The 72089-nt window shown below is 34.4% G+C and overlaps 5 protein-coding genes and 1 long non-coding RNA gene across 11 annotated transcripts in view; 2 read left to right on the forward strand and 4 right to left on the reverse strand.

Moving 5' to 3' along the window:
• Nucleotides 1-1892: 1892 nt before the first annotated feature.
• Nucleotides 1893-4948, forward strand: LOC109621170 (uncharacterized). Its single transcript, XR_002201741.3, has 2 exons — nucleotides 1893-2137; nucleotides 4399-4948. It is a non-coding gene; the product is annotated as an uncharacterized lncRNA (long non-coding RNA).
• Nucleotides 4949-8974: 4026 nt separating this feature from the next.
• Nucleotides 8975-23514, reverse strand: LOC105348134 (serine-rich adhesin for platelets). Of its 4 annotated transcripts, none has more exons than XM_011457463.4 (7): nucleotides 23398-23514; nucleotides 16142-16228; nucleotides 15101-15864; nucleotides 12669-14897; nucleotides 12484-12527; nucleotides 12127-12295; nucleotides 8975-11704 (listed from the first exon to the last, which is right to left on the reverse strand). In XM_011457463.4, the coding sequence occupies exons 3-7, from the start codon at nucleotides 15822-15824 to the stop codon at nucleotides 11385-11387; spliced, it is 3486 nt and encodes a 1161-aa protein (XP_011455765.3). In that variant the 5' UTR covers nucleotides 15825-15864; nucleotides 16142-16228; nucleotides 23398-23514; the 3' UTR covers nucleotides 8975-11384. The 4 variants fall into 4 exon arrangements, with proteins under 4 accessions (XP_011455765.3, XP_011455759.3, XP_011455774.3 ...); XM_011457457.4 differs by lacking the exon at nucleotides 23398-23514 and adding an exon at nucleotides 22136-22279; XM_011457472.4 differs by lacking the exon at nucleotides 23398-23514 and adding an exon at nucleotides 17470-17511.
• On the forward strand, nucleotides 17422-44125 carry LOC105348108 (ankyrin repeat and IBR domain-containing protein 1). 3 transcript variants are annotated; one of them, XM_011457431.4, is made up of 24 exons: nucleotides 17422-17548; nucleotides 26126-26395; nucleotides 26624-26837; nucleotides 27017-27073; nucleotides 27311-27436; nucleotides 27700-27753; nucleotides 28060-28177; nucleotides 28578-28747; nucleotides 28996-29084; nucleotides 34973-35117; nucleotides 35631-35782; nucleotides 36066-36154; nucleotides 36441-36571; nucleotides 37076-37210; nucleotides 37603-37689; nucleotides 37882-37951; nucleotides 38049-38191; nucleotides 38411-38623; nucleotides 38879-39038; nucleotides 39133-39255; nucleotides 39614-39737; nucleotides 40052-40269; nucleotides 40508-40669; nucleotides 40866-44125. In XM_011457431.4, the coding sequence occupies exons 2-24, from the start codon at nucleotides 26208-26210 to the stop codon at nucleotides 41894-41896; spliced, it is 3999 nt and encodes a 1332-aa protein (XP_011455733.3). In that variant the 5' UTR covers nucleotides 17422-17548; nucleotides 26126-26207; the 3' UTR covers nucleotides 41897-44125. The 3 variants fall into 3 exon arrangements, with proteins under 3 accessions (XP_011455733.3, XP_011455727.3, XP_011455720.3); XM_011457425.4 differs by lacking the exon at nucleotides 17422-17548 and adding an exon at nucleotides 25324-25379; XM_011457418.4 differs by lacking the exon at nucleotides 17422-17548 and adding an exon at nucleotides 25325-25424.
• Nucleotides 44126-46256: 2131 nt separating this feature from the next.
• Nucleotides 46257-49045, reverse strand: LOC105319278 (chitin-binding domain protein cbd-1). The gene is made up of 4 exons (XM_011416751.4): nucleotides 48892-49045; nucleotides 48624-48786; nucleotides 46644-46789; nucleotides 46257-46431 (listed from the first exon to the last, which is right to left on the reverse strand). Exons 1-4 carry the CDS (start codon nucleotides 48941-48943, stop codon nucleotides 46346-46348), a joined length of 447 nt encoding a protein of 148 aa, XP_011415053.2. The 5' UTR covers nucleotides 48944-49045; the 3' UTR covers nucleotides 46257-46345.
• A 19969-nt stretch (nucleotides 49046-69014) lies between these two features.
• Nucleotides 69015-72089, reverse strand: part of LOC105345161 (uncharacterized) — a 116003-nt gene continuing 112928 nt past the window's right edge. The window contains exon 11 of the mRNA XM_066071469.1: nucleotides 69015-69047. Coding sequence (XP_065927541.1) covers nucleotides 69015-69047 — 33 coding nt within the window. The remainder of the gene's footprint in view (nucleotides 69048-72089) is intronic.
• Nucleotides 70518-72089, reverse strand: part of LOC105348165 (uncharacterized) — a 2871-nt gene continuing 1299 nt past the window's right edge. The window contains exons 3-4 of the mRNA XM_011457490.4: nucleotides 71460-71605; nucleotides 70518-70670 (exon numbers count right to left, since the gene is read on the reverse strand). Of these exons, the coding sequence (XP_011455792.3) occupies nucleotides 70582-70670; nucleotides 71460-71605 (235 nt within the window). The 3' untranslated portion in view covers nucleotides 70518-70581. The remainder of the gene's footprint in view (nucleotides 70671-71459; nucleotides 71606-72089) is intronic.

Consider the following 72089-nt stretch of genomic DNA (forward strand, 5'->3'; position numbering starts at 1 on the left):
TATACCAAATAGTTACTTAAAGAGCCACGTTTTGTCAAAAGTGTTGGCATTTTGTTTCTTTTTTTTAATTTCGAGAGAATTGTCTATCTTTTTTAGTTTTCTTATTAATAACGTGTTTTAAAAAGAACACTAATGCATTTTCGACACATACAATGCGCATGAATTTCCATGAACTACTTTGCTGCGCATTGAAGAAACAGGGATTGAATATATAACGCCTGTTGCAAAATTCAAGGCAGCAAAATTTGGTCGCTCTCTGACGCTTTGCCGACATTAAAAGCATGAGAGAGAGAGAGAGAGAGAGAGAGAGAGAGAGAGAGAGAGAGAGAGAGAGAGAGATTGATTTATTTCAGTCTTTACTACACAATATGCATAAAGACACACCAAAAGAGCCCGGCTTTCAGTACTTCAGTACTTTGATTAACATTGGCAGTGGCCCATATTTACAGTATCACGACACATCATTCTAGATCGATGTGTTTTAAATTATTGTCAATTTACTGTACAGAATACCACCATTTGATTTTTATTCTGGTCGGGCTGTGACCCGTTTCTCTGTTGAGGACCAATGACTGATTACATAAATGAAGTCGCGAATCTGGAATATTATCAGTACAACAAGCAACAAGCAGGGCCACCATGTGAGCTTAATAAGTGTAAAAGATCAATGCCCAAGTCGTTTAAATAGTTATGGATGCTAGCTACGGAGGTAGTTCATGTAATGATGTACACTCTAACATAAACTCACAATCCCTTTCTAAGTAATTAGAGACGAAACATGGTAAATGCATTTCCATGCGTTTTTCAAAATGATGCTTTTTACTTGTTGATCGGGTTAACTTTCAATGACGCCATCAGTGATTTCAGGAGTGGAGTTTTGCAACAGCTAAAGGTAGGAGATCTGGTATAAGAAGATACGGTTATTAAACTAACTGGTGTTTCGTTGAACATTCCACATTATATGTTGTACAAAACACATTTTAAAAGGATATGAAAAGCCAGGATTGGTAAAGAGAAAGCAATATCATTCCCAACTAAGTATGAATTAAATATTTAAACTTTTAAACCTTATAAATGCCCATTTCATTATGACCCTGTTTCCAACGCTCTTACTGATCTTGCCCGTCACACATCAAGCTTGATTTTCTTTACCTTTGGTCAAATTTGGACACAGACGCACATACAGTACCACCTTAGAGTAAAAACAATGCAATAACAAAACCCATGCTGCAAGATCTAAGTCACAGCCGTAATTGTAAAAAAAAACTAGCCTAAAACATAGTCTCTTTTTAAAATGAATTTGGAGCTGCATGCCATCTTGATTGTATGGATCAATTTAACCATTTTAAATGTTTTCATCCTAATTTCCTAAAGTAAGTACAACTGAAGTTTAAACAATCTCAATAATCATGAAAAAATAGTAAGATAATTAGACAAAATGCTACTGGTGTTACGAATTAATAATTATTAATTAATAATCAAAAAACAAAAACAACCACAAACTATTTTGAATATCCGTTTAGTATTTTTAGACATGCTTAGGAATCAGGCTAATAGTTTTTTTTTATATCGAACTTAATCTAATACTTCAACAGAGACCAATTTGGTTATGGGTATTGAAATTAAAGGCAAAACGCCATAAACGATGAATAGGAGATCAAATTTTATGTCATATAATAAGAAAGCCATTATTCCAATAGTTTAATTGAAAAGATATTGAGTTTTTATGCATTTATGGACCCTTTAATTTCTTCGTAGACATCGACCGCGATATCTCCCCTACAATGAATGCACCCTTCAACTTTTATATGTAACCACCATTCGCTATAAATCTCCTGAAATTAATGCACCAAGTCTTTACATTTATATAACGAAATTAAATCCCACGGCCATAAATAAAATTCGATATCGATTATTGGAAATTGGAACTGGCTCCCTCGTTCTTCTTATTATGATTCATTAATGCATATTTTTTTTCGTTGCTAGTAGAACGAGTATAAGGTCGTATACGCTTATAAATATTTACATTTTATCGTTGGTAGCAGTAAGAGTATATATTCATATATGTTGATATATATTTAAAATATATACTTAATATGGATTTTTTTAAAATTCTAATTGGGATTTCACAGAGAAGGTAGGTGAAACACATAACAATTATTTCTTGGTTTAAACCCCTAAATTTGGGACATCGCTTTTTTAAATATCATCAGATATCCATTACATGAAAATAGTCAGATATTTATATGGTGCAGAGTAGACACTGTGGTTTTAATTATTTTCGTGGGCTTCAATTTTGGTAAATTAAATGAAAAATCTTAAAGTTTCGGGGTTTTAATAACTATATTCTTGGTTAATGTTCATAATAATAATCTATTGTTAACATCCCTTAATTTAAACTTTTATTTTTTTTCACTATCCTGAAAACCGACGTATCCACGAAAATACATGCCCACGATTAAGCAAAAAAAACCCCAATCCATCAGGTCAAGGGCTCTACGTTGGAGCTTATATGGGCGTTTAGTGAAAATGTATTAAATATTTTAAAAAATATTCTTCTCTACTCCCATCAATGTGGATAAAAATCTGGTTGCATGATTATGAGGTCCATGAAGCTCTCTACCAAAATTGTGAAATTCATAGCCTCTGGGCCTGGGGTTCAGGCCCATGGGTTAGGCCAAAATTATCATATAGTGAAAACAAATTATTTCTTACAAAAATCTCCTTCTTTATTCCCATAAATTTTTTAAAAAATTTAGATGCATGGTTATGATATCCATGAAGCCCTCTTTCAAAATTGTGAAATTCAAGGCCCCTGGGTTAGGGGTTTAGGATCTAGAGCAGGGCCATTATGTACATATAGAGAAAATGTATTAAGTTTTAAAATAATCTTCTCTACTCGGCACAAGTGGGAAAAAAACTAAATGCCTAATTTTGAAGTCCATGAAGCCCTCTGCCTAAACTGTAAATTCATAGCCCATGGGCAAGGGGTTCAGACCCTAGGGTGGGGCCAAAATGACCATATATAGTGAAAATGTATAAAATTTTCTTTTCTACTTTGATATATGTTTGAGAATGCTGAATGCATTATTGGGGTTTTTTTTTCAGAAAGCCCTCTACCTAAATTGTAATATATTGTGACTCTTGGTCAGGGGTTTAGACCCTTTGGTTAGCGCCAATATAGCAACAAAGTGAAAATTATGAAAATTTTAAACATATTTTTCTGTACTTTCACTGTTGTTGGAGATAAACTAAATGCATTGTTATTATGTCCATAATGTCCTCTTTTTAAAAAGAGAATTTCACTGCCCATGGGGAAGAGGTTGAGAGTTTTTTTTTGTGGGGAGGGGGACTAATGTGGCTTTATAATGAACATATATTTTTTAGGTCAGTTCAAACACTCGGGTACTAACTTATTGCCATTGGTCGTACGTGGACTGTAAACTGTTTACAGTTGTTAACATAAAAACTTCAAAGAAAACCTGTCACTTGGCCACATTAAATTAAGATATGTTCTATTTCAGGAAATATACTTTATTTTCATGTGCGTTTAATGCTTGTTTGCATTTTCAAAGAAACTGAATACTGATTGACTATTACAGACCATCAGGTCTCATTTTAACCAAATTTTACAATTTTTGGTCCTGGAGCTTGGGTGTAGATAATCTGATAATTTTCTGACTCTTGCCTCCTCTGCCCTCGCCTAATTTATGAATTGGTGTTTGCAAACGTCAATTAAGAAAAGAGGGTTCTTGTCAGAGGAAAATTTGGATTAAGGTTTAGACCCAAAACTGAAATTTAAAATGCAAACATGAGACTTCCTACTAGATCTACTCAAGTGCAATGGTACTCAGGTGACCGTCAAGCCTGTTGGCCTCTTGTTCTAGATCTATCATCTATTTAATGCGCAGTGTCTGTGTATTGACTGCGCATGACAGAAAACGGATGGCAAATTTACTTTTATTGTTTATATAGCTTATCTATCGCAAAAAATAAAATTGAGAGAATTCTTATATTTATTTTCAAAGAATTTTCGATGCTTTTCTTACTCGGGAATAACAAATAATTCTAAAGAAAAAAATTCAAATCTGAATACTCTTCGTTTGTTTTTAAATTCGAATCTTGTTCACAATATTGAATTTTTCAAAAATTTTACATAACATACTTAGTAGTATGTTGAGATCTTGTTAATCTGTTTGTTTAAAAAAATCTGGGTATTAATTTAAATTACTTTCGTATCTGAACTGTTTTTAATTTTCCTTTCCGCCATCTTTATTAGAAATGGCGGAGAAATTCATCAAGCAAAGTACTTATCTCGATCTGTAAACAATATCATGAAGGTTGTATTTATATATTGATAAATAATTATTGCTATGAAATCTTTATCATTTATTGTAGTTAACGTCCAAAAAGATCAAGAAAAAGAATGTAAGGGCCTTCAATATTTCGCCATGTGCCGACTGTGTAAAGGAAGCTATCGTTCGTGTGTTTTCCTACCATGTTGTCACATTTTGTTTTGTTGGAACTGTGGACAACATTTCATAAGCTGCGATGAGTGTCAATCGGTGGTGAACAAGCGGATGCATGTGGCAATGGGAAGGTCCTCGCCAAATTAACTCTTTTATGAAGAAAGCTTACATAGGCATTGCCTTCTGCCTTATGCATTTATGTAAATAAATATTTGCATAATAAACTCTATATGTATCGTATCCTTGAAAATCATATGCTAAACAACTTTCAACAAAAACAGATCATCTTTCCTCATAAGTTCTAAGTTCCAGGTTGTCATTACGATATCAAATGATTCTATGGACGAATATGTATAAACATGATAAATGTATGAAAAAAAAAAATTAACCTACAATAATGTTATATTTGGAGATACATTGTAGTTTTGTGCATTGTATAATCATGAAATAAAGCGAACAATAAAAACAAAACAAAAACATTGCTATATTATGTTTGAAAATTAATTCATAGTGGATCCTTGAAACAATAAGTAATTTGTTCTAAACAATGTTTATTTCACATAACATTTATATATATATATATATATATATATATATATATATATATATATATATATATATATATATATATATATATATATATATATATATATATATATATATATATGTAACCCTTGAATATGTGCAATGCATGGAAAATATTGATTTCAACTGGTGAATGCGTACCGAAATCTACAAACAGTGCCATTGTAATATAGTGGGATTGTGCTGATTAAAAATATCAGTACATGTATATGCGAAATTGTGTGTTCAAAATGATTTTAAAACCAAATGGCATCCAATATATTTCAAGTGTTTTTAATCTATTTTGAAGAAAATAATTTTTTCCTCAAATATCATGCTTTGTTTAAAAATTGAAGGTAAAAATTAAACAAAAACGTGACTAGTAATTATTAACTAGTAAATACTATTAGATAGCATAATATTGAAAACATTTGCATGCTAAAATAACCATTATAAGTACAAAACAAGAAGCCGATGGGCCTCATCGCTCACCTGAGCAATAATAGGCATGACAAAAATGAAGTCATAATACAAAAATTCATAATATTATATACGTAATGTACATGTATATTACATAACTTAATACAATGTAGAATAATACATGTAGATCCTGTATAAATAAAAAACAATATTCCCCCTGGATATTCTTATGTTTATAATAAAGTCCCTTTTCTAACAGGATGATTTTATAATCATATCACGTTGTGCATCAGAATTCTCAGACACATCCAAAACAATTGTTTATATATGGGATATAAACCTAAATCAACGATGTGCCCCACCTGGGGCTCAAGAAACGTCCAGGGGCCAAAGTCTAAACAATTTTAAAGAATCAGCAAAATGTAAAATTTTTGCATAGAAGTAAAACCATATATTATAACATTTCAGTTTTTGTGAATAATTAAAATGTCATCTTTTGTAAAATTGGATCCTCAGTGTGGCACCACCCTGCTCCTCAAGAATTTAATTATAACGAATTTAAATCTACATTCTCTGAGATTGCTCTCACTTATGTTACAACTTTTCTTGGGAAATGTTTTTAGAAGAAATATAAATTTTTCTCTATATATTCATATGTAAAAAGTCCCCCTCCCGTTGTGACACTCACCCTATCCCCAGGGATCATTATTTGAACACACTGGAATCCATCCTTCCTGAGGTTGCTTCCACACAAGTTTCAGCTTTTCTTGCCAATTGATTTCTGAGAGGAAGATTGTTCTCTATACATTCCATGAAAAATTCACCCCCCCCCCCCATTGTGGCCCCACCATTAGCCCCAGGGATCAGGATTTGAACAAACTTGAATCTACGCTACCTAAGGATGCCTCCATACTACTTTCAGCTTTTTTGACTAATTGATTTTTGAGATTAAGGTTTCAAAAGATTTACTCTATACTTTCCTATGTTAAAACTCGATCCCCCATTGTGGCCCCATCCTACTTTGAATCTACACTTTCTGTGGATGCTTCCATTTAAATTTTAGCTTTCCTGGCTGGTTAGTTTGTGACAAGATGTTTAGAGATTTACTCTATCTTTTCCTATGTAGAAATTAAGAAATTCGACCCCCAAACGTGGCCCCACCCTACCCCCAGGGGTCATAATTTTCACAACTTTGAATTTGCCCTGCCTGACGATGCTACCAAATAAGTTTCAGCATACCTGGACGATTGGTTCTTAAAAAGAAGATTTTTCTGGGGAAATAAATTGGCATGTGATAATTTAGAATACATGGGTTTCTAATCGGTTTTTTTTTTTCAATTCTAATTTTAAAAGCAATACTGTAGTTTATGTTTACTGGTTTCTTTCCCTACCTGACGATGCTACCAAATAAGTTTCAGCATACCTGGACGATTGGTTCTTAAAAAGAAGATTTTTCTGGGGAAATAAATTGGCATGTGATAATTTAGAATACATGGGTTTCTAATCGGTTTTTTTTTTCAATTCTAATTTTAAAAGCAATACTGTAGTTTATGTTTACTGGTTTCTTTCTATGACAGTTTTCCGATATGAAAAAAAAATAAAAAACAATTTTTTGATAGAGTTAATCATTTAATTACATCGTATGCTCATTCTCTGGATTTTTCATAATCATGAAATGAAAATTCGAAGGGGAAGGAATATGAAGAGAAAAAAAACGATGATAAGGAAATATGAAGTTTTATTGCCCTGGCACGTAATTGTCTAGAATCATTCAGGTGTCACGTTATATAGAATAATCATATTGAGGTATAATTATATACATTTATTGCATTCATTTTCCCCGAGGGCAACACCCGAGGGAAATATGATTTTTTTTCTGGGGGATTAAATCTTCATATTTCCCGAACGTTCATGCAATATATTGTATATTATACCGAACGACAGGTGATAGTATATAAATAGTGCCTGTTTGGGAGGGTAACAGTTGAAATTGACACCCCGAGAAAACCATTGTCAACCGACGCGAAGCGGAGGTTGACAATGGTTTTCGAGGGTTGTCAATTTCAACTGTTATCCTCCCAAACAGGCACTATTTATTTTGTTATACTGAATGTCTTAATTTAAAAGAAAACATCACTGCTTTTAGATAGGAATAACGTGAATTCTAAGGCGAACCGTACGTGCACGATTTTCGCGCATGTAGCAATTCGTATTGTTATACTTTCATGTTAAAAACTGAAATCTGATTGGTTAGACGCAGTTCATAATCTGTTTTGTTATACTTTCATGTTAAATACTGAAATCTGATTGGTTTAGACGCAGTTCATAATCTGTTCTATTACCCTCAGCGTTAGCAACGCGATTCAATTATATAGTTAAATCAACCACGCAAGTTTGAAATAGTACTAATATCTATTAAACATGTGACCTGTACCAAAATACTAAACCTCCTCCTGCATCTGAAACCTATGACTCAGATTCAGCATCCATGCCTGTGGAGTGCACCAGAATCACAAGATGCATTATCTATTAAAATTTGATAAAGACTGAACCAAGAATAACTATTTGTCTATCAAAGCACAGACACCTGAATTTTTATCAATCAGTCGTTTAAATGAGTCATATATCGAAAAATTCTACCCCTACTATATATAAATACAGTATTTATATATAGTAGGGGTAGAATTTATCATTAAGTGACTGATTGATAAAAATTCAGGTGCCTGTGATCAAAGGGAAACTGCTCTTATAACTTCAACTAGCTCAAAATCCTTAACCTCATCCAATATCCGAAACCTATGGCTCAGATTCAGCATTCAAGCCTGTCAAGTGCTTAAGAATTATAAGACGCATCATCCTTGCAAGTCTGGTGAATTAAAGACCAGTTATACCCAAGATATATTTATCAAGCTCCAAAATCTTGACCTCAAGCATCCAAAATCTTTGGCTCAGATTCAGCATCCAAGCCTGTCATGTGCATCAGTATCATAAGACTCACCATCCTTGCAAGTTTGGTGAAGCAAAGAATAGTAGTAATTTAGAAATACTAGTAGCTATCAAGGGGCACCTGCTCGAAAAACTTTAACCTCCTCCAGCATCCGAGATTCATTGCCATGATTCAGCATCCAATCCAAGTCTTTCAAGTCCATAAGTAGGTCCAGATGCATCATACATGCAAGTTTGGTGAAGATAGGACAAGTAATAATTTAGATACAGGATCTGCACCAATACCTTTAACCAGGTCCGGACGCCAACACAGAGGTATAGCAGAAGCTCCCCCCAACTTCGTCTCGGTGAGCTAAAAACAATCACAATCTATTAGCACTAAACAGGGGATGTCATTCTTCTTCAGCCTCATTTTAAAAATATCAAAATCACGCTAGATTTTCCATTATTCATAGTATAAAAAGGGGCTGCAGACCATGGAACGTATCCTTTCTTGTTGCAATTAAGTTCCTTGAAATTGTGCAAACCTAAAGAATGCATCCAATAACATCCTAGATAATCAATCAACAAACATCCTGTTTTATCACTTTGTTTATTTCGTTTAAGCATGACATGATAGGAGAACCAATGTAAAGGAATCTAATTCCAGGGTTTAAGACTGAAATCAACAACAGGTAAACACAGACAACAATAAAAACAGCAACACAGACACATCAATAATGCACCATAAACAAATCAAAAACAAAAGATCATGGGTCATTTGTCCCATCATTAAAAGCACTAAGGCTCTGTCTAATATTAAGCTATTTTGTATTTTTATATTCATTAAAATCTTGAAAATTCACTAAATATATTTAATATAGATCTAATGACTGCTAAAATCTCTGCTTTTCCTCCCTATCAAAAGTAAAAATCATATTTATAAACAAAGGAGCAAAGGCACATGAGAGTGCACATTTTTCTTGTGATGAAAAAATATAGCCGTACCTAATAATATGAGTAATTGAAGTATATGCACACAGTATTATTAGGTAGGGGCATAGTTTTTAGTAAGAGAAAAATATATGTCATGTGGAAAGGTTGAAATAAACATGCATCAAAAATATGTAGACATATTTTACAATACGAAAAAGATTGGGTGGAAAATCAAGTTTGAAAATAAATACTGTGTTAAAAATCATTGAAATTTTGTTAAATGTGCTAATTACTTGACAATTGCTTCACAAAATCATTCATTCAACACTGTCATTATTCTTGCCAATATAATAAACAACTAATCATCTGAGATTTTCTTAGTTGACTTCATATATTTCAAATGACATGAAATATGAGATACTGTCATGTACATGTGTTTCATTTTACTAAAATTAACAAAACAAAAAAGCTTCAAAGGAAATCCTAATCTTCAGACTTCAACTTAGTTTATACCATAGATGGCTTCCAATTTTGATAACAATAGACATCTAACTACAACAATTTTCTTCATGAACAATTGTTTCATTCTTTCAAGCAGCATTAACCTTATGGCATATACATCCAAACTGAATCTTACAGTTACTTTATTCAGGTAAATGCAGTTAACAATGTATTAATATACTAAAAAAAAACATAAGTAAATAGCAGCTAATTCACACCCTTTGATTTTCATGTCCCTTTAAATAAAATGTGAAATTTCTATGCTTCAGTGTCTGTAAAAAATCAGAAATAGTCAGATATATACCTCCTATGTATTTGGTCAGAATTAGAGAAAACCCAAAAAAGGAACAAAAATATGAAAACTGATGAAATTGTAAATGATTGTATCTAAAGAGTACAATAATATCTTTACCAAAACCAATAACATGTACATGTATATTGTTGAAGTTTAATATTCCAAGATTCAACAAAAGTTGCCCTTTTTAAGAAACTGGATACCAGTTTTAATAAAGGAGTGTACAGTCCATGCAGTCTGCATCATATTACATTGCAACACCATAAACAAGTCAATTGAATAAGACTGTACAAATAAGCAATGTTCATTTAAAATTTGCCGAGAGTAAAAAATAACCACCATAAAAGCCCCCTATGCCGGGATAAGAAAAGGAATAGACTTGATTGACATCCAATTCATTCATCATTTTAAGGGTCTTAAACCTCTAGCAAATAGATAACTCTTACTGGAATAAATTAATACTTCCCTTTCTGAAACTGTCAAAATAAGCCATCTCTGTCCATTATTTTTTTTTTCAGTGGTACGCTGAAAACATTTGATTTAACTTACATAAGGGCAAATATTTCTTTTGGAAAATGATCGTCATAATAGTAGACATTTTGGAAAGTGTACATACAAGGATGTTGTACAGTAAATATTTGATTATCCAACAACCCAAAAATTGTTTTCAAAGATTGTCCGCAATTTCATTCTAAATGGCAATATGCATAGAACATTTTTACATTTAATTTCCTTATAAATTTTAACAATGCAAAAACAATATTGAGGTAGATTGAAAAATATGCTTTTTATGCATGCTTTTTATCCAATTCCTTCAGTGTTGTCAAATACTCAATAATTTAATAATCTAATTTTCGTTCTACAACATCCTATTGCTTTGGCTTCACTACATACTATTGCACAACAAACAATAATTCTAAAATAGTGCCATCAACAAACAAGGTATATAAAAATATAAGTAAACCCGATTAATCAGTGTAAGGAAAGAAAATTATTGTCAATAAAAAGCAATAAAATTGAAACATTAGTGTGTGCTTAAATTTACTAAGCATACAATTAGATCTATTCTTGAAAGTACAGATAAAAGTCAATCAAAAATCCATATATAAAAACAGTCACATGATTTTGAAAATCAGACCCACAAACACTATTATCACATCACAGACACTTAACACATATAGGAGAAAAAAGACATTTGGTATTTTTTTCAAAAAAATCACAATTTGGTAGTACAAATCACAAAATCAACTTTGTAGACTAAAATTTCCATGTGTCTAGTCTTCTAGATATTCCACATAATACTGGGATTCTCGCAGGTAGTCTTTGATACTTGTTGGAATGGGCAGTCGGTCTATGTGATCTCGACGCACAATCTGAAGAATCTGGAAACGACACATATGTTGAAGAGACTGCATTTGGCGAAATCGTGAAACCGGGTGAAGGAGATGAACGGGCATGGGAGGGGCCCCAGGACCAGAGGGGCGAATGAAGTACAGGAATTGTCCGTTACGTGAATTCCTGACGCACTGTTCAATGAACTCTTTGATGGTAGATTTCCCTAGTGAATCTGGCTGGGACCAAAAGCTGAATTTACCTGGAATAAAATTGACCATCACCATTGAATAAAATTGAATATTATATACATGCTTTGCTTCAAAATTCAATTTGACAAAAAATCTTTTATCATTAAGCCAAATTTTATATGTAAAAGAAGTGAACGAAAAAAAATATACATTGTCCATGTAAATGGATTAAATTTTCAAATTTTATGTACATATGTATTAAAACATTCTTCGTTAAAAAAACTGAATTGACAAATTTCAATAGTTTTCTGTCCCTTGTGCAAAACAAAAATAAATTCATCCACCTACTGGTAAATATAATCTTCATGGATTAAATACTAAAAGCATTACCTTTAAGTTTATGAATAACTGATAATTACATGTAGAGTGTAATTTAAACTTGTAGAAAGTAAAAGGCTTCGTTAATTTTGTTTTATTTTTGGCATTTGCGTACCTTTGTGGTGCTCTATCCGAGTATGGTGGACATGTCCATTCATGTTGAAGGACAGACTGAGAATGTAGCGCTCATCCGAGCTGTCCCTCACCAGGAACGACCCATCAGGCTTATTCAGGAGCTTGATCTCTGCCTCATCCCAGCTAAGAGGGCCCCAGTACCAACCACACTAACCAAAGTGATAGAGCCAATTTGATTTATCAGTATACAGTAAAAAATACATGTACGATTACAATGGACAGATATTATATTCTTTTTTATAAAATGCTTACTTTAAAAACCTTATTGACACAATAAATTTAAGTACATGAACATTATTTGTTCAGTGTAAATTGCATTGACATCCATTCCACTTACATCTTTCAGCTGTTTCATGCTATCAAGGAAGTCTTTTCTGCATCCTGTGAATTTAAGAAAAAATTGTATTTTCTTAATAATTCAGTATCATGAGGATTTAAAATACAAAAAAATAGTTGTGATTTTATAAAAATCATGCTGATATTAAGTGAAAATTGTGTTTTAATATGAAAGGAATTTCTTACTTATATCTGAATTGGGGTTAAATCTAGGAATTTCTGGTAGTGTGACTGGCTCAACAAAACTTGATTTGGCCTTGACGTCTCGCAATGGTTTGTCACCAGATGTCTCAGATTTGACCATTTTAGTTTCCACAAGATCCTTGTGCACATTTTCACTGTCTAAAGACTTAGCCATTCCCATGGGGTAAGTCCTTCTGGCTTCAGGGTTCTTATGAACAGCGGTCTGTCTCAGACTACTGTCTCTGACCTTGACACCAGATAAACTACTACTTTTGACCTGAGATGAGTTACCAGAACACTGCTGCCTTATGCTGGAAGATTTCCCTTCCTTTTGCTTCCTTTTCTGTCTTTCTTTCTCCCTGCTATGTTTATTGTACTTTTCTTTCATGCCCAATTCTGAAAGACTCATATGCACAGGTTCTTCATCATAGTAATAGGAGGGAATGCTTTTATATGGCAGTCCTTTGGGTCTCCATCTGACTTCTGCCTCTTCATCCAGTATATCTTGTGCATTGTCAGTTTTGGGATCACCACCTATTGCCCCTATTGGCAGTTTCATCATTTCTGCAGTGTCCTCTGAAGCACTAGTTTCCATTTCCGACTGTGAGGGGGTCACGTCTGTGTTTGAAGCACTATTTTGATCACATCCTAAATCTGCCTCTGTGATGATCAAACTTCCAGCCAGACTTCCTTGATTGACATCAGAACACTCTGAGTATCCATCATCTGGTTGTCTAGGAAGAGCGTCGACATCTGCATCAGCAAAGGGTATTTCCTCCCAAGATTTTACACCTGAGCTGCTCATTGGAGTGTCTTCATTCACTACTTCACTACTGTTATCATTCACAGCTCGTTCATATTCCAGCAGGTTTTCAATAGAAGACACACCAGATGGAATGGCCTGGCTATGGAGACTTTCCAACACAAAATCAGCATCATCTTCATATGATGTCCCCAAAGGAGACTTGTACTGAGCTGGAGACACCGAACTGTTTATGGACTCGGTATGTTGCTTTAATGGAGTGCTTTCGGATTCTTCTAATTGTGTAGCTGCAAAATTGTCCAAGGGCTGATGATCAGTCAGATCTGATTGTTTTACCAGTTCTGGATTCGAAGTTTCAAGAGTCTCTGAGACTAGCTGCTCAGCAGATGAAGTAAAAGAATTGATATTTGAGATTGGCTGATCTAAAGATATACTTAGGTCAGTTATAGCACTATCTGTTTTTGCACTGCTTGCATTTCTGACATCACTAAACATTTCTAAGTTCTCACAAGCTTTTTCACTAGCACTACCATCAGTTTCTAAGTCTTCTGTGTAAGTTTCACAAACACTATTAGACGACACAACATTTTCTGATAATGAGTCAAAATGATTCATAACTTGAGCAAAAAAATCAGTTCCAGAGGAAGAATTATGAATTCCACTATCTATTTGCAAATCTTTTACATCTTCATAGGGTCTCTCTTTCCTTATATAAGATGGATATGGCACTGAACACATGTCGTCTGCTTCACATTGTGAATTGTTAATATCGTGATCTTTAATTTCCTCATAAATCCTTTCTCTTCTCCTATAAGGAGCCTTTGAGGAGCCACCACATGTTGAATACCCGTTGCCCTCTCCATCCATTGGATCAGGCCTCACTGAAGAACTCCCACAAGCTGAATATCCATTGCCCTCGTCATCCATTGGATCAGGTCTAACTAAAACACTCCCACAAGTTGAATAGCCATTGCCTTCCTCATTCATCAACTCAGGCCTCACTTCGGTTGATTCTGAATTTGTCTCCTGAGAAACAAAACAGTTCTGTTCAACAACATGAGTAGAATGAACGAGTATGTTGTCCTCACTACAAGTTTCTTCTGAACCCAGGTCGTCCTGAGCCTGAACACTGTACTGTCTCTCTGGTAAAGGTGGAGGCTCTTTCTCCACACTTTCCTCCCTATTTATAGCACTACTGGACCTGACTGTGTCTTTCCTTTCTCCACTTTGCTTGGTTTTGTTGTGAACTATTGATGGGTTTGCATACACATCCTCTGTTTCTTTCCAAACCACTCCTCCCTGAGAAAGACAATTTTCTGATTTGTTTGGCGAACCCATCTTTGCTGATTGTAAAGAGTTGTCATGGTGGAGAGGGCAACTTCCAGAACGCACACTTAAAAGATTTGAAGTCAAGTTTGGCAGAAGGTGGTTTCCCACATCCAGATGTTGACTGTTTGGTCGATTCACATCTAAAATATTTTTTTTTAATTTCATCATTAAAAATAAATTCATCTATTTTCATCAAAAATGAATTCATCTATTCAAAAGTACAAATACATTTATATTTTTTTTTATTATATGATGTACCTCCTGTGTTAAATGAAGACAATTGCTGACTTAAACACCAAAAATATGAAGAAAATGCAAGTAGAAAAGATTACATGTGACAAACCTGTGTGACTCAAATTTGTGCTTCTTCTTTTCCTGGCACTGATCTCAAGCTCGTTTTCCCCTCCCCGAGCCTCAGCCTGACCCCCTGCTGACTGAGTTCGTCTATGAGTTTGTATTGCTGGTTGACTCTTAGCTTCCTCTTCCTCTTCTTTCAACTTTTTAAGCTTCAAATTTTTCATTTTTTCTCGTACCTCGTCCAGAGTTTCATACCCTGGATCCATGTCATCCAAAGGGATGGGCTCCTCCTTACCCCCATCGTCCAAGTCTATACCTGCACCATCGGATACTATGAAGTCATTTGACACCTCCAAACAGGACGCCATGGGGCTTTTATCCTGAGGGGGCAAGACCTCTGTGATTTCCTTTGAATGCCTGGAACGCCTGAGTTTGGGAAATGCCCCGTTTTTCTTCCTCATTTCAACAGGTTTCTGGTAGCTACGGTCAGACTGACTTCTCCTTACATCCACTCTGGCAAAAGGTCCTTGAGATGGTGTCTCCTTGTGCTCAGGAGACAGTTTCCTCTTAAAGTACAGTCCTTCCACATTCTGAGCATCTGGAAATTCTGAATCTGTATCACGGTTACGAAAACGTAGCTTCTGCACGAGTCGCCCAAAGAGACTTCTATTAAAGGAGGGAGATGACAGTTTGTTTCTCTGGTTCCCTGGCTTTGGGGGTTGAGTTCTAGGGGGGAGGGTGGCTGATTTCTGACTTTGTCCAGTTGCCATAATAACAACTCTAATTATGGCCTTATCTACATAAGTTACCCTTCAAATTGAAAAGAGATACAATAAGGAAATTACCTAATTGGATACTTAATACATCAATTACATCATTACCAGCAAGATATATGTGTAAAACTCAACATGTGCAGAAAAATCTTCCTGAATATTTTTATGTATTAAATATAGAGTATCTAAAAATTAGCTCTTCAATTTTCCTTTTAAAAAAAATCAGATCAAATACAAGTCATATTAAGAACAGAAAAACCCATAAACAAAGTTTGCTTATTTATAAAGTTCAAAAATAATGAACAAATACATACAAGGAAGTGAGGTAGACACAGCGACACCGAAGTCTGTGCTGATTTGGTCGGTCTGAGCACCATTGGTAATTTTGGCTTAGGTGTCCCCTGTAAAATGTAAAGAGATGAAAATGTTAATCACTGTTTAAATGTCATAGATATTTTGTTGATCTACATGTATATAGTAGATATAATACGGATATATATTATGTATTTATGCACACATTTAATAATTCATCCTTGAGAACTGAATGGGAGTTTGACAAGACAATAATGATCCACTTCCTTTTTATGAGGAACATTTCAAGGCAGAAATAATAATGTATTAAATTCTCAAGTGTCAGTTACAAACACTGTCATGTGAGAGAGAAAAGTTGTTCATAAAGTATCAGTAATTTTTATGTTGGGGCCATAATAGAGAGACAGCTTAAAGTTTAGACAAATACTCTAATGCTTGAAGATTCTTCCTGGTTAAATTAAGTAAACATGGTAAATTAAGAATATTTCTGACTTCCTTCCTTTTTCAGCAGGGCTTTGCTGAAAACAAAGTCCTGGCTATAGGCATGCAAATTGCAAATGTTTCTACAAATAGCACAACTGCAAATTTAAAGTAAACAAAAAACCAAACAGCATCAAAGGAGAAGCTTCCTCTATACCAAATAGTTTCTCAGCCAGCCATGTCAAATCTATCGGAGAGAGAGAGAGAGAGAGAGAGAAAGGAGCTTGCCAAGTCTTTACTGCACAATATGTATAATTATACATCAAAAGAGCCAAGCTTTCAGTACTTCTGTACTTTGATAACAATTGTAGTCAGCTAAATATACTGAACCCTGTACAATGCATATTATCATGACATCTCTACATTAAATTCATCAAAATTTGATCAGCAACTGATCATAAGCATACCAGTAATTTTTTTTAAATATTAGCATATATTTTCCTTCAAAATTTTGAGGCTAGATTGTCAACAAAAAATTAATCATCAGATCTGCCTTAAATTTTCATACATGAAATTTTTAGCCATAATCTGTCATTTAGTAAAGAAAAAATCTAAATACCGGTGCTTTAGCTTTAAAATTTGAATATTTTCCAGTATTTTATACAAAGCTCTTCATCCAAAGGAGGTGAATATAACCTTAAAATGGCCAAGTCCATCGAGCCCTCTTAATGCATGTTTCATTCATACTAAAATGGTTAATCTGTTAAATCTTGGAAAAACCATGACATTCTTTGATCTGTTGGTTTATCCAGTTGGCAAGATATAAAAATAAAGCTCACAAAGAAACTTAAAAAACCTTGTCTTGTGAAAACTGAATAGATCTAAAATTTAAAAAAAAAATAGCACTCACAGTGAAATTTTGTTTGAATAAAACCATGCCTTGTGAAAACTAAAACCAACAATTGGATGAATGACTCAGCCAGACAGAGGTAAGTGGATTTCCTTTAATACTCCAGTCACTATCAAATTAGCATGCTCTCACTGTAAACTATAACTAAATGACTTACTTTGACAAGCACAACACTGTGCACACAAAAATCAATACCAATTGTTTTAAAAATGACTTTGCCTATGGGAGAATTTATCTTCTATCAAGTGGATATTACAGTTAAACAGATCAACTCCTGAAAATCTGCAAATTTTTATGCATAGTATACTCTAGCTAGAGCATATATATATATATGTAATATTCGACCGAAAATTTTAAAGTCCTTGTAAAAAGTTACTATTCCTGTATATAATACATGCCAAAAAAAATTATCAATATCTGACAGGTACAATTTTTTATTCTCAATTTGTGGATCTCATCCAAAGGCACAAGACAACAAAACTAAAGTAATGTCTAATTTGATACCTGTAATTGTCCCAATTATTAACATCGTTTTTATTTATCAATACTTAAATTTTCGTATATTCGATCATTTTTACTTCTAAAACTGCAATTTTTGTACATGAAACAAGAGTATGCTTTTATTACCAGAAATGTTAAACAAGTTATTTTAATTTGACAAAAGGGAAGTATGGTACTACAGATGGCATTATATTTGCAGTCAACAGGTGGCCAACAATGAATAAATATTCAGTTTATATCATAGACATACAATGAAATTAGAAATCTAATAAATTACAAGTATTTTTGACAGAATAAATTGTATGCCAAGCATCCAAATGTCACAGGATTTCAGAAAAACTCTAGATATTGATGACTGTGAAATGGTCAAGATACTGGGTGGCATGGTGAATTCATTCTTTCCATTTTAATAGGTACTTTCTACCAGCTTTGGTGGCCTTGTTTTTATTCCTAAATAACTTATTTATGCACCAAATATGAATGAGCCAATCTCTTTGGTCAATTTGATATATAGATAAAGTAAAAGATAACTTGTAATCAGAGTCAAAGACTGTTGGCAACACTGTATATAAGTTATACTTATTAATTTTGATAATTGTGTTGAATTGCCCATGCAGCGTCAATATTGTCTCATCCACACACAATAAGACACTGAAGCAGAAATATTAAAAGGGTAACCTTGGCCTTTTAATCTTGGCCTTTTAGAAATATCAGGTCTTAGTAATACATGCAATAGATGGCAGATTAGTTTATAAGTATTAGGTGACCTAGACTTTTGACCTTGACACAGTGACTTGACAGTTGACCCTTGACCTCTTAAAACCAATGTGAAGAGTCTGTATCATATAGCAGATTTTTTTTATGTACAAGCCTCCGCCCCTTTTTTTTTTTTACATTGATTGAATCCCTATATGGCCTTGACTTTTGATGTTTGACCTTGAAATTCATTTTACTTTATACATGTAAAGTACAGTAACGTCCAGCAAGATGATACAACCCTTTGTCAAAATTTTACAAAGTCTTAGAATCTTACTGCTCTGTGACCATCCAAACTGTGTTTTAGACAATGCCCCTGAAAGAAACTTCCAACTACAGTAAAATTCTTTAGAAATTCGGCGAAAATTTCTGGGATTGTTTGATACATCTGAATCAAACTGCCTGCCAAATTTGAAACAATATAAATGATATTGAAAAAAAAAAAATTATCAAGCCTGGTGGCATTAAACCATCTTCCAGAAAAAAAAATTTTGGCGCTTTGATTATTGTATCCAATAAATTCATACCCAAATTAAGACTTAAAATCTGTGTTTTCATAAAAAAGCAACCTGTGACGGTAGTGCATGAAACTCTACCAAGGATAACTCATCTTTCAAGTACCCCGATTTTATTTGAATTTAGATAACATTTTCTTGTCGTTCATTTTTTCCGACTTGGCTAAAACACGACTGGTCTTCATTCATTTTAGACTTTGCATGAGTTCCTGTAATCCACAAATGCATATAAATCAAATGATTCTTGACCGCATGCAATTCAGAACAACAGGAGAATGTGCTTATTTGAGAAATAAAATCAAGAATTTGACCAGGCTTGTTTATTTCTTAGTCAACACAACCGGTCATATTCTTAATAAGCAGCACTGATTTTTCTTATTTGAACAACTCAAAAATTCTGTCATGTCAACCAGTCATCAAAAACCCATCCATCCACTACCCATCTCAGTCTTGTATGAACACTCAAAACGTAAACACAGCGGATCTAAGCCATACTGGTGTGTGTATTGTACTGCATCACATACATTCATTCAAATGACAGTCTATAGAATTTTGATTCTGAACCTGTTTAGAGTCACTGTGGCCAAATGGTTTGCACACTGGGTATGCAAATCAAAGAACTGCACGTTTGAAACCGGTTCTGGCCATTTTTTATTCTCTTTTATCAAAGCTCAAAAATTAGTTTTTCTTTAATTACTCATTATTGACATTTTTGGAAATTTGTTTAACCATTTAAAATAGGTAGAAAGGCCTCTAATTGGTCTATGAATAATTTATCTACTAGTTATAATTTCTCTCTTCCTGTTATATTTTGTGTCCTTCCCAACCCCTGAATTGGGTTAGATCATGGGTTCATGTCATCATGACATTTAAAAGAGAAAATACAGCGTCATAATGAGTCATGACTTGAAAACAGAAGGCCAGATAGTTCAGTGGGTAAACAACCTTACACGAAATTCAGACCTGAGAGACTGAGAGCCATGTGATGATGTCAGCATCTTTGCAAGCCAAGGGTTTCTGATCTGCACTGCTTCTCACAAACCCTTGGCATATCATAGTTACTATCAAAAGTCAGGATTTTTTCTTAACTTTTGATTGGGTTTTACTGAAACAGTTTAACAAATCAAAAAATGCATAACATATCTGATTTAATTGACAATACTTTCATACTGTTTATTTTTGAATGTCTCTGACACAAATAGCTCAAAACCCTTATTTTTCTAGTCTTTCTGTTTGAGCCTTCGCGATATATGTAGAATGCAATGGTGCAATAACAAGTACAGTACTTGATTGAGTATCAACACAATTGCGTATCAAAAGAGGCACTCCCAGTCTTATACCTTTACAGTAACATTTCACTTTATTTTCATTTACTGACTCCACTGGACAATAATGAACATTAAGATATTCTTTCAACTTTTTAATATCAATTTTTAAGGAGGATGTCATTCCTGCACCAGGTACATTAAAATACTGCATCATTAATCATTGGGCTCACCACGATTTATAAATAGGATGGGAGATCACGTGATGAAAAATATCCTGACTCTTGATAGCACAATATGCCAAGGGTTTGTGAGAGCGGCATGGATCAGACACCCTTTGTTTTAATAAGATGTAATGTCTGGTAACTCATTATTTCTCCCTACCATTAAATAAATCATCGAACATGTCATTTAATACTATCAATACTCAGACAAAGCCCTCTCACAAGATTTTCAGGCTCTCCCTAAAGATAACATGTAGTTTAATAGAATAACGAATATTTCAGAGAAAAAAACTCTACCCTATCAACATTTCTTGCCATTTTAAATTGTGCGCCAAAATCGTTTAGCCTTTAACTCCAGACATTTGTATTGTTTATTGTGGAGATACACAACATAAAATATCTGGACGATGCATACTAAAATCTTTTCTAAACTAAAAGGCTTTGTTCTTATCTTATTAAAATTTCAGTCATTCAGATAGAAATTGTGAAAATATTGTTAAAAGTTTAAACAATTTGTTCTGGAACCATTCGTTTGAATCTAGTTTCTTTGCAAATTGTTCAGAGCATTGTCACTTTGACAGAAATTGTCGAGTTATGGTCTGCTTCTGCTAACGTGACTTCATATTGTAGACTGAGCAAGCAACCTCTACTGACGTGCGACTATTTCTCGCCAATACATTGTGATGTCAATTTTCGTATATAATTTTATGTGTTATAACTTGACATTGCAATGTACTGGCAAGAACTGGTCCCATGCCAATAACGTAATAAATAAATAGATATTTATATATATCTACAATAGGCAGAAAGGACTGTGCACATTTCCAGATAATGAGAAATGTAAATCTGTTATTGGCTTTGCCCTCTAAACAGTCAAACTGTAAAACATATTATGATACTGGCGTGCGACCAGTTCTCGCTGAGTACCATTTCTCGCCAGTACATTGTGACGTCATTTTATCAAGACATAAAATTATACACGAAAAATGTCGTCATAATGTACTGGCGAGAAATGGTACTCAGCGAGAACTGGTCACACGCCAGTATAGCATTAACCACCGAAAACAACTTGAAACATTTAGGTTATTTAACAACGTATGGGTTATAGACACAGACTGACAGAGATAAGATAAGCTTTCATTTAGAACCATGAAATCACTGATTCTCCAAAAGGATACACATCATATACATTTAAAATACAATAAAATGTATATATTCAAACACGCTAGAAAACATTTATACATTACGCGTTTTAATCAAAAACTCCTCACACAAAAAATCGATAAATAAAAGAGTGTAAAATGGTTTTTCAATGTTTAACTTTGGCGTTATCTCTTCCTGGTTCGATATAGCCAATAAGACATTAAGTTTGCCAACTTTAAAGTACTAACTAAGATATACCAACCATAGTGGACCTTATTTGAGGCATCAACAGATGATAATGTTAATGTTATGTGAGAACTCCATCACTGCAACAGGAAGTTTATGAATCAAGTACTGAATTTGATACACGGATGCGAAATAGAAAACTTTGACATTCGGATAAAAACGGATATAAAAAATAACAGTTCTCCCATCTAAATCAGTTTATAAAAATTTTTATCCCTCATCTATAAAAACAAATAGTATAGAGATAATTTTTATACATAGATTTAGATTAAGTGGGGAGAGTATAGTTTCTAATTTGTTATTTGCTCTTTTTTGGGGGAGGGGGGGTACAATCTTAGATGTCATTAATTATATTGAAAAACAGATACATTAGTCCCATATTATTTTCATAACAATTTATAATGTAACGTACTTTTCTTTAACTCTATACAAGGCATTGATATTTGTTTGTTGAACACATTTTACAGTATATACTATATTTGATGTCCTCCAAAAAATTCGAACCTGAGTTTTGACAACTTCAGCAATTGCTGTGTAATCGTATTATTTACATGTACCTATGGCCATTTTCTGGTGAAAAATCAAGTTGAATATTTATTCTGTTATCATCGGTTAACTACTGAGTACGTAATCAATTCTACATTTTTCCGAATTTGAAGTTTGTAAGTCTGAATACATGTAATTCTATTGATATTCTCAAAGAAGATGGATGAATAATACGGGTAAAATGATTCTATCATGATAGATAAACTACTAAGAAGCCTTTTAAAGTGCTGTATTGTTCCATATTTTTGTCCGATGATAGCCCAATTAAGGTCTAATGAAACACAAACTACAATGTAATTTCAATCAACAACAACAACAAAAGACCATTTACCGATTACCTCCTATACATGTACATGAACATAAGAAATATCATTTTGTATCCCAATATTTGAAAGCTTTCGGAAAATAATTTTAATAAAAGTCCATAAACTCGTGGCCATAGTCGCATCCGCCACATGTATCTTGTTGTACGTATAACTAGAATGGTTCTTACAACGATTACCACGATTCTCGTCACCACATTTTGAGCCAATTTGTTGTTCTTCTTTGTGCATGTCTTATAGTAAAATAGTCATTTTGACTACAGTTAGAAATTGTACTATTCGCCTATTGTGTTTTGTGCCATCTTACTACTCGTGTCCGTCTTCGTTTAGATTATTTCATTCACTGGGGAGAGAGAGAGAGAGAGAGAGAGAGAGAGAGAGAGAGAGAGAGAGAGAGAGATTATATTACCTTTTTTCACTACGATGAGAAAATAATAGCTTCCTTCATTACATGCTGAAGTACTTGTATATCGAGTTGTATCTGAATATATATCTATAAATGTTTACTGAGAATTAGTGAGTATATTTAGATACAGTCATGCAGAAAAACAAAAACTGTCTCCTTGTCAAATCTCTTGGAGCCAAATGTTAAGTGCGCACATAGATGCCCGGAAAAATCCACTTATTGATAAACATGCACGTGTAGGCTTGATGCTGACGTACTGAGACAAAAAGGAAATAGTATAAAACATAAATATATATTGGGGATTTACGATGTACGAGGAAGCTTCTTATTATGGCACGCCAAATTCACTAAAATTAAGCTACACATAGTTTAACAGTTAATAATAAAACTAGTTTTGTCGACTGTTAACTATAGTTAACGAACCGTTAACTATAGTTTTCATCTGTAAAACCGATTCTAAACTAAAGTTAACGAATGCTAACTTAAGTTTTAAACATCAACGATAAATTTTGCTGATAATTAAATATATAGATTCACATCTGTAAACTATTATTAACATTCAATAACTATAATTAAGAGTTGTCAATCAAAGTTTCACAAATCGTGAAACTATATTTATCAGATAAACTATGTTGTAAAATCGCATATGGTTGTTTTTAACGTGAATTATAATTCACACTTCTGAAACATAGGTGATCGCGTTAACTATGGTTGACAAAAATATAGATAAACTAGGTTCACGTAAACTATACTTAACGAGTCATTAACTATTGTACACTGTTTATATTCAAATTCCGTATACTTTTTTGAAAGCTTGTAAAATACCCTAGCACATTTGGGTACAGTTTTCTCTTTTAGCTGGTTTTGCCAGAATCGATCTATATGTGAAAGTAAAAAAAAATGTACTTCGCTGCCCTCATGTACGTAATTCAATAAAAAAAAAAAAGCAATATTCCAGTACGTGGGTCTTCCCCATTATGAACTGATTATATTTACCCGGTGAGAACTTGCTTATATAACAAGTCTGTTTAAACATAATACCCGGGGAGGGGGATTAAAGGACTTTCAAAACTCATTCTTACCCTTTTTCTTAACAAGCTACTATCATTCGTGAATTATTCTGATTTTTAAGGCAAGTTTTTAAATTTATTTATTAAGTAAAAGGACTATGTGTGGTATGGTCAACTATCTGCCCCCGATTTCAACCAATTTTTAAATAGTATCGTATAAAAATAAAATCTTCACAAATCATTGTATAGAGGATGCCTATAACTTTAATAATGATTTCAGTCATCATTGCTCATTCGCTGTGTATCTATGACGTCACCTAAATGGCCCAATTCCCGCAAATTTGCAAACAAATGAAAATATTCTCATTTTTGCTCTATATTTTGCATTCGGAAGTATAGAGCGCAGGTCTGCTCAAGCGCGATTTGAACATATACTTTTCTTCAGATAGTTATACACATTATACTAAAATATGGTACTTGAGCAAGCCTGCGCTCGATGTTTCCCAGTCGAAAAACCATCGGAAAACACCCATATTTTGCTACAAAACATCAATTTAACAAAATAATGCAATATTCATGACGTCATTTCTACATTATGACGTCACTGTGGTGATAACCTTTTACACCTTTATTTCCAATATGATTTTAACTATCTTTCACCTTATTTTAAAGCTCTTTCTAAAACTTCGATTTTGGGGGGCAAAAATTGCATAAAACCGCACTTAGTTCTTTACATGGATGCTCATAAACAGGAGACTTACGTGGATTTTTTAAAATAAAGAATTATATATTCGTTAAAAAAGAAAAGTTGTTTGAATTGATATGGGTGCAAGATGATGAAATATCTAAAATCAATATTTGTGATGAATCAAACACTATTATCGAAATTTTCCGTTACTATCCGCATCCATAAATTTTAACATTTCTGCAGCACCGGAAATAAACACCAAAAATGAGAAAACATACATTTTTGATGTAATATTTTGCATTTTGTGACTTGATTGATTCTTAATGGAATTGGTTAAGTAGACTATATCACTTTTTATTGCAAATTTATGGAAGTTATACACTGAATTCTCGCTATTGTGTCGTCAGTAATTCCAGACAATATTTCCTTTGTCTTTCACTTTGCTCAGCTGTTCAATGTCTAGGAAATAACGATTGATACAATCATATCACCTTTAACGCTTGTTTCTTGGGAAATCAAAAAAATAATTTTTGTTTGAATATTTTTTATTTATGGCAGACATAAATTTTGTCATGTCTGCATGTTGTAGCATTTTTAAAATACATACATGTATGCTGGGTTCTAAGAATTGATGTTCTTGGAAACTGTTCTGAATATGAGACATGTCTAACAGGAAAACCAATTTCAGGGTGCAGTGTATGCTATTATTGTCATAATCATTGCATCACAAATTACTTCAAATTTTTGTGCAATTTAAATGCATCAGTTATATAAGATATTCAGTAATAATTATCTATGTTTTTTCTCTCAATTTTATGCTATTAAAAACTTACAGTCATGCAGAAAGTTATTTAGCTCATATGTAGTTATTTTTTTCCAAGTTTTGGTGTTGTAATATATAGTTTCCCCAATTAATTTTTCAGACAGAACAAGAAAGCATGGACATATTGTCTCTGGAAAAAATTCAAAAAGTTAAATGTAATTATTTGATAAAAATGTATTCTATACTCATTTTGAAATTTTTTTTGTTCAGGGGGTGTTTGTCTAGGACTTAAAATGTTCGATGAGACAAGGGGGAATACAATGAATGAATAAAAAAGAATCAAGTCCTCGGGATGGGGAGTTCATCATCCAAGTTTCGCAAACACCTGAGCAATGGAGACGAAGTTGCAGCACTTCATCTCTATAACAACAACAGCGACCTCAGGAAGGGACTTGACCCAAACTGTTCATATGGCGACCATCACAACCATGAAACTCCTTTACATTATGCAGCCAGACATGCAATGAAAAGTCTTTTAAGGTTGTTATAATCAATGAATGCAAGAATTTGTTTTTAATAAAAATTGGCTGGTTAGTCAAAGTTGATTGAATTTTTTTTCGACAAAAAGGAAGATAACTTATTTCCCAACTTCAGAAAGATTATACTAAACAAATGTCTACAACCTGGGAAAATAGTCTTTGAAAAATATTGTGTTTTATATTTGAAAAAAAACTAAGATTTTTTAAAGAAATATTTTCCTTTTTTCAGGATTTTCCTGCATGACCATAGTGGTAATCCTAACAAAACAAATGGAAAAAAGGAAACCAGCCTGATCTGTGTTTGTATGGAAAAGCCAGAAAATGCCCAGTTTTACCCTGTTCAAAGGAAGAGACTAGACTGTCTAATGATCCTGTTGAAGTGGAGAGGATCAGAAACAGAGGGAGGAGATAAAGAAAAAGTAGACCTTGGCTCCCAAGATGAGGTATAGGAAAATGTTATGCAAAGCCCATAACAAATTTTTCCAAAAATAAAAGGGGAGGACGAGAAAACCCTTGCTGGTTGTTAATTTATATGTTAAGGTTAACTTCATAATAATTTTCAAATTGTGATGAAAATATGTTTCAAATTAAGCACTAAGTTTAATTTGTTTTGTTTTTGCAGAATGACAACACAGCGCTTCATTATGCAGCATTATCTGGACTGAAATACTGCGTAGAAGTAAGTCTATGTGCAAATTTGCAGTTATATTTTAAGAAGCATTCACGTTATCTTTTTTTTAAAATTTAATTCAACAATTACGGTATGAATATATATCGAAACTAGCTAAATGTGATATTAGAAGTTGCAGATATTGGCGTCAATATTGTATTGTAGCCAAATTGCATTCAAGTATATGTAAGATTGTAGATCATTTGAGATTCCTTTTTGTTCAATGACATTTCTTTATGCCTGCAGAAATTAGTCCAGTCTGGTGCCCCACTGTTCACAGAGAACAAGGAAAGGCAGACACCATGTGACTGTGCAGAGCAAGGCGGCCACGCCGAGATAGCCCTGTACCTAGAGTCCAAGATGGTCTTCTCCGTAAGTCGGCCATCTTGCCTCTTGGGCCATTAAACTCAAGCTCAATTTTTATGTCAGTCTCGCTCCTCCTTTATATATGCCTTCTGTAAACAGTACATGTACCAGTAAGCTTGACTAAGTTTTATGACTTCTGAGTTTCTGCTTCATGTATAGAACAAAATTGAAAAAACATATGTATCAGTAAGTATATGTACTGGTATCTGTGAATGATTTTGAGTTGTAAATTACACAAGTTTTCATATTGGTTTTTTTTTTTTTTTCAGAGTGTTGGTAATGAAGATGAAGCTGAAGATGTGACATCTATTGTGGAAACTGAGGTACATGTACAAGGAACTGATTCATTATTGTGTGAATCAAGTTCAAATTAAAAGTTACTTTCTTTGAATTGTCAGATTGCATTTGGATATGTAAAAAATAAAATCTCCAATGCCATATGTTATAGCAGAGAGTTGCAGTTAGGGATTTTGGGTTTTTCAATTTTTATTAAACCCTAATTTTCAAAGCTAAAAATGATATGAATTTTGCTCATCCTGAGTTCATTCAATTTATTAAGTGTTAATGATTCTGTTAGTTTATTGAAGATTTTATGTAAGATGACCTCACAATAAAATCTGTGTTTACAGGAGTACAGTGGATTACGGGCCCAGGATTTACAGGAGGCAAAGGATCAGCTTCTGGTGGAAACTGCAGACATGTTAAGTGTTCCCCTGTTTACAGCCGAAGCACTGCTCCGAAATTATGGTCAGTTGTTTCAAAGGTTATCAAATTCACTGTTAATTTGTTTTAATGAACGACAACAAAGTCATTTTTTTTTCATAGACTGTTGGTACATGTTCATGTAAAAAATTTAAGATACATATAGGATTTTTTTTAATGTGAATTTCATGGTAATTATCATTCTGTGATTCTAGGGTTAGTACATGTACCAAAACAATTAAAAGTTTGCAGATTTTATTTGTCTTTTGTAGTTTTTTTCAAAGTGAACCTTACCAAACTCTTCAGTATTTTGTACATAATGCTCCCACAAGGATCCCATTTGTTAGGATTGCATGAATGAATATCTGTAACATTATATAAAGTTCTCATAACTTGGAATTATTTTATTCTATACAACTACAATTTTGTTCTTGTACAATTGTAGAATGGTCCCGGGAGATGTTGCTGGAGGCGTGGATGACGGACCCAAAGCACTGCTGTGAGAAATCCGGGGTCCACCCTCCCTCCAGTATTTTCTGTGATAAACCAGTCGTTCAGCACTCCCTTCACACAGATCAGCCCCGGTTAGAGACACAGCAGAAGTGCACTGGAATTGTAAGAACATTTCTTAATGTAATAATGTTTTTTACCAGCAAACACTTTGCTAGAAATCGTTATTGTCGGTAAAATCATGTGGTTTTTTTTTTTTCAAAATAAAGAAATTTTGCTTAAGATATTCTGAAGGTTTTTGGGGGTGGGGGGGTTTTGAGTGAATGAAAAGACCCATTCTCTTCATGGTTTGTTCTTTTTCTTTTTTTTTGTTTTATTCTTGAATTACTCAACATGTTTATTATATTTTACAGTGCGATATCTGCATGGATTCCTTTGTAATGTCGGACTCTCATGTTGGAATGACCTGTGACCATGTGTTCTGTAAAGACTGTTGGAAAGAGTAAGAGTCAAATATTTAATAAAAAGACATTAATACTAAATGAGAGTCAACATCTTCCTAGGTTTATATCTTTAATAATAAGGATGACTGATACCTGAAATATATATATACACAGTACATTAGTAAATGATTAGTTATCTCCTCCCCCGGGGACAAGTTTTTTTTGTATACAAAAAAAAAACTTAAACAAATAAAGTCAAGTCTATTAGAAAATAAATCTTCAGGAATGTTCTGTTAAAGTCTTCCGGACGCGAACAAGATTAAACGTATGATGTCCTTTCACAATTTTAAACGCAAAGTCTCTAGATTCACTTATCAATGTCTATGCATAATTCATTAATCAGTTCCTGATTCATCAATGTTATGTTCTGTTGTGTTGCGGCGGGGCGGTCTTCGTGGTGTCAATAGTTCCTTTTCTCCAGCTTTATTGTGTGGCTGAAGACGGGATAGAGCACGTGGTATCCTAGACTTAGAAGGTACATCTGGTTCAGGGGTGTGGTGGAATGACTGGTCCAAATCTATTTGTGTAGGCTGTTGAATTGTCTGAGTCTGAGTCGCCTGTTTTTGAGTGGGGACTATAATAGGTGTCTCATTCAATGCAGCTGGTTGACTTAAGATTCTTGTTGGTGATAAAGACACTGGAATCTTGGGCACTTGTGGCTGTGTCGTCTTGGATGTAGTTGGAGAGCTCAAGATCACTTCTTGATGTTGAACTGCAGTTGGTGCCATCAAAGTACCTTGTGTTTGGTTGGTTTGAAAAGGAGTGAACTTTCGTAAGTGTTGGCGGTTGCGGATAGTTACTCGGCCTGTGCCATCTACACGTATAACATACTGGTGGTATTGGCGTACTTCAACAACTGTTCCTGTACGTTCCCATCTCCTGGGATGGTTGCCTACCAAGTTTTGAATGTATACATGATCTCCAACCTGTAGTGTTGGCAGGTGATGAGTGTGTTCATTCCACCGTTCATGTTCCCTTGAATGACGTTTGGCAAGAGCCATCTCTCGATGAGACATTAACTCAGTCCATGTTTCATGTGGAGAATATCTACCCATCAGTATGGGAATGGCATCACGAATGGGTCGTCCAAACAGAATCAATGCTGGTGATGCTTTTGTCTCTGGGTCAATCGAATTTCTGTACATCAGTAAAGCTCTCTGGAATTTGTCAACATCCAGAGATCCAACAGCAGAAATGTTGTCCACCAGCATGCGTTTTACTGTCTTTACCGCAATCTCAGCCCTGCAGTTAGCGTGTGGGTTTGCAACTGATGAAAGTCTATGACGAACTCCCCAGGCTTTTAAAAACTCTTGAGTCTTCCCTGCTGTGAACTGTGGACCTCCATCAGACGTCAACTCCTCTGGGATGCCAAATGTCACGAAAGTCTCACGAAGTCTCTTGACAAGTCCTTCTGCACCTGATTCAGACTTGTATACCATTGGCCAGTTTGAATACCTGTCAACAATAACTACATAGTCATTACTGTTATATGTGAAGTAGTCACTGCAAATCATCTGGAATGGATAATCTGGAGGTGTTATGTCAGATGGTGGCTGCATAGGGTTTGACTTGGCCATCTGATGGCAGTGAACACACTGGTCTCTCACCCTGGCAATATCTACTGTGATCTCAGGCCAATATACAGAGTCCATAGCCCTTGCACGCATAGCGCTGACTCCTTGGTGGGCTGCGTGTAAAGCATCGAGTACTGGTTTGCGAAGAGCTGGAGGTATAACAATTCGTTGGCCCATAAGAACTACACCATCCACGGTGCATAAACTGGATGCAAAGCGGTGGTAAGGACGCAAGTCTGTTGGTAGCTCCTTGTAGTCTTCTGGGAACCCTGCTTCCATCTGCCTGATGAGATTTACAAATGTAGGGTCTGATGCAGTGGCCTCACGAACCATGCTCCAAGTAACAACTGTGATAACAGCATTCAAGGCACAAGTGGCAGCAGCAACTGTGGAGGTGTCATTAGCTGTATCATTATCCTCTGTATGTAGACATAGACTGGTAAGTGCATCATGATAATGAGCAGTCATGTTAACTAAGGAATCAAGTTCAGGTGCTTCACCAGGTAAGTTCAGACGATCTGGTGGTCCAACAGGATACCGTGACGCTGCATCTGGCCCAAGGTTCTTTCTGCCTGGTACATGAATAATCGTGAACCTGTACCCTAAAGTTTTCTCTTTGAGGTTGAGGAGTCGTCTGTTGTCGATGTCCGTGAGCGATCGATCGTTCAGAATCTGGAGTAGTGGCTTGTGGTCAGTTGCAACAAGAAGGTCTTTGCAACCAAGAACATAGTAGCGTGTTTGGTGAAGTGCATACACAACAGCCAAGGCCTCACCTTCAATAGGAGCATATCTGCTTTCTGCTGGATGGGTGAATCTGCTGCCAACTAGACATAGTTTCCAACCGTCATTACAGCAGGTAGGGGTTTTACTTGAGCACTGACAGTACTTCTGCATCAAAAAGAATCCAATTCCGTCAACAGACCAGTCGGTAGCTAGGCATGTCATACGAGCAGGGTCAAAAAGACGAACACCGTCCTTCATCTCCTGAATAATGATCTCTTTAGATTTGTGAAATACTTCATCTAATTCATTTGTCCAGCAGAATGTTGTGGATGGTTTCAAAAGAGCACGAAAAGGTTTCATTTGTCTTGCCATGGCAAATGCATATGCTCCTTGGTTTATAAGCCCAAACCAAGCTCTTGCACCAGTAATGTCAGTTGGTGTTGGGAAGTTGCTAATTGCATCTAGGAACTTAGTACTTGGTCGTATGTTTGTTAGAGTGATTGTAAGTCCTGCAAAATTGACAGTGTCTTGAGCAAATTGAAACTTCTTTGGGTTTAATGTAATGCCATTACGAGCACACAGGTCGAGCCATTCACATGCCTGAAAAAATGCTGCTTCAATGGAGTTCGCCCACATACATGTGTCATCCACACATTTAACCTTGTCGTTGAAATTTGATATAATAGCATCAAATCGTTGATTGTAAGCGTCACCGCTGGCCATGAATCCCTGTGGAGCAACTTTGTACCTGTAGCGCCCCCATGGTGTGATGAATGTTGTAAAGTGGCGATCTTCTTCACGAATAGGCACTGAGTGGTACCCATTCCAAGCGTCTGTCACTGTTTTTTTCATACCTTGAGGGACACGGTCAGCCAGATGAAAAGGACTTGGGACATGATGTGTTTGCCGAACAGAATGTCGATTTTGTGGTTGTAGGTCTACTGTCCGCCTTGGAGTGCCATCAGCCTTGCTGGTTACCACCATTCTTGAGCACCAAGTTGTAGGTGTGTTTTGACTTACTTGTTCCAGTACACCAATGCGAACATCCCTCTCAAGATCAGCATAAACTTTATCCTGCCAATGGATAGGAACAAGTGCTGGTTTGTGGACTGCTACCGGTGTGGCATTAGGATCAACATGGAGTTGGAGAGGCTCACAATTCATAAGTGGTAGAGGTTGATGTTCACATACATTAAATGTTGTAGCACCATAGTAATCAAGAAGCCACTCTTTTAGTGACTCTACATGTTCCTCTGTGGCCTTCAGACCGGGTGGTAAAGATGTGGGAACAGGTGGTGGTGAAGGTCGACGTCTAGGACAAGAGCAGGTTGCATCTTCAGAGTTTTCCATAGATGCAGCAATGTTTGGAGATGTGACTGTTGATACATTAGGAAAGTTAGTGTGAATAATTCCCAGAGATATGAGTGCTTCTCTGCAAATGAAAGCTTTTTCCATGGTATCAGAGACATAACACAATAAACGTGTTGACATGGCACTGCTAGTAGCGTCTTTTGTTGTGATGCTTACTGCGACTGCTCCAATTACACCAAGGTCTTCCTTTATAGCTCCACGCATTACAAGTTTGACTGGAAGGAGATCCTTTTCTGTTATTCCAAGATTGTTTGCAGATTGTAAAGGTATGATTGAACTCTGGCATCCTGTATCAGCCACCATGGACATAGTGATTGTCTTTAGCTGAGAGGTGTCTTGAATGGGATGTCCAAACGATGCATGGTCCTTAGGTAGGGGTGTCATGTTCACCAGGAGCATTGGGTGTGGTTTTGAAGGTCTAGCCACCCAGTGTCCATCAAATATGTGATGTTCAAGACGTGATACTTGGTTTGTCTGTTCAGATGTAGTGCACAGCTGCTCATAGATATAACCAACTTGTTCTTGTTCTGGATCTTTGGTTGATTTCCCTTGATTGGGCGGGTTCCTGTGGCCCTTGCCTTGAGCGCAGATTCTAGAAGATGCATCACGGTGGCCCCATACTCCACAGGTAGTGCACTTGCTGCATGATTTGGTGTAATGACCTTTGACTGTACATTTAGCACATGTGAATGTCCAAGCTTCACAGTATCTAGACCTGGCCTTGCGATCATTCCTCTGTCCGTGAGCAGGACCACCACAAGCCCAACATTTGGCTCCAGCTGCTTGCGGTCTTTTTTGAGTATTACATGTGGCACTCATGGCACTAGCTGAATCTCCTACTGCACTCCTTGTGACTTTACCCTGCTCTTTCTGAGCAATAAATGATACAGTCTCTTCTAGTGTTCTATCTGTCTTGGAGTCACCTAGCAGGTCAGACATAATTTCTGGGTCTGCAATACCTCTTACTAAATTGTCCTTGATTATCTCATCACTGTAGTCAAATATATGGTTGCAACCTAATTCTTTACACGTTGCTTTATACTGGCACAATGACGCTTGGCCTCTGAGACTGGCCAAAAAAGTTCTGATATTTGAACCAGGTGATTGAGTCATTCTGTTCAATTTTATGCGTTGGACCAGTGTGCTTTCTTCTTTGACGGCCAGCCTTTTGATTGCCTTTAAAAGATCTGTCTCTAGCATACTGGCAACATCACCTTGAAGGTCACGCATAATATCTGTACGCAGATAAGGGTCACAGCAGTAGAAAAGGGCTGTAGGCAAGACATTGTCTGTGATCGCCATCCCTGTTTTGTACATCTTCCACTGTCTGGTGAATGCAGACCATTGATCTGGATCACATCCTGTGGCTATAGAAGGTGGGTCTAATTTTAACTTGTGCGTTGACGGTTGAGCCAGAGGTGGGTGGACGGTTCTGTCATGAATCTGTAGAGCAGTGGTTAGAGCAGCGGCAAATGCTTCATCCAGGTCCTGAGATTTCCAATTACAGCCGTCTATAGGGCACTGTAGAACTGGCATTGTAAATTAACTGTGGTTAAGCTGTTAGTTGAGTATCAGTCATAAATGAGAGTCAACATCTTCCTAGGTTTATATCTTTAATAATAAGGATGACTGATACCTGAAATATATATATACACAGTACATTAGTAAATGATTAGTTAAATACATTAAAACCACGAAATCTTGACAGCTTTCTTAGGAAATCTTGAGATATATTAGCAGATTATCCATTCTGGGTAGATGGCTATTTATCCTGAAAATAAACTAAACTAAACTTTATTTATTTTACAACGATTGATAAACAAGTTCGACAACTTATATTAGTATCTCTCATTGGCCCGAATGTTAGCGTGAGGGGGTCATTGATGTGGGAGGAAGCCAGAGTGCTCGGAGAAAAGCCACGTGTCCAAGTGGGCAACCGCCATACCCTATCACATACAACCAATGTCGATCATGGGGATCGAACTCGGGTCGCAGCGGTGAGAAGCGAGTGCATTGTCCACCTCGCTACTAGGATACCCCTGAAAACAATAACATATGTAAAGATCATTAGGATTTTTATGCAGAAGCTTCTCGAACAGGCAAACACTGACACATATTTTTCTATTTTACAAATGTATGTAGGAGCATATTGAAAATGTTTGAACTGCGATTTGAAAAGGATTTATTGACCTGATTATGAGTAATTTTCTTTAAAACAGATATTTGAATCTCAAGATACAGGAAGGAGACGCCCACAACATCACGTGTCCTGCCTATCAGTGCGACAAACTCGCCCCTGTTGATCTGATTGAGGGCATCGTCTCGCGAGATATGGCTAGAAGATACCTCCAATTTGACATAAAGGTATTACAGATTTTTTTTTAAATCTAAATGGTACACATGGCTTTTTATCCCATTCTAGTCAAAGTTGATTTTGGAACTGAAAATTCTTTCAGTTCATCCAGTTTATACTTTGTTGAAATGTTTACCGGTAGTATTAATTTGCATGAGAAAAGGAAGAGGGGGTTCCTCAAAAGGAGACTCAAGCCATGCATGTGCATGTACATGTACTTTCATGGGATATTTCAATTTACATTTATTACAAAGATGATAGGTTCAGTGATGTTTGCTGGAAGTAAACTTTGATTATACAATGCAAGAAGATTTTACAGATGCACTTTATGGATTACCGGTAGAAACTTTTGGTATCACTTCTTCTAAGAATATTTTTCACCTAAAACACATTGTATTTGCATGTACATGTACTGGGTTTATTTTTTATAGGTTAATAAAAGTCAAAACATAATAGTCTTCATTTTCTCCTATTAAATCCACCTAGTTTATCATTTTTCATATTTTTTCATATTGTTTTTGCAGGCGTTTGTGGACAGTAACCCGAACATCAAGTGGTGTCCATTTCCCGGGTGTGGGCGGGCAGTCAAACTTCCCGATCAAGACGACCGGAACAAGAAAATCCCTGTGGACACATCTCGAGCAGTGGACTGTGGAAATGGACACTATTACTGCTGGTAGCTGTTCAGTTTTTACATGAGCTAAGAATAAATTTTGGTTGATCAATTTTATGTTATTTTCCATTCCATTAATGAATATTTTATCCACTAGCTGGTATGTCTCTCTAGTCTGAGTCATATGGATAGTTTTCATCGTAATAATTGTGATATGTATTTTAAAACAATACAGGTAGTTTGTTCAGTATATACATGTATTTGTATGGACAGTGTAAATGTTGTTTATTGATATCTTTCCTCTGTTGAATAAGTAGATAAGAGATTTTAACACTTTATTTTACAGGGACTGTTTAGGGGAAGCTCATGAACCAAGCAGCTGTGATAACTGGACAAAATGGTTCCAGAGGATTGGAGAAATACGGCCAGAGGAAAGTATGAACTCTATTCTTTCTATGTAAAATTTGTCACAATTAACCAATACAATATGTGTAAATACATGCATATCCATTATTTACATGCAAATAGATCTACATGTAGAATTTTTTAATGACAGCTCTAAAGTTTTAATATCTGTTGTATCTAGTTATCAATCATTCTAAAAAGTTTTTAAATTCAAATTCCTCTGACTTTGCAAGACATGAACTTGATTGTTCTTTTGGAACATTTTTACTGTTTGCTATATATTATTTGGTTATGTGTGTTTTTATTATTTTCCCAGTCAGGGGGACAGAGGAGGACACAAATACTGCGGCCAACTGTCTGTGGCTTGTGACCAACTCAAAACCATGCCCCAACTGCAAGTCCCCCATCCAGAAAAATGAAGGCTGTAACCACATGAAATGCTCAAAGGTGAAAAAAAAGGGAAAAAAAACCTGTTCTGTCTAAAGCATGGAATATTCTCTTTTTGTAACATTTAAATGTTTCCTTTTGTTTTATTATCTGTGTAGTGTTTGATGAAAAAATGGACTTACTTGGGGTTACTTAGGCGTTGGGAAATGTTAAAATTATATTACATATAAAACTATTTATATATTTTCTTACCTTAGTTGCTTTATCATTCTCGTGAAAAAAGAAATGTAAATTTATAATGTATAATAATATGGGTATTAATTAACATATTTAATTACATGTGTCTCTGTGTTCATTGTTATACAAGTATGATGTTGATAAGCGAGTGAAGATTGATCCACAAAAATTAGTAAGATTGTTCCACAAAAATTCATAAGTTTGGTACAAAAAATTAATAAGATTGATCCCAAAAATGAATAAGATTGATCCACAAAAATTAATAAGATTGATCCACAAAAATTAATCTGAATTACATGTACCATTGTGATTTATTTTCAATTTCAGTGTAAATATGACTTTTGTTGGGTATGCCTGGATCAGTGGAAAAGACACAACACAAGCACTGGGGGCTACTTTAAATGTAATCGGTATGAAGCTGTCAAAGTCGTCCAAGAAGCCACTCAGAAAGCTCAAAGCCAGGTCAGTTACTGAGAAGGAACATTCAATGCTTAGATAAAGATATTTCTAGCTTAAACAGTATGGTGAGTAAAACAGTCTAGTTTCTCTTTTAACTGCGTAGATTTTTTTCGCAACTGTTAATGATTCTGGTTCTTTACAGAATGATGATTTAAAAGCTGAGAATATCTTTCAAGTTGATAATTTTTAAAAAGAAAATTTTGTACTGTACAATAACTTGTGGGCAAATGATGAAAGTAACGATACTAGTTAATTAAATGTATTAATTTCATTAGACACTAAACAGATGCAAAAAGTATACCATCCTCATAGTGAGCATGGTATGGACACATTAAAATATCTTTAATCCTTAATGCTTTTGAATTATTCTGATCAATTTTGAATTTTTATCATAGGCTGAGGAACAGAACCATAAAATGCAGGAGTTGAACAAGTTTGTACATTACTACACACGTTTTAAAAACCACGAGAACAGCTATAAGGTAAGTGCCATACCTGCTCACACTATTTTTAATTGTTTCATCAGTTCATCCTAAATTCACATGTAGACTCACATTTATCATTATTGGGTTACTTCTGTAAATGAAGTAACGGGAATTTTAAAGGTTCATATAATTGAAGCTTTTTTTATATTAAAACACTATAATGTTGAATGACTTTATTATATTTGTTAGCTGGAAGAACCATTGTTAAATACAACCAAGAACAAAATGATGAAATTAGCAGAGGCTGCAACAGATCTAGGTGAGGCTTTCATTGTGGTTTTTTTGCATATTAAATAATAATATTTTAGTTCACACATGAGTTTGATAAGATGTAATTTTTTTCCCTATTTATTTAGCCTCGGCCAACTCAGAGACTCAGTTTGTTGAGCATGCTGTCCAACAGCTTCTAAAGGCTCGCAAAGTCCTCAAATGTTCCTATGTGTACGGCTACTATCTAGATGGACCGGGCTACATGAAAATTGTGTTTGAGTTTATGCAGGTACAAAAAGAGATTTGTTAAAAAATTTTAGATATGATTAATGTAATTGCCAGTTTATGTTTGAATTTCTATTAACAAGTTTAATGGTTTATTTTAAAAATCAATTATCAGCTAAGGTCACATTCTTTTATTCATTTTGTTTATATAAAATTAAACAGTTTGACTTATTCCAGTTTCTTAGTTATGTTTTTCATTTCTTAATTATCTTCCCTTCTTTAGACTGAACTTGAGGAGACAACAGAAATCTTGTCTCAAATGGTGAACCGCTTGTACTTGCGAACGCCAAAGAAACGCATCATTGAGCAGGCTCAGTTGGTGCAGAGGAAGAGACACGAGTTTATACTGGCGATATCTAAAGGGCTGGTTCCCCCTGAAACTCCGCCAGGACTGCGTAAACATCGCAGGCGCAAGTACAGCATGGACACCGAAGATGTAGGTTTACACCAAAATAAATCGAATCATTAAAAATTGCACTTAAAATATTTTTTTTTCCTAAATGAAAAATTAAGTAATTGATACGTGTACTTTGAGCTCTTAAATCCCAATGTGAAAATATTAGTATATTCAATGTTAATTATTTATTCCAAAAACAACTTAGTTGAGTAAATATCAATATTAGTGTGAATTTAGCACTTTATGATGAACTCAGATAAAAAGTGTTGTAAATCAATTTTGTACTTTGTACAGGAGCAGTTAAGGAAGGCGATTCTAGCATCAATACAAGAGGTTGATCCAGCAAAGCCATGGATCAAGGATGCCTCTGGTCGCCACACCAATGTTATGGCTGTCCTAGACTGGCCTAACAGTGATGACTCAGATACTGAGGAGCTCTACACAGTCACAGAAGGTCAGTAGCCCTGAACAAAAACAAGTCTATTTTGTATCTAATACAGATAGTCTATTTATTACATTCTGAATTCTTTGGGTAATTTTATTTGCAGGGAGATGCAAGAAGATGTCCTGTAACAACCCACGTGCCAAGAACCCCCGAACGGGAGAGACTCACGACTACTGCAGTCGCCAGTGCATGTATGAAGACAAGCTTGAAAACCCTGAACATCCAGGTAGGTCTCTATACATGTAAATACAGGAGTACTTTTTCCTATGTTCAGGGTCTAACTTTTTATAATGCCTCATCTCCACATTACATGTATCTGGAATCAATATATCATTCAATATAAATTAGACTATGTGTATCATGAAATCATCAAAGTTTGCTTAGGGATCAAAATTTTTATTACTTTGTGTGTATCCACCATCTATGAATTAACATAACATGATCATAATGATAGCAGATTGTTGATCTACAATACATCCCAAAACTTGTGTTCACAGATATTGAATTGATTCAGTAATGTATATACATGTGGTTAATATCAGTATCTGATTGATATTTGATCCTGTGGTTTTTGATTCCGACAGAGCCGGTGCAGGAGGTGATCATGGATGAACAGATGGACCTTCTCCGGGCCCTGGAAATGTCCAGACTACAGTATTTACATGACCAAGGAATCATCACCGGAGATAGGGGCTCCATTTCTATTCAGTGAGTTCTTTAAGACACTGATAGTTCTCTATCCCACAAGTCAAAAACTTTGACATGATCTCTTTAGATCTCAATCATGCTTTTACTACAAAAATACATGTATAAAGTGGAAAAGTGAGACTGGGATCAAAAGTGAGATTGTCCACGTTTTACGACCCAGGGGCCTACTGCCAGATTTTTATTTATAGTCTACCGAAAATTGTGGTATAAGAGGATATTTTTAATATTAAACCAGATGACAATATATCTTTCTGAAATTCAATTTTAATATTAAACCAGATGACAATATATCTTTCTGAAATTCAATTTTTCAGAGTGCCTCCAGAGGAAGCCATTGCAGCACCACCAGTGGGTGCAGATGACATTGTCAGACATAGGTCCCCGAAGTCACAGAGAAAGTCCCCCAAACAGAAATCCCCAGGCTCCAAAGGACGAGGGAAAGGAAAAGGAAAGAAGACCATTCAGGCTGCGCTGGAGGAGCTGGATGTAGAACTACAGAGAGTCCTGGAGATCTCCTCGATCAGTCCATCAGGTTAGCTGGCAACACAGATTGTATCCACCATGTTTGTTTATAAAATGTATTAGATGCCTCTACACATCTATCTGTAGGTGCATGTACATGTACAACAGTATTATTATATTACAAGTTTGATCATTTTCCAGTCTTAATCTGAGGACCTCCAAATGTCATTTGTGGTAGAATGCATTGTAAAATGATTTTGAAATTATTTGGAAATGATGGAAGAATGTTGCTGCTTTTCAATTAACAGAGTTCCAGGAAACCATTAAGAGTGATCAGAGATCACAGGAGAGAGGAGCTGTCAAACAGCGGAGTCGATTCGATGACACGGGCGCCCTCTGTGTCCAAAGCGTGCCCAACAGGAGTGTAGAGGACCTGGACCATGACGACTGTATCAACTGCAACTTTTCCGGTTTGTTATCTAATGAAAAAAATTGTTTTATGTGTATGTTTTGAAATGATTTGTTACTACAGTTCCTGCTCATATATTGATCAAATATTGTAATTTGCATGTTTTGAAGAAGTAATTTGTTTCTTCTCTGCTTATAAATCAGTCATATAGATGACAAATAATTCTTAATTTAAATTTGCGACTTTTCTCAATGCAGTTGAAAGTGAAAGGAGAAGTTCAAATGAGGACCAAACCCCCACCACCCCCCGCTCATCTCTCTGGCCCCTTCCCGATGCCTCAGGTGACCACTTACCGGTGTTTAGTCCAAGTATACCCACATCACCTAGAAGAACCAACTCAAACTCTTGCTTTGGGATCATTAAAGATATCAGTGTCTCCAATCTCCACACAGGGGAATCCGATAAAATCAGAGACATGGAAGAGAAGAACTTGGCTCTTCTGGCTAGCACTAAAGTGCCTGAGGACACCGATCCCCTCGCCCATTTTTCAGGACCAACAGGGTACAACAGTCAAGCACATCCGCCAATCAGGGACCAAGCTTACAGCTCCAAGGGCAGTTTTGGACTATTGGCAGCCAACACTCCAGGAGATGAACACATTCTTCTGTTGCAGAGCCCGGAAACTCCAGAGCACGTGGTTCTTGGTTACCCTGGACAATCATATATGCTGAATACAGGTTCACTAGATTACACAGATGTTGATGTTCATACTGAGAATACTCCAGAAAGTGACTCAGAACACGATGCTTGTCACAAATTCCTGTCTTCTTTGAAACCTCCCTCCGATGGCTTTCTGGATTCATTGACTGTTTGTGATAATGAAACAAAACGAACCAAGATGATGCCACAGCAAGATCTCGCCTTGCCTTCTGAGAAGATAACAGATTCAGACTTTTCCATGATTCTGGAATCCAGTGCACAGTTAGAATCAGAAGTGGAAACCTGGGCTACAAGATGTCAAGGTCAAATCCAAAGTGAGGCTGTAGGATTGAGTGCTGAGAATGCTGCAGCAGTGGATTCCTCTACAGGGGAGGGTCATGTGGTAACTGAAGAAAGCGAAGCGAAAGAAAGCATTCATCCACCATTGGACCAGTTAAATTTTCCTGAAAGCAAGGATTCGGTACAGCTACTAGATGTAGATGATATGGATTTCGCAAATGGAGTACCACCAAGTGGAAATCTTGAAAATGAGATGTTGGAAAGTGGAGATGAATCTGTGTATGTTTGATATGAAGATTCTTTCACATCATGTGATATTGGAATTTGTCTTGATATTTTATCTTTGGTGTGCATTTTCTAGATAGCCGAATGTAAAAAAAAGAGTTTTATTTATACTTATTTATTGATAAAGAAAAATCTGTATTGTATACAGGGATAGACACCTCTACTGGTTGTTCTTATGTACATGTATCAAATTTATGAGATGAGACATCTACATTTTAGTGGCAGGAGCTTGTCAATATTTATACATGTGTATATTCGTATCATTTGTTTTATGAAAAGATTGAGAAAGACATAATACCTTATTGTTTAAGATAAGGCTGAAGAATTTTGTTGAAAGTGAAAGACAGGTGAATATTTCGGAGGTTGTTTATGTTGTGAGAGATACGTTATTTGCCTTATTTACCCACCCCTGGTTGAAGACACTCTGTTCTTGTGTTCATTGAGACTGCTGTTATTAACAATCACTTACATAAAACTATTGTTAATGGCTCAAGTTTTCATATAAACTATAGATTTCTAGGATATAGATATTGTGTGCAATCTTCTGACAAGCTAACTCCTATAGAATTATTAATTATTATTTAGCCTGAAATTCATATTAATAATTACTAAATAATACATATAAACACACAAAAAATGTAACCAACTTAATTCCCTTTGCCTTTACTCCAAGAAAAAGTTGTGGATTATCTATGTAATTCATTTTAGAATTGCTGGTGTTTTTATAAATAATAACTGTTTATCAAGTGATTGTTGATAATGCAAAAACAATACAAGTTTGAAATACAATCATTCTTTCAATTATTAGGAAAGTTGCTGACTCTGGTACAGTGCTATACATGTATGTCTGTATTTTGTTGTGATAATGTAGGCAGAAGATAATCATATGTTGTGCTCCATATTGAATGAAATAGAGTATTTTATAGGTAAACAGACATTTGGGATAAGTGGTTTATGTCTTATTAGTTTAAAATAGAACTATTTACCAGACAACAGAAGATGAAACTGTTTTTATGAAATATGGAAAAAAAATGCTCAAAACATTTACACCTCTCTTTCTCTCTCTCTCTCTCTCTCTCTCTCTCTCTCTCTCTCTCTCTCTCTCAAAATCTATGCTTTTTCTATGGACCAAATTTTTTTGACAAAGAATTTTTTAAACTGTTAAAAAGATTTGGTATATTCTATCATCAAAGAAAAGCAATCTTTCATGTTTGTTGCAGTCCTTGTAATTGATAACTTTATGAGATGCATATAGAAAGCAAATCAATATCCTAGTTATGCTTGTATTGTTGAAAATGAGATTTCAATTTTATACGTTTGCAGTATCAATCAAGATTTTTTTTAATGGTCATTTTTACATTGGTCAAAATGTATTGTGAACAATTAAATTTCTTCTTGCATGAAATTGTTTGCTGAAGGATTTGAATGATTTTTATTTTAAAAACAATTAAAACGGGGAACATAGTACTGTACACCTCATTCAAGTATTTTGGGTTTTTGTGTTATTTTTTAGAATAGATTGACCCAAATAAAATTGTTTAATTCTTTACATTTTTTATACGTGATGATATTGCAAAATTTTCCCCATTCGGAACATTTTCTTTCTCTTTCGCTATGTTGTAAATTTTATGAATTGATCTCAGTGTATAAAATACTTTCTTTGTTATAACTATCATGTAATATGTGAGCGAAAATATATATTGTAAACCTGTGTTACATATTGTTTTACAATGAATTTAATACAAACTCTACCAGAAAACTGAATAATATATAAAACAGAATAACAAATTGTTATTGTATAGCAAAAAAAAAAAAAGTGATTGTTTTTTATTTCGCCCTTGTTTTTTATTTGTTAAAATCAGGGTTCTCTCTCTTCCACATGGATTTTGGTTTTGCGATAGGTCCTAGGGGTGTGTTCATACTGTGCCAATCCTATCATATCAGATGATATATTTTTATTGTAATGATAGCAACAAGAGAGAAACAAATTATTTTGTTGTAGACCTTTTTTTAACCCTTTTCGTGTAGTGTATATCAGCCTATGTCATACTTGGTGTCAATTGAACAAATGAGTTCACACGTAAATACACGCAGTGAAGAGGTAATGTTTGTCAACTCTTTCGATATCCTTCAGAAGTAAGTGTAATATGCTTGAACAGAATTTTGGCTTGTGATTTATTGTAACCCAACAAACTATAAAAATGGCTACATTCAATAAAAATGTGAAAGCCAATGATTTGTTGCTGGGTTTTTTTTTTAAGATCATGGAGATGAAGTTGGGGGGAGCTTATGCTATACCCCCCATTGTCGGCATCGGTGTCCCGACCTGGTTAAAGTTTTTGTTGCAGGTCCTGTATCTTAGATATTACTTGTCCTCTCTTCACCAAAGTTGCATTGATTGTGCATCTTGACCTACTTATGGATTTTAAAGACTTGGATGCTGAATCTGAGCCATGAATTTCAGATTCTTGAGAAGGTTAAGGTTTTTGGAGCAGGTGCCCTTTGATAATTATATCTTCACCAAACTTGCATGGAGGGTGCGTTTTGTGACCATCTTATGATACTGATGCACTTGACAGGCATGAATGCTGAATCTGAGCCAAAGGTTTCAAATGTAAGTTTTTCGAGTAGTTAAATTCATGTTTGAATGTTGAAAATGCTGTCCCGGCTAAATTTCATACATGTAGTTCCTTTAAGATTATAATATGTAAAATATGATATTGTATTTTATTATACTTTCATAACAAATACTGAAATCTGATTGGTTTAGACGCAGTTGATAATCCGTTTTATTACCTAATCAAAGGGATTTTGTTGTTTTATTACAAATTAAATATTTGCGTCTATTTTGAAGTGCCGGTCAATAGACTGCGATCTATTGGACCGGCAACGTATTTCAGAACGCGGGTATGTTAATGTCACATCCTTTTGATAGTTCTCAGGGAATGTATATTCCTTTACACAGACGCTGTTTTTAGTACTTGGTGGAACCAAATTCAATGCATCAAATAATCAACAGTTTTAAAGCCTCATATAAGGTAAAAGACTACATGGATTTAAAATCTAAGGGGTTGAAGACTCCCCCTTCTTTGTGTAAACTAATATTAAATTGAGATGTTGTGATGCATGCAACAGGTTTTGTGCACGTAAAAGATGAAAAAAAAAATCTTAGTATATTGCATAATGACACGAAAACCATCTACAATATGCAAATTATAAACCCCGAAAAGTAAAAAAGGAATTGGGTAATAATGTACAATTATTTAATGCTTGAACAGTCAATAGACCAGAATTTTTTTCCCTTGGTGCAGGGAACAGCTCAGTATGATCTATTGCCCTCGGCCGTTGGCCTCGGGCAATAGATCATACTGAGCTGTTCCCTGCACCTCGGGAAAAATATTATGGTCTATTGACTGCTCAAGCATTAAATAATTGTATACTATTATCCTCAGCGTTAGCAACACACTTGGCAACAGGTAACACAACGAATTGTTACATGCGCGTAAATTATGCGCGTACGGTTCGCCATAGAAGTCACGTCTTCAATTTTCAATGACATTGGGTCAATCTATGATTTTTATTAAATAATAAAGGTGGTCTCTTGACGGTTATGCATCTTCTGTTTGTAATCTATGATTACCTATGTTTTTATTATTGGGGATTATTGATTAAAATTTTTGATACAAAAATTAATGAGATTTGTTTCGTAGATGAAATTAATACAATGGTAATACAGTATTTCAAAACAATTCATTTGTCCCAGAGAAAGGGGGGGGGGGGGTCCGACCCCCGGAACCCCCCCCCCCCCTCTGGATCCGCCAATGAGGTAATTAGAGACATCTATAATCGCCAAATCTTGAATTAGCCCGCTGACGACGAGGGCGAAATAGGTGAAAATAAAACGGGAGCGAATATTTCCCGGTCAGGCAGTACTGATTTAAAACACATATAATTACTCGTACTACTTATTAACATGGCTCATAGGGGTATGAGGGAAGCGAACATTTATTTGTGTTCAGAGATAACTGTATGTTTAAACATGAATACTCTTGCTGGGAATACAACAAACAAACAAAGAAGACTAATGTTTTTAAACTGAAACCAAACTTTGATTTAAAACTTCAAAAACCAAATATTCCTTTCATATTAATGGTAAGTTGGCGTCATCAAGGTTTCTTATTATTTTTAATGAGCTGTATTTAGCGAAAAGTATGGCTGAATGTGTATTGTTTAATATTCCGTTAGAGAAACGTTGTAAAGTTACCATGTAGTGCATTTAAAGAGCCTATTAATTAGTTTACATATCGGTGTCATGGGGTTTCCAGTCATAACAGACAATTGTGAAAAACAAACTGAACGCATAATTTTTCAAAAAATTTTTTTAATTATATCTTCAGAGCACATGGCTACATCACTGTACGGTTTTTACGGAAAACTGTTTTCCTCTTTGCGACTATTTCTTCGTCCCAAATGTACCGCAGGGTGGCGCTACGTTATGTGGCCAGTTACAGAGCTGTAGCATCGAATCAAAAACCAAACCTGTACAAAAAAGTTAATCTCGATTTTGAACGCAAAGGTTAAAAAAAACTTAATTAATATGATGCCAAGAATGTGGAAAAAAAACCTATAAAAACGAACTTCTGAACGCGTTAGAATAATTCCTTGGTTGTTACAAATAATATACTGAAGCAGTTTTTTATTGGTATATAATTGAAATATGATACTATTATTTGTTGAAGATTATCACTTGCCAGGGTTACAATAGTTGTGGCCAAAGAAGGTGCCGCCATGACAGGTGTAGTAGGATGTACAATTGGTGTAAATGTCTGGGTAGCGCTTGTCTGGAAGTTTCGAACAGTCTTGCCAGTGTCCACAGGGTCGGGCTACATTGTCCGGACTTTGATATAAAAAAAAATAGATAATTACTCTGTAACGGGTAATTTTAGAACAATGCTGAATATAGCTGCTTTGATGGATAACAAAATTCGCCAAATCAATCGAGTGTCAAATATTCCATTTTAAATTTTTCACATTAAGAGGGCTATTAAAAAAAACAAGTAGTTGCCACTTTTATTGATCTCCTTTAGAAGAAGAGCTCAATATAAAAATATAAGAATATACCCAAATGTAAAAGGTAAAATATCTGGGTTTTCTTTTTATTAAATTGAGCTTTATAGCTAAATAGTTAATCAAATCCTACCCCCCCCCCCCCCAAAAAAAAATTAAGTAGATCTAATGGGTACGCATCCAGTCTCCCCTTTAAAGCTATCACAACCCCAAAATATAAAACGCCGATATCTTTAACTGGTTTTGACTGGTTTTCTATCTATTTTTCTTCCCTATTTCGCTTACCTGAACCGTTGGTTCAGGTGAACTCTTCTATTAAAAAAATATCCAGCGGCTATCAGCGTCGTCCTCCTCAATAATTTTTCACATTTGACATCTTGTACAGAATCTCTTCCAATTCTATCCAACTTGGCAGAGAGTGGCTATCTTTTATTGTACAGAATTTCTGACAATTCTATCCATTCTTGTCGAAGAGCGACTATCTTTTATCGTTGGGCTTTAAGATTCCAGAATTCCTTTCAGCTAAGGGAAAGGCAATTATGAAATGATGAAAAATGGGATCGTGGGTCTTGAAAATATTCTTTTTCAGAACAAGAAATATCAACACTTTAGAAAAGACCCTTGAATCATTTTGTAGTAAATTCAAAGGTATATTGTAGAAATGTAAATTTTAAAAAAAACGTAAAAATTAAAACACCATGGCTATGGTGAAAACAAGGTTCTGTACTTGTTTGAGCGTAACCCTAGGGGTCAGAGAGAGGTCAAAACCAAAAGGAAAGCAATTACCACCCCGAACCAAAAAGTAATTCCAAACAAAATGGAAAGCATTACATGTATATTGTGAAAAGATTGAAGCAATCTACAACACGTTTTTAAAGTTTACTCAAATTGTAATCCCCAATGATAAGTATGTTTTGTTTCCTTTTTTTTTTCTTTCTCTTTTTTTTTCTTTTTGTTCTTTTTTATGAGGGGACCCAATTTTACATACATGTAGATATAGAAGTTATTCTACATATTTACCAATTTGATTTCTATAAAAAAAAATGCCACTTAGCAAACGGCAAACTTTGAAGCAGTGGGCTTTTTGTATCTATTTTTTATTTATTTGTCTATAACATTATTTTAAAACCTAGCAAATTAGGTAAGATTTTTACCTCTTTTTGAGTTCAGTCAAATACACACAAGTACATGTATATAAAGATTGAGATATGGAGATATGACTCTTTATATTTAAACGTGTACTAGGTAACATTATTTCTTCATTATCAAAGGTTGTCAACTCTTGACCGACCAGGAAGCTTTAGAGATATGAAATAAAGTTTAGTTCCAGTTGGTCTTTGTACTTTGTCGCCGAACGTTGTGTCAACGCGATTGAGTTGCAATGCCGTTCGATCATATACCGTAAATTTGTTGGGACCAATTTTTATCATTTTGTTTATACGATCATTATGATGTAATTCCGCGGATTTGTTGTTTATATATAATGAATAAGATTTTTTTACTTATTAATTCGTTGGGAATGTTTATTGGTGAATAACGGGGCGGGGTTGGGGTGGGGGGTTACCCATGAACTCCGAGAACATGAAATCCCCATCCACAAATGAAAATACAGTAATTCCATTGTATAAAATGCAACTGCTTGGTTTGTTCTCATTAAAACTTACTTATCACAGTGTCCTTTGGCGGAGTTGTATACGGTTTCCTGCGCTGGGGGGTCGGGACAGTTATGAATCACTCCCCTTCCCCCGGTACAGATGACGTATGAGCGACAACCAATTTCATAATGGCCGTCAGCATTACTATGACAAACACTTGTATCCCCAATGACTACAATCAGAAGCAATTATCACTTATCTTATTCCAAACAATATTTTGTTTCAAATTAATTTTGTAAGGTTTTAAATTCTAAAAGAACGAAGGATTATAAATTACCTGTCAGAGAGAATGATAGAATTAAAGAGACCGATACCAAATAGTTGTCCATGCTCGTCCGTACTTTAGCAAACTAGGCCCTTAACCTTTCGATTCCTCGTCTTATCTCAAAATTAAGGCAGGGACCTGTCTTTATTCCAAACTTCTTTGCCAGCCTTCATTTGTTTAGGCTGAATGCACTTTCACTGGAATTCATCTTCTATTTCAAAATTAAAAAATTCCCTAATTTTCTAAAACAATTGCATATTAAACTTTGTCCAAAAAAATTATGAAAAAACCGAAATGTGTATATAGGGAATTCGACACACAGTCACTAATTTTGTGTATATTGCATAAATTGATCTGAAAAGTAGCATGGTGTTTTAGATCGGTTGCAAAGGGCAACTGTTTTTAGATGCTTTAGAAGTTATCGTTAAACCGAACTAATAAATTAAATGTTAGTTTTAAAACATTAATAGTAGATAACAAAAAATCGACACCTGTTGCTATGGTAATCAACAAGGTTAAAGATAATGAAAATGGAAAAAACATTGTACTTCTGAAAAGCGGAAATACAAGTACTTGTTTTAAACACAATACATTTACATTCAGTAAACCTATAACTTCAAAAAAAAAAATTAACTACCAAAAAAAGTTTCCCAAATCATCAAAAGAATCGACACCTGTTGCTATAATAGTAATTAACAAGGTTAAAAATAATGAAAATGGATAAAAACACAATACATTCACATTCATTCGGTCATTCAATACATTAAGTGTATATTTATCCTTAAGTATGCACCATAGTATGGTGGCATATCTCTGCCCCTTGTGTGCAAGTTATTTTTCTATCAAATATATCGACATGCAAGATAAATATGTTGACATGCAAGATAATTATGTTAACATGCAACATAATTATGTTGACATGCAAGAAAATTGCAATCAGATAAGAATTATACGAAATCTCATACAATCTCAAATAACGCCCACCTGTGACACCCAAGATGCTAGATGCTACCTTTTTATGTCAACATGCAACTTATCTATGTTAACATGCAATATAAATATGCTGACATGCAACGTTTTTTATGTCAACATGCAACTTACTTATGTTGACAAGCGAGATGAATATGTTGACATGCAACTTAGTTATGTTTACATGCAAGATAAATATGTTGAAATGCAATTTATAAGTTATATGTCAACATTACTAAGTTGCATGTCGACATAAATATGTTGCATGTCAACATATTTATCTTACATGTTAACATAACTAAGTTGCATGTCGACATAACTAAGTTGCATGTCGACATAAAGAAGTTGCATGTTAACATAAATAAGTTGCATGTTGACATCAATAGGTAGCTTATCTAGCATCTTGGATGTCACATGTTGGCGATATTTGAGATTTTTTATAACTGTTTTTTGATTGCAGTTTTCTTGCATGTTAACATAGTTATGTTGCATGTCGACATAATTAATAGAAAAATAACTTGCACACAAGGGGCAGAGATATGCCACTTTTAAAAGTATTTAATGTTTTCTTTTGTTTTGGTTTTTTTCTTTCTAAATGTATAAATTGTTGGGTCATGCGGTAGCGTAACACTCTAAGCTCGCTCCGACTCTAATGAATTTTTAAGAAAATGGCAACAGATGTGGACTGCAGTGGTAATTAATTAGGTCTATCAAATGAAGAAACCAATGATTGGGTTGATTATAATAGTGTGATACATACATGTATTATTATTTTAAAACCGCTAACGAGCGCGCAGCCTTCTTACGTAAGACTTGTTTTGTTTTTCATAATTAATATTGTACTTTCACAGAATTTAAAGCGCGGCTTAAAGATTCGTATTCCGTTGATTTCTATTGATTTACATCTTCCACAAGAATAAATGACAACATTATTTTCCCGCAATACAGTTTGTTCACTTCTTACATGATTTGAAAAATGATACTATGAGAACTCAATATGATTTGATATATATATCTACAACCAGAAGGCAAATTGCAATGGTTATCTGTGTATTTGACACTGACGCTTCCTACAATTTGTCAGTCTTTTTTTTTTCTTTCTTGCTTAATTCCGAACATAATTAGCTGTGATATACACCGAAGCGGGTGTATATGATGAAATCTTATATCTGTGATTTTGCCTAGCATTTTTTTTTCTTTGGATGACGAAGGTTTTCTTATTTCGCCCACGTGTAGGAATATTTCATCGCTTCTTCGGGAAATGGTCTGTAACGTGTTGATATAATCAAACCAAATTTTGTGAGTATCTTTTATGTGTCATTACATAAGTTATAATGAATTATTCATGTTATTATATACGTTATTACATACGTTTTCGTGTATTTTTCATGCCATTACAATAGTTTTCAAGTCATGATAACTTTTGATTCCTTTTTTAATGAATCAACAATCGACGCGCTACATGGCAATCATATTTCTCGCGGTTAATGTTTGATATTGTTCTTAGAATGTAATTTGAGATATTTAAACTTCACGATAACAAATTTTCAATAATCAGTAAATTTCCAATTCTAAGTGAGTTTTATAACCGTTTTAATCACGAGTGTACCAAAATCATTGTAATTTTTTAGATATCATGGAAGAAGTATGTATATTCTTATGCGTCGTCATTTTACTTTGCATTCAAGGTATCTCACTCCTCAAAATGGTTGTATCAAGAATTTTTTAAGTAGTACACCATTGAAAATTGATTTCTGTTAACAAAATAACCTCAAAATGTAAAGAAAACAAGGGGTTCAGTGTTTATCCCAATGAGTTGGAGTAAGAGAATATTTAATTGGACTTTTATGAACTAAAAATGCAGTTTTCTCTGTATAGACATTTGTCCTTCTTTTGGTCTCTTCTAACCATGCAGAATATTTACAAAAAATATTGTTTTAAATTCTTCGTAATTATCAGATTGCATATGAAGCTGCATAATTTTATGACTTTTTCGCACTTTCAAGAAACTGGTTTTTTTTTAATAGGAACAATTTGATATGAAATAAAATCTTTCTGAATATCAAACTTTTATAAATACAATGCAGTTTGTTTAGATACATCCTCAGTATTCCCCAGTATGTACATATACTTAACATTATACATTGTAAAACATTGGGGTCAGTGAAGTCAATTTTAGACAGAGGACTTCAAAGGTAAAAATCTTGCAAAATGTGGCATTTCATTTTTTTATATAAATATTTGCACTGTTTAATGCTGAAAATAAATCACATTTTTAATATTGATTTCTAGGTGTGAAACAGGGCCTGTAGATTATGATTTACTTTTTTTTCTTTTCTAACCATGCAGAATATTTACAAAAAATATTGTTTTAAATTCTTCGTAATTATTAGATTGCATATGAAGCTGCATAATTTTTATTACTTTTTCGCTCTTGAAACTTTTTTTTTAAATACGAACAATTAAATATGAAATAAAATCTTTCTGAATATCAAACTTTTTTCATACATTAATTTGCACGGTTTTATGCTGAAATCAATCACATTCTTTAACATTGATTTCTAGGTGTGAAACAGGGCCTGCAGATTATGATTTAAATACATATATGTATATCACAAGTTGAAAGCCCCCCCCCCCCCCCCAAAAAAAAAATGAACGGTTTTAATAATTTTTGTCTTAAAAAAACTTTTGCAGTAAAATACTTAAGTATAGTTCCCGGCAAAAATTAACTTTATATTAATTTTGGATTGATGGTTTTTTTTTTTCATTTTCTTGTGTAATTATATGAAATAATAATCTTTCTGAGCTAAATTCTTAAATAAAGAACTATATATGATATTAGTCTTTGGCCCCCAAAATTCGCTATTTTTAAAATGATTCAGGTACATTAATTTGTTGTGTTATTTTATAAAAGAGTTGACATGAAATATGTTTTTCACCTATTTATTTGATTTATATGCACTCACTGGCAGTATATGACGTCAGAAGTGACGCTATTTTTATAATTCAATCAAAATCAACCAAAAATTGACATTTTTCTTATCTTTTTTCGAATGGGAAATATAGAGCGACTCTTTGAACAAGAACAAACTTTTGTCACTTATAAGTATTGGAAAGATACATCTTTGGTGAAAATATTTTGTTTGTTCAAGTAGTCGCTCAATATTTCCTTAAAGAAAAACTGCCTCAATACAAGCCGTTTTATGCTTAAAATGCGAAAATGGCGGGAAAAGGTAACCTTTATGATGTCATATTTTTAAATTGTGGGCAATTAAATCAAAATGAAAATTATGAAAAAACTTCAAATGTATATATGTACAAATAAAACAAAGAATCACAGTAAAATGACAATGTTCATTTTAGAGGGCTATTTTAGGCTCAAACCATATATAGTCCTTTGAAAATTTAAAGATAACATATATACCTGAGAGTAATTGTAGCAAAAAGAACCGAGATGTTAAGCATAAAAGTCAAGAAATGGTCGTTTGGTTAAGATGTATTTTTTATTCAACACATTAAACAATCTTATAAATGACGGATGGTTAAACAAAAGTCTATAATACTCTTTGATTAAATATGAGTATATAGTTTATATACCCTAGGTCTGGAGACTGGGGATCAATTTGCATCGTATGATAGTTTTTAACACAAGAAATGCAAGTAAATGTTAACAAAAATTGTATGATAGATAATGTTTTCTTCCTTTTTGTTTGCACTAAAATTACGATTTCGAATTAGTCGCTTAATATTTGGTACTTACAACTTACACAGAGATCATCCTTTTTAAAAATATACAATTGATGAAAACCAACTACTCTCATGCGAAAATTCAAAATTGTTCGCAATACTCACAAAAGCTTCATCGGCGCAACGCATTCCGCAACGCAAACCAGTCTTCACATTTTTATCATCTTGGTCGCGATATTTAGTCGCATCAAACCAGTTGAACTCCGGTAAATCGCGAAATTAAGTCGTCGCAAATATAAATTGGTGCATAAACAGAGTATATTTAATCATGCTAATTCGATAAGAAATATTCTTTATATATTTTACATCATTCAAAAGTGTCAGACTGCCAATCGAAATTGTTTTGTTTCACTTGTAGATATATTATCTCCATGAATTCAACAGCAATGAACAATATGTCAACAACCGACAACGAGAACAATGCTGAAAACTATCCCAGCATGCTTTGGATTGCTCCTACGTCATTGGCCCTCCTCATCATAACCGGCAACAGTATGGTCATCGGCGCCTGTTTCCATTTCGCCAAAAGCCGAAGTTATACCTTAAATTTCATTTTAGCTTTGTCGGTCGCAGACATAGCAACGGGGATGGGTATGGTCTTTAATGTTTTTACAAGAATTAATGCGGATATTTTGTCTTACAAAATCCCATGCATTCTCTCCTACGAAGTTTTCTTCACTATGGCGTTGATTTCAGTAAACCTCCTGGCTTGTACCACATTTGATAGGTACCTTTCTATCTGCAAACACGAAAGGCACAAACAGTGGAACACGAAAACAGCGGTGACGGCCCAGATCTACTGTTCCTATATTGTAGGCTTTATTGTTGGTGGCTTTCCATTTTTGGGACTAAATCGATGGGAAAATGGAATGAAATGTGAATTCAAAGAGCTTTACCCACAGGAGTTGTATCTTGTAAAGGCTTCACTGATGTTTCTTGGATTTGGCGTCAGCTTCGTTCTCTATGTATTCATTTTACGAAAAGCATGGAGAATATACAGTGGTAGACACATTGAAGTCTTACATAATGCAATCGTGCGACAACGAAATAATTTTATTCAAGCAAAATTGATGGGCATCGTCACCATCTTGAATACGATTTGCTGGCTTCCTTACAGTTCCATTACTTTGGTGTTTGGAATTACTAATCAGTCGAACAGTGCTGGATACCTGGATTTTGCTCTCTTGCTTTTGGGCTTCACCAATTCCTTGATTAATCCTATCATATATGCCTGGAATCGACCCGACTTTCGCGCTTTGTGGAAGAAACAGTTTCGTTGCAGACCACAAGTTGAAAACTCTGATGAAGTTCGACCTACCATTATCTTTGTTCAAAGTTATTGCTAAAGTTGTGCGTGATCCCTATGTTTAAACATCTTATGAGTAGGAGAGTAATTCGCAATGCATAGAATTCATAGACCTTAGTGAAAATCCCCTCATTAAGTCTATCTATTTATTTTGGAGGTGCGGTGCTCCAGAGGCGGAGCCGATGGAAATAGTCGCTGTCAAGGCGGGTACAATAAACTTGCTTGTTGTCTGAATAGTCAGTATATGTGTATTAATTATATCGAAGAAAACTTTGTTTTTCGGCGATGCAAAGTTTGTTGTTGGTAAACAAGCTCGAGTTTTAAAAGCTATATTTTGGAGAGTCAAGAGCTGTTTTATAAAAAATGAAACGTAGTATAATGATTCTGAAAACAGCTACATTGATGTCCTACTGAGAGGAGGTTTCCAACCCCGTGAACTCCCCTTTGGAATAATTACTAATAATTTAAAAAAAACTTCCCAAAACCTGTGGTGTAGAACTCTGAACTGTTAAAATATGATGAATAAATATCAGAAAGTGTTGTACGTACATGTTTCTGTAATCCCCATTTTAAGTTATTACTAATCCCTATTCTAAAACAAAAAATAACAGAATGAACCCCGTAGGCGCATATGAAAATAAAGGCACATGATGGATAGGGGTCTTAGTTTACTAAAATAACAGATTTTTTTTTTTTGGGGGGGGGGGATGGGGAGTCGACCTTTTAACTTGAAATCCTTTTGTACGTACATGTATATATACATTATTGAATCTTTATATCTAAACGTTTTTTTAGATAGTTTTGGATGCAATGCGTCCTTAATCATTTAATTAAGAGTAGTAAAAAGTTTCCATATTAATTTATATACATATTAAGCGTAATCGACATCAATATTACAAGATGTAACAATGCATTTTGTTTTTACGTGATTTTGCTTAGATTTAGTATTTTGGGTACGATTTTGATGAAGCTACATAGCATACTATGAGAATCGCCGTTTTAAAATCATTCGGAATATAAATTCGAAAAAGTTTTATAACTACGAGTACGATTTGTGGACCACGGTACACAATTTGGAGCATAAGTTTATACTCACGTAAGTTTTGTAACATTGATATCAGATCTAACCTAGTTCCCGAGGCCTTCCTTTTGAACAAGCACATCGGACGGCTTCGGGAACAAGGGTTCTCTTGACCAGTGAACACTATTTGCTAGGCTAGGAAAACTCCATTCGGTGAAAACTACTCAGTGGGCCAGAGACGCCTGATCTAGCCTAGTTTCCGAGGTCTTCCGATTGTGCATATACATCGGAAGGCTTCGGTAGCAGGTTGTTCAAATGCATCAGAAGGCTTCGGGACACGCTTGATAAGTGAACACTATTCACTAGGCTGTGGACACCCGATCGAGCGGTGAACACTACTCACTGCGCTAGGGACGCCTGATCTAGGCAATAGCTCCTGGGGGCTTCCGATTGTACAAACACATCGGATGGCCTCGGGAAATAAGGTACTCTTGAAAGGTGAACACTAATAGCTAGGTTGTGGACACATCGATCAGTGAACACTACTCACTGGGTTATGAACGTCTGATCTTGCCTAGCTCCCGAGGCCTTCCGATTGTGCAAGCACATCGGAAGGCCTCGGGAAACAATATATGCCTAATAGGAAAACAGTACACACTGAGCTTGGGACCCCCCTATCGGAGAACACTACTCACTAGGCTGGGGACACCCTGATCAATGATTACTAATCATATAGCCATACTCAATTTAATCAATTCAAACGATCGGTGATACAACTGTTTTACTATTCATTAAGGGACATCTCACAAGATAAACACACTCGACCTATACATATATGCATATGTGTATTATTCATCTAAGCGATACCCCCAGTGATCATAACTAATCTGGTCTCCTGTATACGTGTACTACTGATCAAAGAGCACACATCAGTGCACTAAATTATATCTTATATATAAACTGTATCGTAAATACCAATCTACTTATTTCTAAGAGTTTGGCCTACTGTAATACATGTTTTTAAGAATGAATAAAAAAAAAATGAAACAATCTTTTTAGTTTCTACAAACAATTATCAAAATACATTGCATTTAGCAGCTGTTTAGTAAGTTCAGAACAATCTCTTTATTTTGATTTTTTATAGCTGTATATGTATATAGCTCTATGGTGTATTAGTCTGAACTGTTACATAAATCCATATCATCATACTTATATGCAATTCCTCATTCTATTTTAATTCCTAACCCCAGTTCAAAAAAACAAACAAACAGAGTGCACCCCGTGAGCGCCTCTGAATTATTAGGTGAAAAGAGATGTATGTACATTCGTTGTTTTTAATGTTGGATAGAGGTCCTATTTGAATTAATAAAGATTTGGGGGGGGGGGGGGGGGGTTGGCGAGCTTTTACAATGAAATCCTTTTGTATGTACATGAAAGAGTATGGTGGCATATCTCTGCCCCTTGTGTGCAAGTTATTTTTCTATCAAATATGTCGACATGCAAGATAAATATGTTGACATGCAAGATAATTATGTCAGCATGCAACATAACTATGTTGGCATGCAAGAAAATTGCAATAAGATGGAAATCATACAAAATCTCAAAAAATCTCAAAAATCGCCCACTTGTGACATCCAAGATGCTATATGCTAACTTTTGATGTCGACATGCAACTTATCTATGTTAACATGCAAGATAAATATGCTGACATGCAAATTATTTATGTCAAAATGCAACTTATTTATGTCGACATGCAACTTATTTATGTCAACATGCAACTTACGTATGTTGACATGCGAGATAAATATGTTGACATGCAACTTATAAGTTGCATGTCAACATAACTAAGTTGCATGTCGACATAAATATGTTGCATGTCAACATATCTATCTTGCATGTTAACATAACTAAGTTGCATGTCGACATAAATAAGTTGCATGTCGAGATTAAGAAGTTGCATGTTAACATAAAAAGTTGCATGTTGACATCAATAGGAAGCGTATCTAGCATCTTGGATGTCACATGTTGGCGATATTTGAGATTTTTTTAAACTCTTTTTTGATTGCAGTTTTCTTGAATGTCAACATAGTTATGTTGCATGTTGACATAACTATCTTGCATGTCAACATGTTCATCTTGCATGTCGACATAATTAATAGAAAAATAACTTGCACACAAGAGGCAGAGATATGCCAACATAAAAGAGTATATGTACGAGGGTCAATAAAAAAAATACGAAGACTTTTGTCATAGCTTTGTTATTTAACGTCATATTATTGCTAAATTCAGTAGACATAATTTAGCAATTTAGCAGTTTCAAACAATTTGAAATAAAAAAGTTAATATATTCGTTCATTTTTTGGAATTATTTTGAAAATATCCCTGCAAAAATGAGGTCACGGCGCACGGTCATACTTTGTGTTGTGTCAACAATAAATCGTATCATGTTGAAAGTAATATCTCCATGAATTTGGCTTAAAACCAACTAATATTGAAACATAAAATCTAAAATTGTCATGATATTCTATGTACCAAATAAGGACGGGATATATAGATTTGTTAAACAGATACCAGTAACTAAAGACATACAGTCCTCTTTAAAATTAACTAAAAACATTAACGTCGCCGGACGTCACGGCGCAACGAAAAGTATAAACAGTATGGATCTAACTCGGTAAAAAGCCGGTGAAAATGCTCAATGGTGAAAGTAAAACAAGTCAAAAATTATTTGCACATTTCTGCTTTACTCTAACACATTTTGTGGGGTTGCAGTAAATGTATTTTGAACATCAAACAAAACAAAAGAGAGTAGAATATCTGTAAATATTTGGTTAAAAAATAAACAACGTCATCTGACATTCAGGGATAGCCTTATTGTAAACGAAGAGACATCCGGTAAAAAATAAAAACTTCGTGGAACTAACTTATGATTTTCGAACAAATGTGAACAAATTAGATGTCAAATGAAATATTGCCAATTTAAATTGTATGTTGAAAATCACAAAAGACTCAGGGTTATAAAAAGAATTGGTATTTTTATTAACTGTGTGTGCGTCATCTTGACGTTATGTTTTCAACGTTAACGTGCGCCGTGGTGACAAACCATGTTGTTTTTAAAATTGAATAACAAAAGTACCTTTTCATCAAATGGAATTAGACTTTGTATCAATATTATAGGCTTTGTCGCATAAAATAATCTGTTATGTTTTACTTTACTTAAAAACATATGATAGACAGCCACATTGTCTTCGTATTTTTTTTTATTGACCCTCGTACATTATTGAACTTATATACAAAGACCAATCAATGAATACGAAGACTTTTCTCGTAGCTTTTTTACTTAACGTCATATTATCACAAAACTTGGTAGACATAATTAAGCAATAATTTCCATTAGGGTTTGAGCTTAAAAAAATTAAAATGTATCTCTTTATATTTATTTATTTAAAATTTAAAACTGCAAAAAATGAGGTCAAATATTGTAGTATGCAAATATAATATTCATATAACCATATAATTTCGAAAGTCAAATTTCTAAAAAATTGGCCCTAAAACCATATAATATCTAAACACCAAATTTAGAATTGTAATATTTTATGGACCAAATTATGATGGGGTATATTGTTTACGTAAACAGAAATCGTTTATTAAAGACAAGTAGTTCTTATTAAAATTGATCCCAAAAAATCGTCCCTAAGCAGCCAAAGTTATAAAAGGATGAGTTAAACTCTGAAAAAAAACATCGATACAAGCTGTGAGAATGCACTTTGATTAATTGCGCATCTGTTTTTTAATATCATACTATTTTTATAGATGGCGTAAACTGTGAATTGGAATTAGAATATCAGTACTGTATATATTTTGTCGAATAGTGAATAACGTCATCCTACATCCTAGATTTTCCTCTATTGTGAACGAAGAGTTACACAGTTAAAAAAATAAATAAATAAAATTGACTTGATTTTCGATCAATTGGGAGCAAGTAAAATACTAAGTCGAAAAGGTCGTTTTAAAATGCAGTAGGAAAGACACTACATATAATACTTTGTAGATTCAGAATAAGTGCACATGACTTACGCGTTGAAAGAGGTAGATATGAATTTGCAAAAAATAATACTGGTCAAAGAATTCCTTTTGAAAGAAACAAAAGGACATGTTTATTATGTAACCAAAATTGTGTAGAAGATGAAAGTAACTTTCTTACTGAATGTCCATTATTTAAAGAAGAAAGAAATTCATTTTTCCATTATGTCTCAATACTCAACAAAAACTTTATACTTTTAACAAAGAAAGACAAATTTATCTGGTTAATGTCGAATGAAGACAAAACAATACTTACAAAGTTAAGTGAATTTCTGATCAATGCTTTCAAAAAAGACAGATTCTGTCTTTTTTGAAAGCATTGATACTTTGAGATCTAAATGACCGGTGAAATACTTACACAACTCATGATACTATCTTTATATTTGTACAAACTACTTTTATGACTATTTATTATATGCTGATGTACATTTGCCCGGCTGTTACAAGTTCATGTAGGTGTATGGACTATTTTTATATGTAGAATCTCTCTTTTAGGCATTTCTATCTAATATCTGTAACCTTGTATGCCCTCTGGGCCCAAAATTGGAAATAAACTATTATTATTATTATTAATATTATATAATAGGTCTGAAATAAATATGAGGTAATGAACAAACTGTAAATACTTAAATATATATGGGGTATTTAACAAATTGTAAATACATCGTCGTGACATGTTTACACCTAACCGTGCTCCGTGGTGACAAATCATGCTGCTGTTGAGTGTTGAAGTCAGTTGATAAAATTACATTTTCAACAAATGTAACAAAACTTCACATATCAATGAAATTAATGTTTGTGCATGCTTTAATGTGCTAGTTATGACTTTCATGAAAACTATATGACATACAGCGACATTGTCTTCGTATTTGTTTTATTGACCCTCGTATCTAAACGTTACTTAGATAATGTTTGTTGTAGTTCGTCCATCCTCATTAATACATTTGATAATAATAAAATTATAGCGTAAAACACATCAATGTGAGAAGATGTAATGATCTATTTTCTTTACACGACATTTTGTTAAGATTTAATATTTTATGAACGACTTTGAGTAAGCTCCATACCTTACCCGGAAAATCGCCGCTTTGTACACAGAGTATATAATGAAATAATTTTTGTACGAGTAAGATTTGGAGTACAATTCGGTACACAATTTGGAGTATGAGTTTGTACTATAATAGAAAAAAGGTTATAACCTCGAGGCCTGATCTAGCCTTCCGATTGTGGCAAACAAATCAGAAGGCTTCGGGAACCATTGTACGCTTGATCAGTTAAAGCTATTCACTAGGCTTGTAACACCCGAATCGGTGAACACTATTCACTGGGCTAGGGACGCCTGATCCAGCCTAGCTCCCGAGGCCTTCCAATTGTGCAAGCACTAGGCTGTGAACTACCCGAATCAGTGAATACTACTCACTGGACACGGGAGCCTGATCAATCCAAGCTAACGATGCCATCCGATTGTGCAATCACTTCGGAAGGCTTCGATAACTAGTGTCGCTTGGTCGTTGACCACCACTAACTAGGCTGTGGACTACCCAATCAGTGAACACTACTCCCTGGGCACAGAACCCTGATGTAGCCAAACTCCCGAGGCCTTCCGATGATACAAGCACTTCGGAAGGCATCGGAAACCAGGGTCGCTGTCGACTACCCGAATCGGGGAACACTACTTACCGGGCTAAACACAACTCACTTGGCTCAGAACACACGATAAGTCTGGTTCCCGATGCCTTCCGATTTTGTAAACACTTAGGAAAGCCTCGGGAAACAAGGTGAACACTACTTACATCCCGATGATACAGTGATTACTATACCCTTGGTAATACTTATATAATCCTATCTATCCGTGATACACTTCTCATTATAAATTAGTTGAACACTTCGCAAGACAAATACATTAGAACTGATAAACATGTATATTTACATTCACTTTCTTTCCTCCTATTAAATTGCGCTTATTGATTTGAGTAATATTTAAGCATAACACAGAAGACCCAATCACCAAATCTGGTGCGTATGAATACAGTCTTCCTATAGTATTTCTCGAAGAACATGACCGACCCTCCTCGCGACTTCAAACCGGATCACGACATGATGTTATACTTACGCTGACTGATATTTCATTGATGTAAATATTTTTTCAACAGTCAAATGAATTCAATTGATTAATTTCATAGTATATCAAAAGTATATTCATCAAATTATAGAATGAAAAACAATATTGTATTAAAAGAATTCAAAGTGCTGTGCACTATTTTTGTCCCCATAATTCGGCTGTTCCAGTGGCTCTTCCGTTAATTGCGCATTACTCGTTGAAAAAGGCAGAGGTTTTTAAAAATAAATCATAATTGACGAAAGGAAATGAATTTAAAAAAACGTAAATAAAGCAATAAATCATTATTTTTGAAAGATGTGGTCTCATTACTGCAATGGGGAGTGCCAACAAATTTTCATAACGCGCTAGCCCCCCCCCCCCAACCCCCCTCTCTCTCTCTCTCTCTCTCTCTCTCTCTCTCTCTCTCTCTCTCTCTGCTAGGCTTTTTTTATTGTTTATTTGACCTTCAAAAATTAAATCATAATTAACTTATCCACTAAAAACCAAAGCTTTCAGACTACTCTTGGCCTATTTGGTCCGCTTTACAGAATGATAGAAGTTCTAATCAAATTCCCTCACAATTTCCATCTTCTTTTGATAAAACCTTTACGAATTGTTTTTCTGCTGTTTTTATTTTTTAATGTTCTTCTCCCTAATAAACAATTGATTTTTTAAAAGACTTTCGCACAAGTCTTATCTAATTTTGTTTAAATCGATCATTTTAATCCCAGTCTATGACCATCAATGCGTGAACTGTTTGTTATTGCTACTTTTTTTAAACCGTAAGGCATAGAAACGTGTATCACTAATACCTAATAAATTGATCCCGAGGATCTTTTGATTTTAAGTATTCGAGTCCATCGAGGACCATTCAAAGCATTTTTTTCTGATAAAACAAATTTTCGAATTCGTTTTAACGAATCTAATTATCAAAAAAAAAAATGAAATTGATCTAAATCTTCATTCTATTTTTACAGATTCGCAAAATCTGTAGTCTCATGGTTTGTTAACATCTTTGAATGAAAGATTATGCAAATGGCTTAAAAATGATATTCATAGGTCATACAATAGGCTTTCTAAGATGTTATAATATGTGTGTTTTGTCTTGCGTTTAATTAAATTGAATTAAACTTTCTTTTAGCCTTATCGTATTTCAGAGGTGTGCAATATTAAAGCTATAATGTATTTTGAACATCAAACAAAACAAAAGAGAGTAGAATATCTGTAAATATTTGATTAAAAAATAAACAACGTCATCTGACATTCAGGGATAGCCTTATTGTAAACGAAGAGACATCCGGTAAAAAATAAAAACTTCGTGGAACTAACTTATGATTTTCGAACAAATGTGAACAAATTAGATGTCAAATGAAATATTGCCAATTTAAATTGTATGTTGAAAATCACAAAAGACTCAGGGTTATAAAAAGAATTGGTATTTTTATTAACTGTGTGTGCGTCATCTTGACGTTATGTTTTCAACGTTAACGTGCGCCGTGGTGACAAACCATGTTGTTTTTAAAATTGAATAACAAAAGTACCTTTTCATCAAATGGAATTAGACTTTGTATCAATATAATAGGTTTTGTCGCATAAAATAATCTGTTATGTTTTACTTTACTTAAAAACATATGATAGACAGCCACATTGTCTTCGTATTTTTTTTTATTGACCCTCGTACATTATTGAACTTATATACAAAGACCAATCAATGAATACGAAGACTTTTCTCGTAGCTTTTTTACTTAACGTCATATTATCACAAAACTTGGTAGACATAATTAAGCAATAATTTCCATTAGGGTTTGAGCTTAAAAAAATTAAAATGTATCTCTTTATATTTATTTATTTAAAATTTAAAACTGCAAAAAATGAGGTCAAATATTGTAGTATGCAAATATAATATTCATATAACCATATAATTTCGAAAGTCAAATTTCTAAAAATTGGCCCTAAAACCATATAATATCTAAACACCAAATTTAGAATTGTAATATTTTATGGACCAAATTATGATGGGGTATATTGTTTACGTAAACAGAAATCGTTTATTAAAGACAAGTAGTTCTTATTAAAATTGATCCAAAAAAATCGTCCCTAAGCAGCCAAAGTTATAAAAGGATGAGTTGAACTCTGAAAAAAACATCGATACAAGCTGTGAGAATGCACTTTGATTAATTGCGCATTTGTTTTTTAATATCATACTATTTTTATAGATGACGTAAACTGTGAATTGGACTTAGATTATCAGTACTGTATATATTTTGTCGAATAGTGAATAACGTCATCCTACATCCTAGATTTTCCTCTATTGTGAACGAAGAGTTACACAGTTAAAAAAATAAATAAATAAAAATGACTTGATTTTCGATCAATTGGGAGCAAGTAAAATACTAAGTCGAAAAGGTCGTTTTAAAATGCAGTAGGAAAGACACTACATATAATACTTTGTAGATTCAGAATAAGTGCACATGACTTACGAGTTGAAAGAGGTAGATATGAATTTGCAAAAAATAATACTGGTCAACGAATTCCTTTTGAAAGAAACAAAAGGACATGTTTATTATGTAACCAAAATTGTGTAGAAGATGAAAGTAACTTTCTTACTGAATGTCCATTATTTAAAGAAGAAAGAAATTCATTTTTCCATTATGTCTCAATACTCAACAAAAACTTTATACTTTTAACAAAGAAAGACAAATTTATCTGGTTAATGTCGAATGAAGACAAAACAATACTTACAAAGTTAAGTGAATTTCTGATCAATGCTTTCAAAAAAGGCAGATTCTGTCTTTTTTGAAAGCATTGATACTTTGAGATCTAAATGACCGGTGAAATACTTACACAACTCATGATACTATCTTTATATTTGTACAAACTACTTTTATGACTATTTATTATATGCACATTGTTCATATGTTTTGACATACTGATGTACATTTGCCCGGCTGTTACAAGTTCATGTAGGTGTATGGACTATTTTTATATGTAGAATCTCTCTTTTAGGCATTTCTATCTAATATCTGTAACCTTGTATGCCCTCTGGGCCCAAAATTGGAAATAAACTATTATTATTATTATTATTATTATTAATATTATATAATAGGTCTGAAATGAATATGAGGTAATGAACAAACTGTAAATACTTAAATAAATATGGGGTATTTAACAAATTGTAAATACATCGTCGTGACATGTTTACACCTAACCGTGCTCCGTGGTGACAAATCATGCTGCTGTTGAGTGTTGAAGTCAGTTAATAAAACTACATTTTCAACAAATGTAACAAAACTTCACATATCAATGAAATTAATGTTTGTGCATGCTTTAATGTGCTAGTTATGACTTTCATGAAAACTATATGACATACAGCGACATTGTCTTCGTATTTGTTTTATTGACCCTCGTATCTAAACGTTACTTAGATAATGTTTGTTGTAGTTCGTCTATCCTCATTAATACATTTGATAATAATAAAATTATAGCGTAAAACACATCAATGTGAGAAGATGTAATGATCTATTTTCTTTACACGACATTTTGTTAAGATTTAATATTTTATGAACGACTTTGAGTAAGCTCCATACCTTACCCGGAAAATCGCCGCTTTGTACACAGAGTATATAATGAAATAATTTTTGTACGAGTAAGATTTGGAGTACAATTCGGTACACAATTTGGAGTATGAGTTTGTACTATAATAGAAAAAAGGTTATAACCTCGAGGCCTGATCTAGCCTTCCGATTGTGGCAAACAAATCAGAAGGCTTCGGGAACCATTGTACGCTTGATCAGTTAAAGCTATTCACTAGGCTTGTAACACCCGAATCGGTGAACACTATTCACTGGGCTAGGGACGCCTGATCCAGCCTAGCTCCCGAGGCCTTCCAATTGTGCAAGCACTAGGCTGTGAACTACCCGAATCAGTGAATACTACTCACTGGACACGGGAGCCTGATCAATCCAAGCTAACGATGCCATCCGATTGTGCAATCACTTCGGAAGGCTTCGATAACTAGTGTCGCTTGGTCGTTGACCACCACTAACTAGGCTGTGGACTACCCAATCAGTGAACACTACTCCCTGGGCACAGAACCCTGATTTAGCCAAACTCCCGAGGCCTTCCGATGATACAAGCACTTCGGAAGGCATCGGAAACCAGGGTCGCTGTCGACTACCCGAATCGGGGAACACTACTTACCGGGCTAAACACAACTCACTTGGCTCAGAACACACGATAAGTCTGGTTCCCGATGCCTTCCGATTTTGTAAACACTTAGGAAAGCCTCGGGAAACAAGGTGAACACTACTTACATCCCGATGATACAGTGATTACTATACCCTTGGTAATACTTATATAATCCTATCTATCCGTGATACACTTCTCATTATAAATTAGTTGAACACTTCGCAAGACAAATACATTAGAACTGATAAACATGTATATTTACATTCACTTTCTTTCCTCCATTTAAATTGCGCTTATTGATTTGAGTAATATTTAAGCATAACACAGAAGACCCAATCACCAAATCTGGTGCGTATGAATACAGTCTTCCTATAGTATTTCTCGAAGAACATGACCGACTCTCCTCGCGACTTCAAACCGGATCACGACATGATGTTATACTTACGCTGACTGATATTTCATTGATGTAAATATTTTTTCAACAGTCAAATGAATTCAATTGATTAATTTCATAGTATATCAAAAGTTAGCTGCAGATCTGTAGCTCTCTGGTTGAAAAAATTCGGATAGACAAACCAGAGAGCTACAGTTCCAAGCGTTGTAAAAACCTCCGATTTACGCCGCCGTTTTTGTGTCGCTCGCTTCGGGAATTATATCCGACTTTAAAAGCATTCAACCGCCTAAAAAATTGGATTTATTAATTAAACATATAGTTTACCCTAACTCTGCTAACTTTGTTTTCCTTTCAATGGTTCACAACGGCCATCCTTCGCCTTGGAATGTCATCGTTTTAAAAAACTCGCCTTATGACAACCATGTTTACCTAGTAGCGAGATCTCGGGTGCGTCGATTTACCCAAATGGACCCAAATGAACCCAAATGGACCCAAATGGCGATTAAAGTGGAAAACAATTATAATAAAATCCTTATTACTAATATTATCACTTGTTTTAGTCATTTCATGGGGTTGTTAGACGTTATTAAGAAAAATAAAGACCCAAATGGCGACCCAAATGGCGATTCAAGCGGAAAACAATTATAATAAAATCCTCATAATAATTAAAATTATTTTAAAAAGTTGTTTTATTTTTATATAATATATATATTTATATTATTTGAATATAATTACATACATTATATACCTTTACAAATGGAGATAAAATGCTCATCTTTATTTTTCAAAAACAATTTTTAAATATATACTGAAATAATTTTAATTATTGTTTTGGACCTTCGGCTTTTATTTTTCCAAATTTCCCTAAATTATGAGGATTTTATTATAATTGTTTTCCGCTTGAATCGCCATTTGGGTCGCCATTTGGATCTTTATTTTTCTTAATAACGGCTAACAACCCCATGAAATGACTAAAACAAGTGATAATATTAGTAATAAGGATTTTATTATAATTGTTTTCCACTTTAATCGCCATTTGGGTCCATTTGGGTTCATTTGGGTCCATTTGGGTAAATCGACGCACCCGAGATCTCGCTACTAGGTAAACATGGTTGTCATAAGGCGAGTTTTTTAAAACGATGACATTCCAAGGCGAAGGATGGCCGTTGTGAACCATTGAAAGGAAAACAAAGTTAGCAGAGTTAGGGTAAACTATATGTTTAATTAATAAATCCAATTTTTTAGGCGGTTGAATGCTTTTAAAGTCGGATATAATTCCCGAAGCGAGCGACACAAAAACGGCGGCGTAAATCGGAGGTTTTTACAACGCTTGGGACTGTAGCTCTCTGGTTTGTCTATCCGAATTTTTTCAACCAGAGAGCTACAGATCTGCAGCTAATCAAAAGTATATTCATCAAATTATAGAATGAAAAACAATATTGTATTATAAGAATTCAAAGTGCTGTGCACTATTTTTGTCCCCATAATTCGGCTGTTCCAGTGGCTCTTCCGTTAATTGCGCATTACTCGTTGAAAAAGGCAGAGGTTTTTAAAAATAAATCATAATTGACGAAAGGAAATGAATTTAAAAAAACGTAAATAAAGCAATAAATCATTATTTTTGAAAGATGTGGTCTCATTACTGCAATGGGGAGTGCCAACAAATTTTCATAACGCGCTAGCCCACCCCCCCCCCTCTCTCTCTCTCTCTCTCTCTCTCTCTCTCTCTCTCTCTCTCTCTCTCTCCTTCTCTGCTAGGCTTTTTTTATTGTTTATTTGACCTTCAAAAATTAAATCATAATTAACTTATCCACTAAAAAACCAAAGCTTTCAGACTACTCTTGGCCTATTTGGTCCGCTTTACAGAATGATAGAAGTTCTAATCAAATTCCCTCACAATTTCCATCTTCTTTTGATAAAACCTTTACGAATTGTTTTTCTGCTGTTTTTATTTTTTAATGTTCTTCTCCCTAATAAACAATTGATTTTTTTAAAAGACTTACGCACAAGTCTTATCAAGTTTTGTTTAAATCGATCATTTTAATCCCAGTCGATGACCATCAATGCGTGAACTGTTTGTTATTGCTACTTTTTTTAAACCGTAAGGCATAGAAACGTGTATCACTAATACCTAATAAATTGATCCCGAGGATCTTTTGATTTTAAGTATTCGAGTCCATCGAGGACCATTCAAAGCATTTTTTTTTCTGATGAAACAAAAATTTTCGAATTCGTTTTAACGAATCTAATTATCAAAAAAAATGAAATTGATCTAAATCTTCATTCTATTTTTACAGGTTCGCAAAATCTGGGGTCTCATTGTTTGTTAACGTCTTTGAATGAAAGAGTGTGCAAATGGCTTAAAAAAATTATATTAATAGGTCATATGATAGGCTTTCTAAGATGTTATAATATGTGTGTTTTGTCTTGCTTTTAATTAGATTGAATTAAACTTTCTTTTAGCCTTTATATCGTATTTGAGAGGTGTGCAATATACCAACTAGCACATTAAAGAATGTAGAAACTACACTACAATATACAAATTTATGCTAATAATTATCGGCTTTGTCAATGGAGACTAACCAATTCTTGATATAAATTTTATTACGTGCGTTTTGTAGATGATGGCTTATCATTTTTCAACTACATTGATGTGAAAATGGATTAAAACGTATTCATGTACATTGTATATCTAAAGAGGAGAACATATAGTTCTTTACCAACAGGGGTTTTATCTATAAAAGCGTCTTTTGTGTTTGATTTTGGTGTCATTCTTATTCTGTATGTCTTCATTTTACAAAAATTATGGAAATGATACAGTAGAAGACACATTGTGATATTATATAGAACCATCTTACCAAGAGCTATGTACAGTAGTTGTGTCAAACAGCAATGTGCCGGATGCCTGTCTATTTCATTGCTTGCCACTCAGCCATGGCTTTTTGAAATCAACAAGATATTTGTCTGCCTTTTGAGCCAAGACTACCCAATCTATTCACATTTAACTCGTATCCAGCGTCATTTTTAACTTTTTATGCAAGAAATAGACAGTTACAATGTTAACACCGTAATGAAAACGATTAGTTGGATTTCTATAACCACTTCATAACTCTGGCTTTTTCTTAATTCCTAGTTAGTCAAATAACTCCGTTATTTCGATTTTGTTTCATTACGTTGACTCAACACACCAATTAATTATTTGATGAAACGATAAAGAATCTTGTTTGAAATACTATTTTACAAAAATGAGAACATTATTTTATATGATTTTTTGTGAGGTAATCTTTAATAGAAACCACAAACATCGTTTGCCGATGGTAATTTTTTCTCTCTGAAGGTCCAATATTTTTAAAAAAAAATTATAGGTTGTCCGAGTTCCAGTTAACAACTGGGGATTTTTCCCCCCTTTCCCAGAGGTGCAATAGCAACCTGCCATTCATGTCGCACACAACCGTTCCATCGAGGTTAGAATGGTAGACCAGTCAACATCGAATTTGCTTTTTTTTTGGGGGGGGGGGGTCTGTAAACGAACACATAAAAAAGTATAACTGTATATTATTTTGTTTTCTTTTTCTTGAAATTTGAATTGTTTTATCTTCATGAGCAACAGATTCAATGTCTTACTATAATTTATGGTAAGTGTTCAATATCCTCCAAAACACCGGCATGTTCTCTACCAGTCTCGAATTCTTTTGTATTATATCTTGTGAATCTAATACAAATTCAATTCATTCATTGGTCGTCTTTTCCCATGATATATTTTCACAGTTGTTGATACAGTTGGATGTAAACTATATTATTGTCCAAAGCAATACAAAAGACATACACATTACATAAAAAATTATTTTATTGTATATATATCGAGAATACATTCATTATTCACATGACGTAAGTTATCTGCGCTTCGTTCCCCTTGTACCACAAGGTGGAGCTACATTCTGGGGCCAGTTGCAAATCTGCATGACTTCATCGAAGACGACACCTGAAAGAAAATCAAACAATTTCTACCAATTTTTGAAAATAATTGTGGGGTGTTTTTTTTTTTGGAGATATCAAAACTGCCTCCGAGTAGGTTTTATATTGAAATCTATTGTTAAACAGGGAAGTAAGTCAAATAGTTTTCATTATGTACTGGGTTTTTTTTTTCTTCTTTTCTTGTTTTTCTTTTGTTTCTATATCCGGCACGCTAAATAAAATCGATGGGGTTTCTTATGATATATGATTTTATAATAGAATAACCAAATGGCAAAATCGTATCTGTTCTAAATACGCAAAAGTACTTGAAACAAACGTGGTGTTCAAAATACATGTACATGTATGTGACGCTTATCTTGTTCTTTCAATGATAATTTCTATGTATGAACTTTTTCTATAGGAAAAAAAAATAACGAACTATGGATTTGTATAGTATTCTTTCTACGGTATTGGACAATCATTGCAGTATTAATAGTTCATGCTTTTGTGTGCGCGAGACTCTTTTATGATTAACCTTCATTGCCACCCTTGTCAGCATGTGTTGTATAGATAAGGTACTACAGTACTTATAATAGAAAATAATATATTGAGTACTGCAAATAGCTATGCTTTGATCAGAAATATGAATACAAGAAGTAATGACAAGCTACTTCTAACAATTACGGTGATAAAAAATTCTTAATTTAAAAAAAAAAAAATTCAATTTTTGCTCGAAAAAAATTCAATTTGAGGAATTTTTAATTTTACATATATACAATCACGTTTTCCCCTGTCTCGGTAAAAGTGTGATACATACCTGGGTTACAGAAATTGTGTCCAAAGTACGTCCCTCCGTGGCATGTGTAGTAAGAGGTGCAGTTCCTGGTTATATCGGCGTATCTCTTGTCCGCTAACAGAGTACAGTCCTGCCACATACCGCAGGGGGCGGGTACCCTTGAAGGACTGCAAAGCAAGATATTAAGTACTAGCAAATGGAAGCATAAAAAATTTAGTTTTTTCTTTTAATTGTCGAATAACATACATCGCCCTGACAGAAATAGTCTCTATATTCACTTTAAAAGCAACAGGGGCAAGGGGTTGGTCCATCCAATTTAAGCCGTCCATCATTTCGGGCCAATTTTGGTTGGTACCTCGCAAAGTGCTAATGATAGTGAAAACTTAAAACATCTGATGGAGCACCATGGGTCATTATTCCCCATTATTCTGTTTAAAAAATCCAACTAAAAACTATATGACATTCATCTGTGTCATACCGTTAACCGTTGTTCGGGGTTCAAATTTCGATACATGTAAGACCGTTGGAAACCCCGTTCAAGAGACCATGCTTAATCTAAAGTACTTAACTGGGGATTTTTAAAAGCAGAAAACTTGACTTCAACCCGAACATAGGGACCTGCCGCAAACAAATACTGTATGTGGTTAGTAA

The sequence above is a fragment of the Magallana gigas genome, chromosome 2 (assembly GCF_963853765.1).
Source record: "Magallana gigas chromosome 2, xbMagGiga1.1, whole genome shotgun sequence".
In the NCBI taxonomy this organism is placed as follows: Eukaryota; Metazoa; Mollusca; class Bivalvia; order Ostreida; family Ostreidae; genus Magallana; species Magallana gigas.

What these genes read in the sequence shown, in the direction of transcription:
- LOC105348108 (XM_011457431.4), top strand. Translation starts at nt 26,208, where the DNA reads ATGGGGAGTTCATCATCCAAGTTTCGCAAACACCTGAGCAATGGAGAC. An exon ending in TTGTGTTTGAGTTTATGCAG is followed by an intron (nt 38,192 to 38,410) that starts GTACAAAAAGAG and finishes TCCCTTCTTTAG; the next exon opens with ACTGAACTTGAGGAGACAAC. An exon ending in TGAAAACCCTGAACATCCAG is followed by an intron (nt 39,256 to 39,613) that starts GTAGGTCTCTAT and finishes TGATTCCGACAG; the next exon opens with AGCCGGTGCAGGAGGTGATC.
- LOC105319278 (XM_011416751.4), bottom strand. Translation starts at nt 48,943, where the DNA reads ATGGACAACTATTTGGTATCGGTCTCTTTAATTCTATCATTCTCTCTG. An exon ending in TCTATCATTCTCTCTGACAG is followed by an intron (nt 48,787 to 48,891) that starts GTAATTTATAAT and finishes TTCTGATTGTAG; the next exon opens with TCATTGGGGATACAAGTGTT. An exon ending in CCACAACTATTGTAACCCTG is followed by an intron (nt 46,432 to 46,643) that starts GCAAGTGATAAT and finishes TTTTTTGTACAG; the next exon opens with GTTTGGTTTTTGATTCGATG.
- LOC105348134 (XM_011457451.4), bottom strand. An exon ending in CACAAATTTGAGTCACACAG is followed by an intron (nt 14,898 to 15,100) that starts GTTTGTCACATG and finishes AAAATATTTTAG; the next exon opens with ATGTGAATCGACCAAACAGT. An exon ending in TAACCCCAATTCAGATATAA is followed by an intron (nt 12,528 to 12,668) that starts GTAAGAAATTCC and finishes TTAAATTCACAG; the next exon opens with GATGCAGAAAAGACTTCCTT.